Source organism: Cibotium barometz, chromosome 37 (genome assembly GCF_041138505.1).
Source record: "Cibotium barometz isolate CiBa-2024 chromosome 37, ASM4113850v1, whole genome shotgun sequence".
Lineage (NCBI taxonomy): Eukaryota > Viridiplantae > Streptophyta > Polypodiopsida > Cyatheales > Cibotiaceae > Cibotium > Cibotium barometz.
In genome coordinates this window covers 20,517,468-20,589,556 of record NC_141082.1, presented here as the reverse complement: position 1 = coordinate 20,589,556, position 72,089 = coordinate 20,517,468, and the positions used below count along the sequence as shown (strand labels likewise).

Below are 72,089 nucleotides of genomic sequence, written 5' to 3'. Positions count from 1 at the left end.
ACAATTGAAACGAAGCTATATTCGTAATTGGAAGCAATTGCAACTGAATATCAAACTGCAATCACAATTGAAATGGAACTGCAATTACCAATGCACGTGATTGTAAACCAAGTTTCAAAGTGAAACAAAATTGCAAGTGAAGAGGCTCAACATTCCCCTAGTTGTAGGAGAGATTCTTCCAAGAGCCCCAATCCAGCTCATATCGGATTTGTTTAATACCCTAACTTGCATCAGGATATTATGCCACACCCCATAGGACCATTTGTTATGCCTCCTTGTGAGTATGTTGTGAAGATATGCTTAGGATGGCATAGGAAATAGGAAGGGGGGTAGCTATGCATTCAACACATGTGGCAAGAGTACACAACTATCTCACATCTCAAAGACGATGACGAAAGTTGATGGCAATGGAGAATGTTTAATCAAGATTGTGAAGCTTTTAGAAGAGCAAACCAAGATTAGTGGGTTTAGCCTTTGTCTTGAAGGCAAGGCTACACAACAATTTTGTCCTCTTAACCCTGTTAAAAAAGTTTACTTTCTTACCTTGAAAACTCCACTAAACGTCGAATTTCCCCAAGTGGTGCAAGATAGAGTACCATACTACGATAAATTTAGGCCACTACATTGGTACTATATAACATACACTAGTAAGAAATAGATAGCATGTTGGTGGCTGGTTTTCTTCTTAATTAACTGGCTAGCTAGATGATCCTCTTGCTCGACCCTTTTTCCATTCAATTAGATAATTCTTTTGGCCACAACCAGCCACCTATCTATCCAATTTCCTAGATAGTAGTAGATAACTAGCTAGTTTTGGTCTATTCTCTAACCAAACCAGCTAGTTGCTTATCTACAGCCATATGGCTATCCAATTTTCTAGCCAACAAAACTATTCTTAATGGCAGCTAAGTAGCCAAACTAGCTAGTTACTTGTTTGTGGTGACTTCCTGAAGTAGGGACACGTGTGGCTGCCCAACTTTATGGATATCTTAGCCAAGGAAATAGGATGGATAAGCAATCTCCTATAAATATGCATCACCCATGTCTCCTTTCTCTTCCATTTTTTCTCTCTTTTTCCATTTGTAGTGTCACAACATATGTGAATGGGGGTATGTTTTGGGCAAGTAATCTTCTTTTATTCGCTCTCCTTTACTTGTTTTTTAATCTTCTCCTTTTTATTATTTTTATTATTTTCTTCTTCTATATAAAGCAATGAAGAAGATCTTTTGTCTGAGGTAGAGATGGTGAATTTTTTTCCCTTTTTTTCTCTCTAGGTCTCTCTCCGCAAAGCAAGCAGCCTCAAAAGTGCTCAAGGGAAATCCCTTCCCTTGTGGCCCAAAGACTATTTTGACGCAAAGGAGGCAGCCTCACAAGTGCTCAAGGGCAATCTCTTGCCATTGGGACCAAGGAAGATTTTCTTCCTACCCTTTTGACCGTGTCGAACAAGACCAAAACCATTACCCTATTAGGTCTTCCTCATCTCATGCTTATTGGCTATTTTTGGAGGCCATGGTCCTGCGCGTGCCCACCATCTTCTTTTCCCACTTATGTTGCCTAGGTAGTAGTCATTGCCTCGGTTGAGATGTTACTAGGGTTATGGTCTTGGCTCATGACAATGAGTCATTTGAGGATTTTGTGTTACTTCTGGGACCTAATGGTCCCTTGAAGCAATGTATGGAGACATTAGACCTAACCAATGCTGGCTCTATCAGCAAATGGGCCACTTTGCGTGGAATTATCCTAGGGTTGGGGTTCGTAGGAGAGGTAGCACAAATCTGCTCCTAAAGTGACACAACCTAATGCTCTGCCTTAGCCAGTCTTTCGTCAGTAGTGGTAGGTCATCTCCCATCGCCGCCATCCAAGTGGGAACATTGGGGAACAAGATGATGCCTCTCCCAACAAAGACAATGTACACAATGATGATCTATTGGGTTAGTATAATAAGATTATAGAGGCACCCTTACAGAAAGATGTTGCATTAGAGAAGAATGACTATGTTGAGTCCTCCTTACCTAGAATGGACAATTTGCAGGATGCACTCGGTATGGATGCACAGGACACGTTGCCATCTTATGAGGCCTTACACGATGTACAATAGGATGTATGCCACGATGCCTTACAAGGCTACCTTGCAAGGCACCCATGCATTGTGCACGTATGCACAGTGTCTAGAGTCGAAGACAAAGGTGTGAACATGCTGACATTGTACTTTGCTTGAAATATTACCCCCTCCTCAAGCATTATGGGAGGCGGGTTTAAACTCCAACCAATTGGTTGCTCAAGTCCGAAATCAAAACCACTTCTTTACCATGAGGATTTATCTCAGGGAGGCTTTTCACCTACATTAGGAAGCACCTTGTTAAGGATTAGCTCCACCCTGCCATTATAAGTGGAACTATGGATGTAATGCTCCTACAGTAGAAGCACAAATTGGATATGCTTCAGTATGGGTGAACTCATAAGATCATTTTTGGACAAACTTTTTGGTAATGTACATAGGGGACTAAATGTGGGGTATGCATCTCAGTGTCATCACTTTTGCCTCATGTTATTGGACATGGTGTTATCATACCTACTACTAGAGTATAGTGGATTATGGTTGTGCAAGAGAGACAGAAGTGGGGTATCTTGAATATCTATGTGCCTAATGTGTAGAAAGAGAGGATGGCCCTCTAGGGAACCATCACAAAACTACTACCCTAGGTTGATCATTATTAAAGGGGACTTCAACATGGTAGAGCAGCCCTCTAGCGAAAACGGTGGCCATGAGGGTAGAACACACCCTTTGGAGAGAGCCTCGTGCGAGAGATTCATACTCTCCTTCTATGGCAAAGATTGTTGGGGGACACGGGATGATTTCCAAAGGAGGCCTAACTCTTTATCTTACTTCGCATAATCATAAAAGCGGGGATGGATGTAATTTTGCAAGGTTGGATAGGTTTTATGTGGATGACAGGGGCCTAGATAAAGGAGGTTCTATTGCCATCTTGCCTGGTACTACCAAATCAGATCACTGCCCGCTTGTCTTGTGCCTTAGGGAACTTGGGAGACAGAAGGGTGTACCTCGTGTTCCCATCCCAAACTCTCTCTATCAACATGCACAAATCTCACTGGAGGTTAGACAAATTTGGGACTTTGTGATGACCCTGGCCCTTGGGAGAGACTTGCCTTGGCCTTGGAGAGGACTAGTCACCACTATCACTCTATTGCTTTTGTTGGAATGATCATCTCCATTCCCATTTAATCCCTTTTGTTGGAATGATCATCTCCATTCCCATTTAATCCCTTTTATGCCCCCTTTTATTCAACATATTTATTTGATATTTTTAGGTATTCTTTCCATTTTTTATTAACTGTTTGTATGTGGGCTTTATGCTAGCCGATGATTAGCCCCTTGCCGATATATATAAGAACAAGCTTTTTTCCATTTAATTCATTCATCATTTTTTGCTCAAGTGTTAGATCATTGCTAGCTGCTCCATGTCTCTTCTTTGCTTTCGCTTGCTACCGTCAACTATTCTCTCATGCTATCAGAGCGCTAAAGTTCTCAAGCACTTGCTTTGATATTCTTCAGGAAGACTATCAACGAGCATTTTCTTTTTTAACAGCCCTTCCTCCCTCCCTATAGTTTAACGTAATTCTTTTTGCAACATATCCCGAGTTTTTATATTCTTTCCCTACCACGGACCACTGGTAGCACCGTGCACTTGCTCCATTAGCCTCTCCCTCCCTTACCTTATCGCGCATCAGGTCCAACTCCCATCTTCACCCATGTGCCTTGATTTCCAGAAGGAGTATAGTTCTACATCTTTCTTTCACCTCACCTAGAATCTAGCAAGGTCTGGAATCAAAACCACTTCTTTACCATGAGGATTTACCTCAGGGAGGCTTCCCAACTACAATAGGAAGTGCCTTGTTAAGAATCAGCCCCACCCTGCCATTATAAGTGGACCTATGGATGTGTTACTCCTACAACAAGTGCACAAATTGGATATGCTTCCCTTTGGTAAAACTCAAAAGATCTTTTATGGACACTTTTTGGTAATGTGCACAGGGCACCAAAGGAGGGGTATGCATCTCAGTGTCAACATCACTTTTGCCTCATGTTATTGACCATGGTGTTATCACACCTACTAGATTATAGTGGAATATGGTTATGCAAGAGGGGCAAAAGTGGGGTATCTTGAATATCTAGGTGCCTAATGTGCAAGGAGAGAGGTTGGCCCTCTGGGGCACCATCAAAGAACTACTACGCCAAGTTGATCATTGAAGTATTAGAGGAGACTTCAACATGGTAGAGCATCCCTCTAATAAAAAGTGTGGCCATGAGGGGGTAGAACACACCCTTTGGAGAGAGCCTCATGGAGCGAATCATACTCTCCTTCTATGGCAAAGATTGTTGGACACAGGATGATTTCATGAGGAGGCCTCGAGTCTTTATCTTACTCATGGCATAATTGTTGAAACCGCAATGGATGCATTTTTGAAGGGTTGGATAGGTTTTATGTGGATGATTGGGGGCCTAGATAGAGGAGGTTCTATTGCCATCATCTTGCCTGGTACTACCAAATCAGATCACTACCCGATTGTCTTGTGCCTCAGGGAACTTGGGAGACAGAAGGGCGTACCTCATATTTTTATCCCAAACTCTCTTTATCCTCCAGATGCACAAATCCCATTGGAGGTTAGACAAATTTGAAGGGTTTGTGATGATCTTGACCCTTGAGAGAGACTTTCCTTGGCCTTCGAGAGGACTAGCCAGCACTATCACTCTATTGCTTTTGTTGGAATGATCATCTCTAGTCCCGTTTGATCCCTTTTACGCCCCCTTTATTCAACATATTTATCTGATATTTTTATGTATTCTTTCCATTTTTTATTCGGTGTTTTTCCTAGTCATGGACTTTGTCCTCATAAACGTGTTTTATGTTGGCCGACCAGCCCCTTCATGATATATATAAGGATAGGCTTTTGGCCATTTAATTCATTCATCATTTTTTGCTCAAGTGTTGGATCATTGCTAGCTGCTCCAAGTTTCTTCTCTGCTTTCGCCTGTTACCGTCAACTATTCTCTCATGTGTCAGAGTGCTAAGGTTTGCTTCGACACTCTTCAGGAAGAATATCAACCAATATTTTGTTTTTTAACAACCCTTCCTCCCTCCCTGCAGTTTAACGTAATTTGTTTTGTAGCATATCCCTAATTTTTATATTATGTCCCTACAACAGACCGGTGGTAGCACTATACACTTGCTCCATTAGCCTCTCCCTCCCTTACTTCATTGCACATCGGATCCGGCTCCCATGTTTATCCGTGTGCCTTGATCTTCAGAAGGACTAGAGTTCTGCATATTTCTTCCACCTCACCTAGCACCTAGGGAGGTCTGGAATCAAAAACACCTTAGGGAGGTCCGGAATCAAAACCACTTCTTTACCATGAGGATTTACCATAGGAAGGCTTCCCACCTACAGTAGGAAGCATTTTTTTAAGCATTATCTCCACCCTGCCATTATAAGTGGACCTATGGATGTGTTGCTCCTACAACAAGAGCGCAAATTGGATATGCTTCGTGTGGTAAAACTCGTAAGATCATTTCTGGACACACTTTTTTGTAATGTGCACAGGGGACCAAAGGTGGCGTATGCATCTTGGTGTTAACATCACTTTCTCCTCATGTTATTGGCCATGGTGTTATCATACCTACTAGAGTATAGTGGATTATGGTTATGCAGGAGGGATAGAAGTGGGGTATCTTGAATATCTATGTGCCTAATGTGCCAAGAGAGAGGATGACCCTCTAGGGAACCATCACAGGACTACTACCCGAGGTTGATCATTGGATTATTAAAGGAGACTTCAACAAGGTAGATCAGCCTTCTAACAAAAAGGGTGGCCATGAGGGTAGAACACACCCTTTGGAGAGATCCTAGTGGGAGAGATTCATATTCTCCTTCTATGGCAAACATTGTTGGACACATGATGATTTCCAAAGGAGGCCTAACTCCTTATCTTACTCATGGCATAATCGTAGAAGTGAGAATGGATGCATTATTGCAGGGTTGGATAGGTTTTATGTGGATGACTAGGGCCTAGATAGAGGAGGTTCTATTGCCATCTTCCTTGGTACTACCAAATGAGGTCACTGCCCGATTGTCTTGTTCCTCAGGGAACTTGGGAGACAGAAGGGTGTACCTCATGTTTTCATCCCAAACTCTCTTTATCAAGATGCACAGATCTCACTAGAGGTTAGACAAATTTGGAGGCTTTGTGATGATCCTAACCCCTAAGAGAGACTTGCCTTGGCCTTGCAGAGGACTAGCCACCACCACTATCACTCTATTACTTGTGTTCGAATGATCATCTCCAGTCCTGTTTGATCCCTTTTGTGCCCCCCTTAATTCAGCATATTTACCAAATATTTTTGGAAATTCTTCCCATTTTGTTTTTCCTAATCATGGACTTTGTCCTCAGTCATGGGTTTTATACTAGCCAACCAGCCCGTTCATGATATATATAAGAATAGGCTTTTGCCATTTAATTTATTCATCCTTTTTTGCTCAAGTGTTGGATCATTGCTAGCTACTCCAAGTCTCTTATCTTCTTCCGCTTGCTACTGTCAACTATTCTCTCATGGTATCTAAGCGTTAGGTTTCTCAGGTTCTTGCTTTAACACTCTTTAGGAAGACTACCAACCATCATTTTTATTTTCAACAACACTTCTACAGTTTAATGCAATTTTTTGGCAGCATATCCCTAGTTTATCTTATGTCCCTACCACGGACCAGTGGTAGCACCATGCACTTGCTCCATTAGCCTCTCCCTCTCTTACTTCCTCGTGCATTGGGTCCGGCTCCCATCTTTACCCATGTGCCTTGATCTCCAGAAGCAGTACAGTTCTACATCTTTCTTTCACCTCACCTAACATCTAGGAAGGTTCGGAATCAAAATCACTTCTCTACCATGAGCATTTACTTTAGTGAGGCTTCCCACCTACAGTAGGAAGTGCCTTGTTAAGGATTAGCTTCACCCTACCATAATAAGAGCACCTAGGATGCGTTCCTCCTGCAGCAGCAGGAGCACAAATTGGATATACGTCAGTGTGGTAAAACTCGTAAGATCCTTTTTGGGCACACTTTTTGGTAATGTGCATGGGGGACTAAAGGTAAGGTATGCATATCGGTGTCAGCATCACTTTTGCCTCGTTATCAGCCATGGTGTTATCATACCTACTAGAGTATAGTGGATTATGGTTATGCAAGAGGGAAGGAAGTGGGGTATCTTGAATATCTATGTGCCTAAGGTGTAGGGAGAGAGGGTGGCCTCTTGGGCACCATCACAGAACTACTACCCTAGGATGATCATTGGATTATTGGCGGAGACTTCAACATGGTAGAGCAGCACTGACAAAAAGGGTGGCCATGAGGGTACCTGGGAGCGATTCATAATCTTCTTCTATGGCAAAGATTGTTGGACAGAGGATGATTTCCAAAGGAGGCCTAACTCTTTACCCTACTCACGGCATAATCGTAGAAGTGGGGATGCAATGGACAGTCCATGTAGGCATCTTGATGGACAATCCAAGTGGACACCCTTGGTGGCTATAGGTCACCCACCACTGAAGTGCTCACCGTCCTCGGTGAGGAAGATAAAAGTAGCTTGCCTTGAGAAGGATAACATACGTGGGAAGTATGCATGATGTGGTTATTACATTATTAAAAGATGCAGGCATGCATTGATTACATTATGCTGAGTACAACGATGAAGAGAGTGCAGAGCACTGATTACATTGTGCTTAGTATAGTGATAAGAAGAGTGCACACAAAAATAACATCATAAAAAGATGGTATATACAACTGAAAATGTCCATCAGAAAATAGTGTATCTAAGTACTGCCAGAAGTAGTGCTAGGTGCGCCAGAAGAATTGCCAGCACCAGCCGATGAAGAAGTGGGTGAGAAGGAACTGGAGAGGGCGGAGAGATGCTCGGAGGGTATCCAACTCGGTAGCTGGGGCTCGTAAAGAGACCATCTCGCGATTATGCTGCTCCATGAGATAATGTAATCCGACCACCTCATCAGTGTTGTGGGAAGATGAAGAGCGGAGGTGGGTAAGCTCGGACTTTGTATCCTACAGGCTCTACTCTAATGTGGAGACCTAAGCATGGACACTACGGATGGTGTCTGCAATGTGCAATGTGGCGGGTGCGATCCCGCTAATAGTGGCGATCACTAGAGAGCTCAAAAATATAGTCGGTGAGAAAGGTAGAGTAGATGCGACGATCCGTAGAGAGGTCATCGAGACCCCGAAAGATACGACCAGCTCGACAAGGGTGTGGTACTAAGAGCTGCTCTCTCTGGGGGTCAAGAAATTGAAGGCAGGGAAGATCTCCCATAAAAATTTCTCGAGCACTGTAGGAGAATGGGGAATCAGGAAGCTCAATGCGCTCTGTGTCCTCTCGATCAACACGGAATATCACCTCATGCAGGAAACCAAGAGTGGGGGCATGCAATGATGATCCTCCAAAGGCAATCGTAGAAGTGACAACACGGATGGTGGCAGTCACCATCGAGGGTGTCGCCTGAGCAACTGATGGAACTAAAGATCATGATGTAAGTGGGGGGAATAGGAGATGTGGAGAAGGGGGAAGCATCGAATGTAGAAGATGGTGTGGTGGAGAGGTTAGAAACAGTTGCTGTCGAAGATCGGATCGTGGAGAGGGTGGAAACAGCTGCTGCTATCGAAGATGAAGAAATAGCCGAGGGCGAGGGTGGTGTGTAGTGGGATGATGTAGGACTGCCTATAGTGGGGTTAGGTGGAATGGGTGGCGAAGCGGGGGAAGCAGTGCGACGGAGAGAGGATGGAGGGAGATCACGCTGCAATCTAGGGCGGCGGATGCGGGATGCAAAAGTTTGGACTGGGGGGAGAGGTAAGAGGCCTGGGGGGAGAGGTAAGAGGCCTGGGTGGCTGCTGGAGAAGATATGTGAGAAAGCGAGGACAAGGCCAAGTGAAGGAGGTGGTGTCGAGCCTGTTGAGTTCGGTACGAAAATGGTGGCAACAAAGGCGGAGGGACTCATATAACAAGATGATGGAATGGAAAAGGGTGACCGGTGCATAAACAGTGGAAGGCCTCGGTGTGATGAATGGAGAGGAAGGGTAATGAAACAGTGGGGATTTCATGGACCATGCAATCTGTGGTCGCGAACATCCCCTCCCAAGGGTGATGCTCGCTGTCATTATTCCTGCATGTGGGGGGGAGGGGAGGGGAGGGGAGGGGGATCGCACAAAACTTGCACAACATAGGTTAAGATCTAATAAGAAACTTTTCTTCAAAACAACCGACATTGATGGATTGGGAATTATTTACTGCGGCAATAGTCGAAGAGCAAAAGAGGTGTGAGGTATGGATAGCCTGATGAGGTTCACGGCTCCCAAGACAACATTATGGCTAGTCCCGATGTCCACCAAGGCTTGACACACTGCTAGATGGCCTTCTTAAGGGAGCTCCAGCTCAAGGCAAGTTGGTTCCACGGGTGTTACTGTTTCGGCCATTATAGAGGTTGGCTAAATATAAAAAGATCTGTACGCTTGGGGGTATACCACCTCTTTGGTTCTTCTTTTGCTGGGGTGATTGTGGGCAATGCAAAAGTTGATTCTTCTACATAGGAGTCCTTGTTGCTGGATTAATTGCTAGCTACTTTTGATTTGAAATCGTTTGTTAGCTCGCAAAAGAGATGCTACACTATGCATGAACAAGGAGGTGGTTTATGTCCCGTCTAGTCGTGCAAACCTTTTTTTCCAAGCTTTTATGGAAGAGTGTCCATGGTTGCTAGGACATGGACCCAATCATCAAAGTCATCAGGCTGGGAGAGGCTCGTAGTCTTGGTTCTCACTATTCAACAGCTCTTTGTTCCAACATTTACACATGTTGACTAAAGCAGTTCGGATAGTTGTGTCAAACCCATTAGCGAGAATGCGTCTTCCCTATTTTCAAGTTTACCTTCAAGAACTGGTCACCTTCGCATGATTGGTTTCCCAATCATAAAGACCAACATTGCTACTCTCATGTAAGGCCTTTTGAGGATCATTGTGTATTACCCTCTTTTCTAAAAATCCATCAATGTGCGCTAAAAGCTTAATCCAAAGGTCTTAATTTTTGCATCTTGTAGAACACCTATGGGTTTTGGATGTGTTCCCGTCGGCAAGATTTACTACGAGGCTCTTGTGCCTACATGTGGCGGGCTTCCCCAAGCCTCAGAGCATGTTGACACCAGCACCACCAACCAAGATCACGCAAATTGTAAGGCCCTTGTACATGACAAATAACATGGTGTTTATTTTGTCACTTTCAAAGTAGTGCCCCAGCTTGTTCACTGGCACTTTTGGCTATCCTTTGGTTTTGGTTATGGAGGGAGGATACTCAATGGAGCATGGTTCATCCTCCTCCATAGGTTGAGGTTCAAGTTTGTGAGCTTTTGAATTCCCATTCATCCAATCGAATAAGTATCTACCCAGTTGTGAATTTCCTTGTTAAAAAAACTTATCAAAGCTGGCTCTAGTTCAGGTTGAACCTTCGTTATAAGCTCCCAAGCTTATTTCGTTCTCTCTTTCTCCAACACAAGGTTAGGGTATTCCTTGAGTTTCTTCAAAAGGTTTTCGTAGTCTATGGGTTTCTTTTTCTTTGGAAGAGTGGGTTTGAGCAATGGGTTTGAGCGGGCGATCACTGGATCCCCCCACAACAAGGGATCACTTTCAATGTCATGTGTTGCGCATTTACGAGTGCTATTCAAGGTCATCTTCTTTTGGACCTCTAGTTCTAGCTCATTAGGCTTTTTAGGGGCTACTATAGTCTTTGAGACTTGTGCCTCAGTCTTTTTGGTTGCTTGCTTCGAAGTTGAAGCCTATGTTTTTTGCTTATTAGCAACCATGAATGTGCCTCATGATGGCATCAAGAGGGACCATATGAATAAGTCCTTGTACGCTTAAAAAGTCAATGCTCGTCAAAGCGGAAGCAAATGCTTCTACTTGGGAACGGTTGTCTCTCTATTAGGATAATCCTTGTGAGCATGGTGGAATCCACACTACAAAACATGTGCCTCAACAAGGAATTACATTAGGGTTTGACACGGGATTTGGAGTGCTTGGGGCACTCTAGGGATTTGGTGCAAGGTCGTTGTGAGGGAATAATATGGTGTGAGCCTATATGCATCACATGCATGTAGGGACTCACTCCGAAAGGAACATACAAAAGGCATTTTATCAAGTGGAAAGTAGCATATTGCATTGTACATCAGCCTCAAGCAAGGCCTAGCTAAACACATTCACGAAGTCGGGCCTCATCATCCTGTTTAATCATCGTGGCAACTTGCACATGTCAAGCCAAAACAAGCATATGCTACCCCCCCAATTGTGCATGTTTGATCTCTATCGGCCAACTCCCAAGCATATACACACACCTTCGGGTGGCCCTCTCGAGGCTTTGGTGAGTCTGTGTAAAAGACGATTCTCCCTCCATGCGAACATCTCTGCAAAACCTCTAGAGTCAAACCATAGCGTTTCACATTGTAATTCCATACAACCATGTGAATTTTGTCTACGGTCTCACTTCACTACTCGACGGGCTCCCATTACTTGGACCATTCCATCTTCTCTATGCTCCAAGGTGTGAGATCATCCCCTAAGGATTATCTTGGAAGCTTTGAGAGCAACTCTTTTTTTTTTTAAGTAGCCCGTGATTCAAGGTCTCTAAACTTAAGGATGAGGAGTTGTTAGCTAGACAAGTCCTTCCCAACTCACCATGCACCTACAAAGGTAGTTCTTGTGACACCCATTTGCCTGCGTAATATCACCCCATCTTCTTGAGTTGTGGGGCCTTTTGGAAATCCCACAACCCTTATATTTAGCTCCTTTGCCTTCCTACATTTTTCCTCTTCCAATGCTCTGTGTGTGTGTGTGTGTGTGTGTGTGTGTGTGTGTGAGAGAGAGAGAGAGAGAGAGAGAGAGAGAGAGAACTTCTTCCCCAACCCTCACCACCCCCACACAAAAAAAGATACAACCTTATGGGTTTGTACATAAACACAAAGTAGAAGTGTGCATGCCCTAAATGCACCCTATGATCAAGAACAAGCATCTGTTCACGCGTGACGCAAGTTTGCATCTCCCAATCTCTTATCTCAAAGATAATGCAATTTAAAAAAGACAGGAATTCTAGTAAAGTGGTGCAAACACACAAAAAAGACGGCAGTGATTTCTGGTAGGGTGCCAAGGTAGGTTACCTAAAAAATAAAACATGGAGCTCAACACAAACCTTTGTTTAAAACTTTAAACAAACGATTCACATTGCTCTAACAAACCATAATCAGCTCTTTAAAATCAAAATAAGCATGAAACTAACAAACTAGATGACAAATCCATGCAAACGTAGGTGTGCTGTCAAGTGAAGTTCATTATTGCATAAGATTGATATCAAACTATATTCTGGTGTATCTTGATGAGACTGTACATCATGAAATTGTCAGCCATGTGACATGCTGCCTTCCAAGTTCAAGAGCTTCAGCTTTTGAATGCAAGAAGCTGGCACTTTATGTAAAAATTACAAGAGCATGGCAAGATGCACAGGCTTATGGAACTTAGGAGCATTTGTTGGACGGTGATCACTTTTGCTCCTTGCAATTTCGGCCCACTTCTATTGGTGTTTAGGTACCTGTCAAAAAACACTTGAGCAAAAATGTGAAGCAAAAAAATCAAAACAAAGTGTCTTACTTACCAGAGTGCAAGGTTAAAACAGGCGGAGGCCCGGAAGGAAGATTGCCTGCCAAGCCTTACAGGCAGTCATGAGGTGTCATGTGCACCCAGTGCACTTGGGTGGATATCTGTACTAATAAGTGCAAGTTTTGAGTTAGATGGTGTGCACATGGTGTTTTCGTGAGCTCCTAATTCAGTGGGACAAATCGTCACCCATAGGCCAATCAGTCGGCTACTGTAACCTCACGCATCTGTAACCCACCTGGAGTTGGTGTGTACAATTAATTGTCCAAGGCAGTTTATTAGGCCAGGTGCCAGGCATTCGGCGTGTAGACAGGCGGCAGGTATCTGGACAGCTACGGACAGGCAGGACAGGCTTAGACAGGTGAGGCAGTGACCCAATAGGTCTGGCAGCAAGCCAACTCGTCGATCAATAAAGAGGGGCTCATATACCTAAAAACAGGCCTCTCCTCTCCCCACTTCAGTCATCTACCAACGAGATCTAGCCAATCAAATCAGATCATCAGAGCAAGGGAAGCAGACGCCATTCCAGCAAGGTGTGTCCATGTAGCAGTAGTTAATGCAGCCCTTTGTTGTGCGTTAGAAATTGACCTGCTCGATTCATTGCTGTCCAGATCCAGGTCAGTCTTCCAAATCTCTATAGTTCAAAACGCAGCCTGCTCGTGCACAGATCCTGCACGTGCGAGTCCAGCCTCCTTACCCCAGGCCTGCAGTCATTTCAGTAAAGAAGAAGGCGACCTACACATCATGGGTCAGTCTCCACATTCAGGATAGTCATTGTACTCATTTCAACTTCAGTAATAAACCAAATACACCAGAAGGTGGGGGCCCGGAAGTATATCAAAGAGACCTGGGACACCTAAGAAACCCCATGTACACACTGTGCTTGGAGCTGTTGAGGCCTAATAGGTGAACTTTAAGAGTTTTGTAGTTTAATTGCAAGCTCAGTTTATTATTGTTAATGTTTTAATAACCAACATTAAAGTGGCAAGTTTCATCTAACACTTCAATGAGGGCAGAAAAGTCACAACATGGGCGGACAACTTATAAATTGGACAGCCTAATAAATTACGAGCATAGACAGCTTAAGTGACTGTGGACAGCCCACCACGTCTACATGTTTGGACATACAAGAGAAACACTAGTCATGTAAATGAGTTCTTAACTTAATGGAGACTAACACAAAAACACACGTTAAGCTGCATATTAACGCAAATCACCCTACATGGAAGCGTGAATGAAAGCATGCAACAATAGATAAGATAGATGTCTAATCTACTAGATATTACTAACATGAACGAATATTTACAATGATTGCTAATGATGATAGCTTAATGATGCTCACGGTATGTCAGGCGTGGTCTTATCTTGCTTTGCCCACCACTTTCTCCAAGCACATGATGTCACGTGCATCCGTTAATCCCGACGCTCATAGACATGTATATTCTCATTAGCAAATATATAGGCAGCTTTAGGGGCAGATTTAGAGCGGATTTTGCAGCCCTACAAGCTCCCGGAAGTGCCCAAGACATAGCCCAATGGTCAGGACACCTTTTGGACATAGTTTGGACACAAAATATGACTTTTTGGACAAAGTTTTGTGGGAAAAATAGGCAAAACCGACTTGATTACGACTTCATACCTTTTCCCTATAAATAGGATCATTCGGCATTCATTAGGATCATCATTCAAAGATCAAGAGGATCCACTTGTCAGAGTCTGCAAGGCAGCAAGGACAGTGGTGGATCAGCAAGAGCTTCTCTTGTCCGATTGCAAGTAGAGGGCTGCAAGGATCTTTGGTATGCATCATAAAGCTGTAAATCAGCAAGATCATTTGCACTATATACCATGTTTTGGCAATATAGAGTAGATAGATTAGGTCCATCTCTCCTCTTTTGTGTATTTGCTAAACATAGGATTAGCATTAATCTTCTTTGCTTAGCGTTAATCATGGACACGCTTCCACAATGCATGTTACATTGGTATCACAACTTAGGTCATCCTATTTGTCCATGTTGAATTAGGGTTTCTGAAAATAGGGTTTGTGTTTTGGGGTTTGCAGGCCAAAATTAGGGTTTTCATATTTTGCATCAGTTCAGCTCTAGCAATAGTGTTTTCAATCCTAGATTCGATGTGGAAAGTGAAAAACCAAATTAGGGTTTCCATTTTTAGGGTTTCAACCCATTTTTGCATGTAGCATAGGTTGCATGTAGGGTAGAATATGGACAAGACTTAACCTAGGTAGGAAAAGACTTCTTTTTGCTACTCGTTCCACCAAAACCTCACCTCAATGGAGAGCAATGATGCGAGTTACGGCATGAGTATGAGACTATGCAGAGTCGTTGGAGATGGGAAGATGAATGATGATACAAAAGGGAACAAGAATGCCAAGCCTAGTACGAACAAATCATGGCCGAGTATAGGCAACAACTCATAGAAGAGGACCGTCGGCAACGCAAGAAAGAAGCAAGTAAAGCTTCAAGAAGAGGCGCGTGAAGCCCAACTTTTGTAGAAACAAGGTTGGGCACACCTCACGGAAACCTAGCACAATTCATGGTAGTATCAACAAAGGCCAAGGAGGAATCACCTCGGGTTGTGAAGCAGCCCAAGACTGAGAGTATTGACCGAACGAAAAGAGAGCTTCTAAAACAAGAGTTCTCAAGACACACAAAGAAGTGTTTCTTAGGAGGTGCCATTACCCACCATGCACATACCAAAGTTGGAACCAAACCCAGAGCCAAAAGCCAAACCAGAACAAGAACCACAGATCATGCAAATGGATCCTTCAAAATCCTATTTGGAGGAGGATAAGGTCAACTCGATAGTTCCCAAGAAGGTGGATCTCTCCAAATCCTATTTGGATGAGGATGAGAACATCTCAGAAGTTTCAAAGGAGCTTCCAAAAAACCTCTCTGAACCCTGTGAGGAGGAAGAGACTACATGTAGTTTAGAAGAACCAGAGACTGAGCCAGAGAACTTGAAGACCAAGTCAGGGAGCTTGGGGATTGAACCGATGGATATGAAGTGCAGACTTCAATTGGACCCGAACGGAATCGGAGCAAAGATGTATGGATTACCCCAGTGCTCCAAGCTTAGCAGGAGGAGATGTCATGTGCAACCGTTAATCTTGATGCTCATAGACATTTATATTCTCATTAGTAAATATAAGGACAGATTTAGAGCGGATTTCGCAACCCTGCAGGCTCCTAGAAGTGTCCAAGACATAGCCCAATGGTTAGGACACTTCTTGGGCATAGTTTGGACACAAAATATGACTTTCTGAAATATTGTGGAAAAAATAGGCAAAAACCGACTTGATTGCGAATTCATACCTTTTCCCTATAAATAGGATCATCTGGATGCTAACTATACTAACTAAAATGTATGATTAGGATCATCATTCAAAGATCAAGAGGATCCATTTGTCAGAGTCTGCAAAGGCAACGACGACACAATGGTGGATCAATAGGAGCTTCTTTTATCTAATTGCAAGTAGAGGGCTGCAAGGATCTTTGGTATGCATCATGAAGCTGTGAATCAGCAAGATCATTTGCACGAAGCTGTGAATCAGCAAGATCATTGTATATATAGCATGTTTTGGCAATATACAATAGATTAGATCTCTCTCCTCTTTTGTGTATTTACTAAACATAGGATTAGCGTTAATCTTCTTTGCTTAGCATTAATCATGAACACACTTCCGCAACGCATGTTACACATGCCTAAACTCATGAATGACCCTTAGCCCTAGCCCTCTATTTATATTTTATGATGAGGTAGTTAGCTAGCTCCTTTAGTTTTGGATGGCTTTTATTATATTTGCACATTATTAATAATAATGTCCAAATATAATAGAAGTGTCCACATTGGCTACTCATTGGGCGCCTAGACCAAATACAATGAGATAGCTAACAACTTATTAATAATAATGTCCAAATATAATAAAAGTGTCCACACCGGCTGCTCATTGGACCAAATACAATGAGATGGCTAACAAGGCCCAAATTGACCAAGACTTGTCCATGAACAAGCCACACCCTCTAAAGTGGCTAAACAATCGAGACATGTCCCGTCACATTGTAGGAAGATGGCACGTGACATCCCCTCTTGCTTAACTTGGAGCAAGGATGCACATGATGCCCATGTGCTCCAACCTAGTGTTGATCTAACTACAGGCTCAACCTCCCACAAGATGTCTATGCAATTGCCTCCTCGGGAAATGCGGACGTTGGAACTAGTCTCTTCCCTACCGTGGTAGACTCCACAAAAACCTCAGGAACTGTTGAAGCACTCAACTCATCCTCCTCAACAAATTTGGACAAACATTTATGAATCTTGAAAATTGATACGAGATAGCTATCCTTCCTCTATCGTTATCACCTTCAAGTCTAGCAGTGTCTGCACCTCCGGATCATCCTTTGGACTCTTCTCCTTACTTGGAAACTCTAACTCCATTGCCACTTCCTCTCTTCAAAGCCGTACGGCACACTCAAACACTCCCTCTTGCTAAGCTTCCTCCATGGGTGGACTCACCATTGTACTGCCAACTAGTTCTCCAACACTACCAGCAATCAGCATTCCTCTTGATGAACTCTCTCTTTCCCATATGGAGAACATATTCTTCATGGTCTGCTCCCAAATCTTTAACTCGGAGTGGTCCTTAGGCGAAGAACAAGCTCCATGTCTACCATGAAAAGTTACTTGCTGTTTTTCTACAGCATTCAACGATAAACCCTAAACCCTAGACCCTAGACTTCTACATACTTCCTCCCAAAAGCCGAAGATGTTATCCAATATGCTTCTCTCTTGGGTAAAGGTGGTTTGGGTTGAATCACGTCCGAGAGATGAGGCTGCAGGCGACCGGGCTGACGGCTTTGGCGAGGATTTTGTAAACGTTTCCTAAGAGGGTGATGGAGCACCACTACCAAATCAAGTGAATCAGCCCCTTGGAGAGTCTCTCCGGCATGTGACCCGAGGCCATGATCTCATTGAAGGAGCCCATGAAACTGTCTTCCATGAGATCCCAATGATGCAGAAAGAGAGACCAGCAAGCCATCCTCGTCTAGCCACTTGCCTTGTGGAAGGGCATGGAGTGAATCTCGTAACTCGGTGAGAGAGAAAGGGGAGCACAAGACAGCTTGGAGGTCTAGGGGCACCACATCCCGCGTATGCTGCCCCCCCCCCCCTTTTTCCCCCCGCTCGGGGCCCCCCAGGGACACCGCTGGGAGCTTTCTCGTGCCATGACATCCTTTGGCGGTACTAGGCTCAAACGGGGGACCAGCTCTCATTTTCTTATCGGCTTCCATGAGCACACCTGCCCCCAACCCCCTGTCAAAATACGTAGTGGAGATGATGACCAAATCTGGGAACACGAGAGCAAACACAATGTAGAAAAACAGCACAAGAGAAGGAGAGAGATAGAGGCGTGTAACTCTGCTCTATATACACAAAGAAGATCCCAAATACAAGATGAAATGGCAAGGGGTGTGGGGGTCCATTATATATGGACCCCAAGCAACAGTCGGCTTGCTCCAAAGGCAACCGACAGGGTCCAGTCCTCCACGACCAGCTACAAGGGCCAGTCGGCCAGCACAACTTGAGTAGGCCAACACTGTACATAAGTCGGGTACAGTCGGCCAGAGGAAAAAGCACCTGCCAGCTCACGACTGCCCCCCCAAGCCATAGATAAATGGGAAAAATATGGGGAAAATACGGGGAGTGAGGAAAAATGAGAAAAGCACCTACAAGGACGGGCACACCCACAACAGAGGCCCTGGTGTCTCAGTAAAGACAGGAGATGACTTCTAACACCCCCGCTCAGCTCCTGGCTATGAAACCAACCACACGGAGCTGGGGTGCCGCCTGAGCAAATCCTGAGATAGCGACTTCGTAAGGAGGTCCACCGTACTGTCCTCCGTCGAACAGAACTCTAGCAAGGTGTCATCAGCAACAATCTTTTCACGAACAAAGTGCCTCTGGATGACCGTGGGTTCCTCCAGTGGAAGCCCAATCCTGCCATGCAACCTCACCACCTCACAAGCAGCATCACAAGCAGCCCGGTACTCTGCCTCTGTCGACAACAAGGCAAAAGATGACTGCCTCTTACTGCTCCATAAAACTGCTCCTGGGCCTGAAGTAGATCTCCTCGTGGCTGGATCTCCTCCCCAATCTAAGTCACTCCAATCGTGGAGTCGGACTCCGTCCATCAATCCCCCTCCTGTGTTGTAAAAGAGACTGTAAAGCTTTTATAGCTTTATTAACATGATTAAGACTTAATTAATAACATAAGACAAATGCTAATAGAAAGATTGAGTTGTTTGCATTGAGACAGGGGCCTTTCTTAAATAGAGGCCGAAAGGGTACAAGTGAAGAGACACATCCCTGGGAAGGGGTGTGGCTCTTGAGTTAACGGTTATGTCCTTTGGACTTAGGGGTGTGTCTTTTAATGAATAGACATGTCCTTTGATAGTGACCCATGTGTAAGGGTGTGACCCTTCACAGGTGTCCTTTCAGTTAATAAGGGATTAAGGAGTAATTAGGGAGAGATTAAGAGAGTTAGTCATAATCGTGACATTCCCTCCCACTTAAAATAAGACTCCGGCTAAGAAGAGATGGTTGTCTTTGAAAGAATTCCCGAAGAAGTTCTGGATATTCCTGTAAGTCTTCATCACTTTGCCAAGTAGAGTCGGAATCATCAAGATCTCTCCATTTAACCAAAAATTCTGTAGTGAGTTTATGTCGTGTTTCTTTCTGTCTGACATCAAGAATTATCTCTGGAATTAAGAGTATGTGTTTATCTTCGATTTCTAGAACATAATCCAAATGATCTAAAACTGGAGAATCACCGTCCACAAACTTCTTGAGCCAAAAAATGTGGAAAGTTGGATGAATTCTATACCAATGAACGCTGGGAAAGTATTAGTTTGGATTTTATCACTTCATTGCCACGTTCTTCTAAAGGCAATACATAGATTCTTGTGGTGGTTGATAGATTTTCTAAAATGGCACATTTCATTCCGTGCAAGAAAGCAGCTCAAGCTTCAGATATTGCAGTACTGTTTCTACAGTATATCTTCAAACTTCATGGATTGCCAAAATCTATAGTTTCGGATCGAGATCCAAAGTTTACAGGACATTTTTGGACTTCGATATTCAAGTCTCTTGGTACAAATTTACTCTTTAGCTCTGCTTATCATCCTCAGACAGATGGACAAACGGAACGAGTTAATCAGATTCTGGAAGAAATGCTGCGACATTACGTTCAGTCTCGATTAGCTTCATGGGAAGAATATTTACCTTTGGTAGAATTTGCTTATAATAATTCTTATCATTCAGCTATTGGAATGACACCTTTTCAAGTAGCTTATGGCCATACTCCCCTTATTCCTGCCAACTTTGTTCTTCAACATAAAGTGGCTTTAGCAGACCATCTCATTCAAGAAATGCAAGATATTCTATTACAGATTAAGGATAAGGTGATCAGCGTCCAAGAGCAATATCAACGCACAACTAATAAGCGTCGTCGTCACATTGAATTTCAAGAAGGAGACTTGGTATTATTATATATTGCCCCTTATTAATACAAGACAGTGAAATCAGTTTTCCCAAAGCTTCGCCCAAGATATTATGGACCCTTTCGTATTATTAAGAAGAACTCATCTCTCAGTTATAAGTTGGAGTTACCACCTTCTTGGGAACTAGAAGTGGTTGAAGAAGACCAGCTGGAACTTGTCTGCTAGCTTTCATACGTTGGCATGAGAGACACGCTGTAACAAACTTAATAACATCTTGCTTCATTTGAGACCAATAGTATGTAACTGTCAAAAGACGATAAGTCTTGTTGATGCCTGGGTGTGCAGCATAAGTGACCTCGTGATGTTCTTACAGCAATACTCTTTGAACATGAGTATCATGAGGTACACAAATACGATCCTGATAATATAATAAACCATCCACTATTGTATATGCTCCATAAATCTTTAAGTCGGAAGGAGAGGCATTTTGAGAATTAAGAATTCGAAATGCATTTCCAAAATCACGATCTGTTGAATAACGGTCCTTAAAACTTTGAGGTATATCCATTTCAACTGTAGAAATAGCCAAGACCGAAGCTGACGGCATACGACTGAGGGCATCCGCAACCACATTGGTAAGACCAGGAACATACTCAATTGTCATATCAAAATTGGCTAAGAATTCGACCCAACGTGCTTGCCTAGCATTCATAACTGACTGCGTGAAGATATATTTCAAAGAATGATGATCTGTTTTCACCACTGAATCCGCACCAAGGAGATTATGTTTCCATGCACGATAGGCATGAACAATAGCTAAAAATTCCTTGTCATATACCGGGTATCTTCCTTGAATTGCAGAGTACTTATGACTGTCAAACGCAATAGCACGTCCTTGTTGCATTGAGACGGCACCAGTGGCAATATCAGAAGCATCCGTGTAAACATCAAAGGGGAGAGTAGGGTCTGGAATAGCCATGACAGGAGTTGTTGTCAAAGCTGTCTTTAAATTTTCAAAAGCTTGTGTTGCGGCTTTAAGCCATTGGAATGCAGGAGCGGACTTGAGAAGTTCGGTGAGAGGAGTAGCTATTTCGGAAAATCGATGAACCTTTGTGTGATAGAAGTTGGCAAGTCCCAGAAAAGAACAAACATCATGGATGTTTGTGGGAGTTGGCCAATTGACAATAACCTGTATTTTCTTTGGATCCACGGAAATACCGTCTGCTGAAATAACATGTCCAAGGTATTCCAAGGATGTCTTGAAGAATTCACTTTTGCCTGAATTAATATAAAGAGCATTGTCTCGAAGCACCTGGAAAAAGATCTTAAGATGTGCCTTGTGGTCTTCCATATTACGACTGAACACCAGGATGTCGTCAAGATAAATAATGACGAACTTGTCCAAAAAAGGACGAAAAAGATCATTCATCAGACTCATAAATGTTGCAGGGGCATTGGTTAACCCGAGTGGCATGACCAGGTACTCGTTATGACCATATTTTGTGTGAAAAGCTGTCTTATATTCATCACCTTCGCGAATGCGAATTTGATGATATCCAGACTTAAGATCAATTTTGGAGAAGACCTTTGCATGAAGCAATTGATCAAACAATTCATCAATGCGTGGAAGAGGATACTTATTCTTGATAGTTAACTTATTAAGGGCACGATAGTTGATGCAAAGGCGCATAGACTTATCCTTCTTTTTCACCAAAAGCACTGGAGCTCCAAAAGAGCTTTTACTTGGTCGAATATGTCCTTTCTCCAAAAGCTCAGTAAGTTGTCGCTGTATCTCCAGAGATTCCGTAAAAGAAACTCGATATGGAGCACGAGTAGGTGAAGCACTGCCAGGAAGAATATCAATAGCACGGTCGACTAGTCGACGAGGTGGGAGAACCGCAGGAAGCTCCTGAGGAAAAGATCCAAGTATGGAGCAAAGAAAGGTTGCCTGAGATACATCACCTTTGTATCTATGTCCTCGGGAGGGTCGTTGGCTGAATAGACCATTAAAAGTGCTGAGGAACAACCACTCTTGCAGACCCACCGTTTCACTTGAAGAGCTGAAAGGGTTGGTGTAGAAGGTTGGTCTCTGATTCCTTCAAGAGCCACAAGCATATCATTTTGAGCAAATTGTATAGAATGGTTTCGGAAACTGATCAGGGGATCATATTGATACAGCCATTCTTGACCAAGGATCGTATCATAATGTGCCAAATTCATGACTTGGAAATCCAATTTGTCACGAAAGTGCTGAATTCGAAAGGAGAGGTGTTTGGCAATGGTGTTACACCAGGATGTGGAACCATCGGCAAGCTCTACTTCATAAACAACAGTACTTGGAGAAGTCCGAATCTTCAATCTCTAAGTCAAGGTGGTTCCCACAAAATTATGAGAACACCCACTGTCAATGAGCACCTGAATAGGGTGACTGGAAATAGAACCTTGAGGAACCAAAACCTGAGTAGACCGCTGAGGCAACGGTGAAGAGGCAGTGTGTGCTGTAGCAGTAGCGGTAATTACTAAAGCATGTGCAATAGCATGGTGATTATCATTAACTGCACGCTTTCCTTTGTCAGCAACTAGGGGTTTCTCCTCAGAAGTGGGGGGTTCAGCATTAGAATTCTGTCGATGGGTTGGTCTTTTGGGGCACTCAAACCAACGATGAGGTCCGTGACAAATTGTGCACAAGCCCGTCTTTTGTTGATCCCGTCCAGAAGGAACAGTAGAAGGACGAGGATTGCAAGATTGGTCACGTCTTTGGTCCCGTCCACGATCCGAACTGCGTGGTTGGAAGGAGAGAGAACGTCGGAACCGAAAAGAGGACGATCCTTCTGATCGGCGAGGGTGTTGAGAATTATTCCATTGGGGATTAGGCCGGGAGGTAGAAGAGCCAGATGACTCTCTGCGACTATCTCGGCTCATACGAGATCCATTGGCTTTCTGAAAGTCATTAGCTCGACCGGAAGAGGCCGAATTTCAAGAATTAATGTCTGCAACACACTCGGCATATCATATGGCATCGGCAAGATCGACAGGGTTATATTTCTAAACATCGGCACGAAGTGTGGGGTTAAGCTCTTCAACGAAGGCATGAAGTTCGTTCGCTGGGAACAAAGAATCAATCTCCAGTATCAAGTTGGTGAACTCGGAGATATAAGAGGCCAAGGAACCAATTTGGTCCAAATGGCGTAAGCGAGTACAGGCTTGGAAATCCGCATTGGCAGGTATGAACTGCTTACAGAGGACCCGCTCGAATTTTTCCCACGTTGTAATCGTTTTCCAAGAGTGCTGTCGTCATTGCCACCATAATAAAGCAGTGTCTTTGAGGAGGGATACCGCAAAAGTCACCTTTTTGGAGTCAGAAAGGGTCATGGTTTCAGAGTATCACTGCAGTTTGTAGAGCCATTGGTCTAAGATGCGCTTATTGTGCTGACCACCATAAGAGTCAGGGGGTTTAATTTCCAATTTCTTTGTTTTACTGGCTTGTAAAAGACGATAAAGAGTTTTAAGGTGGTCGCCTTCTACCTCGGAAGGAATGACGTCTTCGTCTGCTGGTACTGTTGCTGAAACATCTGCTGCTGGTACGGAACTTGTGTAGGAGTGGCGATCCGTGTGGAGCTGCTGGATCTGAGAGGCCAAGGATGCCATAGACTCCTGGAGTTACTGTTGGAACTGCTGTTGGAGTTGCTGCAAAGCTGACTACCATTCCGGAGGGGCTGGTATGTCAACAGGTTCTGCCATGAGAGGAGATGTTGATGTAGAGGCTTCAGGGTGATGAGGCTCTGGGGGTTTTTGTTGTTGATGACGCCGCTGGGCTCTAGTAAGAACCATCGGCTGGAGGGTGCGGCATCTGTAAATCCCGAGAGGAGAGGCTACGTACTGGTGAAGCGGCTATAGACCATCCAGTATAATAAGGGCGATTCTCTAGGACTGGGCTCGCACGAGAGTCTGCTACTAGAGAAGAAGGTACAGGGGTAGAGGCAGCTACTGGTGTCAAGGGTGTATACTCCGGTGTAGAGGGGCGCACCGTGAATGAAGATGGATGAATGTCCTCAGAATAAGTGCAATATTCATGAAAAATGATGCTACACTCGGGGAGGATAGCGCCCAGATAAGGGTGACGCCTGAGTATAAAACAATAATGATCCAGATCCTGTGCAGAAGTACGAACACGGATCACCCACACGTCGAATTCTCAGAGGTGAGAAGTCGGTGTGGCTATCTGTATGCGGTAATGAGTGGGCTGGAAAAAGGGGGGCACACTCACTGGAACACGGGCTGGGACTAGTGGAGAAACACAGGTAGGAGAGGGCACTATGGACTGAGAGGGAGTGTCCTGTAAATAACTGAAGTCATAGGTTTCCTCTGCCATAAGCCGTCGGAGAAGAGGGTAGTGTGTGTCCACGTGATCGGAGAGGTGCTTTGATCCCGTTAAAAAAAGGTATTGGCCCCGGAGGAGTGGAGAGCCCGCAAAAGAATGAAATGGCGGGTTGCTGATATGTTAATACTCCACATTCTGTGAAATGTGTATACTCAAGAAAATGGAAAGATCACACCTGAAGGAGGTTGCCATAATAAATAGTTTGGCTGGAGAAGAAGCACCAAGGTAGTAGCTGTCAAGCCACGGAGAACACCAACATAGACCGCAGGAGCCTAGCAATGAAGAAGGCTACTTTCGAGGAAGGGAGGGGGCAACAAGTTGGCGCGCAGAAGACCAAGGCAGGCGCCATTTCGTAGGAACCCGTAAGGTAAGTTTATGGTTTTTTTTTTTCAAAATGCGCTGGTCGGGCTGGCCGTTGGGTTCTCTCTTTTTCTTTTTTTTTTAATGCGCTGGTTGGCTGCCGTTTGTTTTTTTTTTGTGTGCGCGCTGATCGCTGCCGGGTTTCTTTGCGCAAGTCAGGTTGGCGGTTGCCTTGCGCTGGTCGGGTTACCGTTGGGTGCTGGCTGCCGGCTACTCGCGTGGCTGGTTGAGGCCATGTGTATGGAAGGCTTAAGTATAAGCCTTAAATTATAAGGCTCTTTTTTTTTTGTGTAAAGGTGACGGCCTGGATCGCGTAGCCGTCTGGAGGGAAAAGGTGCGCCGCTTCGTAGGGGCGCCGCCAGCAAAGCGAAGAGGTGGCGGGCAGTCACTATTCGGCGGCGAGAAGCTCTGCGGCAACTGCATGAATCAAACGAGGGGCTCACAGCCTGCACCGCACGAAGCGAGGAGGGGTGGAGCAGTCGATACTCAGCAGCTAGGGGCGCTCAGGGCCGGCAGTTGCACATAGCGAGGAGGGGGCACATAGCCTGTAGCGAACGAAGCAAGGAGGGGGGTGTTGAGCCAAATCTGCCATTGCTCCATAACTCCCATACAACACGCGTGTGGGTTGTCGAGGGGGAAGAACGCTGAGTGAAGAGGCTAAGTGGCCCGCAAAACCCACGGGGGAAAAAGAAATAAATATTTTACATGGGCAAAGCTTTACGCCAAGTCCACCATCGCTCCGCTGCTTCCATACAACATCGAGAAGAGGGGTGGACGAGGGAGTGCCGCGGAGAGGGTGAGGGCTTCACAACCCACAGGTAGGAAAAAAAAAATTGCTCTAATACCACTGTAAAGCTTTTATAGCTTTATTAACATGATTAAGACTTAATTAATAACATAAGACAAATGCTGATAGAAAGATTGAGTTGTTTGCATTGAGACAGGGACCTTTCTTAAATAGAGGCCGAAAGGGTACAAGTGAAGAGACACATCCCTGGGAAGGGGTGTGGCTCTTGAGTTAACGGTTATGTCCTTTGGACTTAGGGGTGTGTCTTTTAATGAATAGACGTGTCCTTTGATAGTGACCCATGTGTAAGGGTGTGACCCTTCACAGGTGTCCTTTCAGTTAATAAGAGATTAAGGAGTAATTAGGGAGAGATTAAGAGAGTTAGTCACAATCGTGACAGAGACCAGATCCTTCGCATGCTGCAGAAACCACAAGATACGCAATCCTGTCTCCCAAAGAGTCATCTACAAACACGAGCTCAACGGCCTCATCAGGAAGCTCCCGTCCAATCTGGTATCCATCAACCAAATCAATGAACCATTCTGCTTCCGAGTCAAAGAGGCATCACATTGCTCACAAGGATCAACACCTGTTACGGTGGAAAGCCAAGTCCTGGAAACCTGCTAAAGACCAAGCAAGGCCTTCTGAAACTTGTCAACCACCCCCTCTGAATCTGGAACCACAAAGCCTGGAGAATGTGCAAAAACCACCTCCTTCCGCAAGTAATCAACTGTCACCTGCCTGGCTTTCCAAGAGGTCCCCGTGGAAAGAACTTCCTCATCTACAGGAGTTTCTTTGTCCCGAATGCTACAAGACATCAGAGCGTAGGTCACCTGTAAAGTTTTCTCTGACTGACGAACACAAGAACTACCATCAGTACTGGAAAGTTCCTGCCAACTGCTGCCATCAACTAGCAAGCTATCCTCCATCTGGTTCCGGAAAGCCTGCACTTGCAGCGTATCCACACTTAAGTGGCCACTACCAGACTGCCACTCATCACAAAACTGAGGACCTAGGAGAGAGAGTGCTGAAAGTTTGTAAACTCCATTCTCCACTCCGCCTTCCCAAACTACCTGGCCTGTTGCCTTGTCCCAGTGAGCAACAAAATGCTCATCAAACTCCACCCGTACGCCAATCTTGCAAACCTAATGCACTGACAACATATGAAAACCAAGTGTGGGAACATACAACACCTGGGAGAAATGCTTCCCCCCTCTGCCCATCGGGAACTATCTCCAACCTGCCCTCACTATGAACTGGGATAGTGGATGTTTCCCCATTAAGAATGTGACCGGAATACCTGCGGAGATCCTGTAAATCTGAACGGAAAGGAGTCATGTGCCTGGAAGCACCACTGTCTAGAATCCACTCCCGCATATCCGTAGCCACTTGTCCTCCAACCTCCTCCCTACCTAAAGAAAATGAAACATCGGTGTCCATCACCTCCAAGTGCACAAATGCTGCAGTCTTCACGATTGTTGTTGAGGAGTCTTCACCCTTCTCGGTGTTCCGCTTGGGACACTACCTCCAATAGTGGCCTTTCTCGCCACAATCATTACAGGTCCTCTCTGCCTTTAGTTTCTCGCGGTCAACGTCGAACTTCTACTCAGAAGACTTCTCCGTTGAAGCCTTCCCTTTGCCCTTGTTACGGCCTTTCGACCGTTGGCCAGTTAAGGCCTCCGAGCCTCCACCCTGAGGAGGGTTCGTGAGTCGTTCCTCCTGGTCCAAGACCATGGACACAAGCTCCTCCCACGTGATAGTGTTGAGCTTGCCACTGGTAATCAAAGACGAGTAAAATACTGAGTACTAAGAGGGCAAATGCGACAGCAACGTTATGGCCATGTCTTCTTACGATATCTCCTTCCCAGCTTGGAGAACTTCGTGCTGAAGAGCTTACAGCTTGTTAATATGCTCCCGCATCGTCGACGACTTTGCAAGGCTCATAACCCGCATCTGTACTTCCAAGGAAATCCTCTTCATGGGCGATACCCTGTTGTAAAGAGAAGCCAAATGCTGCCATATACCTCTGGCCAACGTCATATGCTTTACATGATTGATTACCTGCGGTGTGCAGTTGAGGAAGATAAATGAACGGACCCTGGCGTTGACACGATCCCACAACTGTGCCTATGCCTCTTGATCCTTTCGAGTTGACAGTAACTCCCCTTCCTCTACTTCCGGCCGTGGAACCCCAACAACGATGAAATCAGCAAGGTCATATGACTCCAGAACAGATTCCATCATAACCTTCCATATGCCGTAGTTGTTCCCGTCCAACTGACGGTCCACCGGGAACGTGGGTTGTGTAGGGACCTTCACATGCCTCTCAGCCATCTAAAGCAGATCTGCCATTGCGGGGATGTTACTGAAAAAGGGTGGGTGGGTGGAAACAAAGAAGAACTTAACTTGCAAGTGGCTGTCCAGCAAATCAGCCCGCCTTCCTCTTGCTTCTCCTCTTCCTGAACAGTCCAAAACAGTCCACCAATCAGTAACACAATAGTCCCCCTCTTGCTCACACAACTCCCAAGAACTATCAAGAGTCTAGGACGTTGATACCATGTCAGAATACACAGCGGAGATGATGATCAAATCTGGGAACATGAGCAAACACAGTGCAAAAAAACAGCACAAGAGAAGTAGAGAGATAGAGGCGTGTAACTCTGCTCTATATACACAATGAAGATCCCGAATACAAGCTGAAATGGCAAGGGGTGTGGGGGCCCATTATATATGGACCCCAGGCAGCAGTCGGCCTGCTCCAGAGGCAGCTGACAGGGTCAGGTCCTCCACGACCAGCTACAAGGGCCAGTCGGCCAGCACAACTTGAGTCGGCCAACACTGTACATAAGTCGGGTACAGTCGGCCAGAGGAAAAAGCGCCTGCCAGCTCACAACTACTCCCCCCCAAGCCATAGATAAATGGAAAAAATATGGGGAAAAATACGGGGAGAGAGGAAAAATGAGAAAAGCACCTACAAGGGCGGGCACACCCACAACAGAGGCCCTGGAGTCTCAGTAAAGAAAGGAGATGACTTCTAGCACCCCCCCCCCCCCCCCCCAAAAAAAAAAAACAAACAAACAAACAAAACAACGTAGGTAGCTCAAAATAGGTCGTAGAGACCACCCCCTTTTTCCACTCTCCGGCGAGGCTAGGCCGCCAGATGCAGATGCATGAGATTGACGGTACTCCTGCTTGAGCAGACTACCAGTCCTCCCGAGACATCTCACCTAGCTTCCTCGGAGACTGCTAGAAGCGATTGTGGGACAGTTTCCAACCTCGGAAGGTCATTCTTTTCCCTTGATAGGTGGCTCATAGGAGTTTAGCAGTCAGCACGTGGCTCGCCATTGGTGGTCATCCAGCATAGTAGTGCACAAGATGCAGCCACGCGTCGGAGTCACAGCGACGCTCCCTTTGGGACTGCCCCAAATCGCAGTAGGTTTGGCTGAGGATTCTTGGTCTATCCACCACCTCTCGGACTTCCTCCTGCATCATCACTTGGGGAGCAGCTGCTTGGGTGACGGAGTCAGGGTCGCCCTTTACTATGAGGAGATGGATGATGGTCAAGCCCTCATCAAGGCCATTGAGGGCTTCCAACACCCCCCCCCTCCCCACCCCCACCTCTCCCTCAACCACCAGTGACCACCAGTGGAGTCCATTTGTGCCATATGGACAAATGTCATTCACACCCTCCGCGGTCTGTGGGGGAAGCTTTAGAGAGATTCGGAGTCCGGACCACATGCCGAGACATCGAGAGGCCTTCCTTCACATGTGGCAGCAGGGCCCCTTGCTCTTGGACAGTGCCGTTTACCCCACTTGGCACTACAAGCCTCCGGTTTGGCCCCTAAACTATGCTGAAAAATGCCAATGAGGTGATAGCTCAAGTGGTCAAGGTGTTTGCCTAGGACTGAGAGGTCCTGGGTTCAAAACCCCCCTCGGCGGCATCACCTACGGGTGGATAAAAAAGCGCCTACAGGCAGGCGACCACTGCAGCCGGACTTCGCAGGGAGGACATGGCAGTTCATTTTCTGGATTTTGAGGCGTCCTATGACAGGGTTGATTGGGCTTTTTTGGAGGGCACCATGCTTAGGATGGGATTTCCAACTGGATGGATTAGAGATGTCTCCGCCCTATATTTTGCAGCTCACAGTTATGTCATCCAGGGGGCCTCGGGGGACACGTTTCCGGTATCTAGATCAATCAGACAAGGATGCCTCCTAACCCCCTCCCCTTTCTCTCCGCGTAGGAGAGAGAACTCCATGGTCTCCGCCTCCCCACTAGATCCCAAGAGGAGCTACTTGACTCTAAGAGTTTGTAGACGACAAAGCTGCCTACCTCTCGGGAGAGGAGGGGAACCTGCAAAGATTTTCCCTTGCAATCGAGAGATCAACTGGCACAAGTCATGTGGTTTCTAGGTAGGATCTTCACCCATCCCGGCTTGGCATCGACTTGTCATTTCAGTGGGTTCCTATAGGCACCTGGTTCAGATACCTCGGGTGTCAGGTAGGGATTGACATCTCAGCCGAGCAACAGCTTCTTCTGAGCATTCAGAACAAACTTTTATATTGGAGCACCGCCTTCCTCTCCCTAGCTGGCTGCATGCTCCTGGCCAACCATGTGCTCCTTGCCACCATGTGGTACATCACTTCTTGCTGGTTGTTTTCCAAAGCTTTATTGTGTCAGGTGTAGCAACTTATCTGGAATTTTCCATGGGATGGGTATGACAGCCGCCCAGATTGGACCAAGGTGGCTTGGAGGGTGATTATTCAGCCTCCAACAGGTGGAAGATTGGGCATCATAGACCCAGAGGTGGAGAGCAAAGCCCTACTCGGCAAGTTGATCGTCAGAGGCCTTCTACTAGTGGTGAGCCCTGGAAGGCCTTTCTGATTGATTGGGTCTCGGCTCGGACCCCCTCACTTGGCAGCCCCTGGACTCCCAATGTACAATGGATCTTCAGGCTTGAGCACCGGTTTCGAGGACAGATTTTCAGCCAGTTTGATGAGAGCTTGGGGTCAACTCAAGCCAGCTCTCCAACAGCTCCCCCCGGCCTCAACCACTGGCTCCGGAGGACGAGCCAAGATCTGAAGGAATCTCTTGGGCAGCACTGCGAGCCACTATATCGTCCATCTCGACGTTAGGAACTATATGCTCATAATGGTTGCCAGTGGGCACCATTACCTCAGAGAACCACCTCCATGAAGATCAGGCCATTGGCGCTCCTGGGGAGGCAGGCAATGGCGCTGTCTAGGGTGGCGGACTGCCTTCCATCATAGGGCCCTCCTGCTGAGCTTGAGAAGGTGGCTCGACCACAAGGGTCGGCTAGAGAGCAACCTCCATCCTGACCTCCAGTCCTTATTCCCTTGCTCTCACCTGTTGCGCATGCTGAGGCCTCCAATGGAGGTCGGGGGGGCATCCTCTATGGGCTTGTCACCAAGGGCAGGACCGAGCAAGGTGGCCCAACTACTTGCACATGAAACAATAGCCTGGGAGACCAGCGTACTCTACCCGCTGAAGAATCGGGTCGCCCTGGAGGCTTGGGAGCGCAATAACCTATGGGAGATCCTTCAGGGAAGCAATGGAGACTCTGATAGACAAGATGCCCGATGTCATGGCCACCACTGATGGGGCTGTCTACAAGGACTCCAAAACCTTCCCTATATGTCGTAAAATTGATCGAATCAATGGGTAATACTTGTTGGGTTTCGGAGTCTTATGTGTGTGAACAGCCCCTAAAAAGGCTAAGTGTGCTAGTAATATGTGACCCTACTCTTATAGTGGTTCAACAATATCTAGATATTTTATACGTGTTTGACATAAGTAATGATGTCATCCAAAAGAGCCTTCTAGGCTATAAAAGCATTCGACTTGGTGAAGCATACACATCAATCAAACCTCTAATCACTTCCTCACTGTCTGCACAGCAATCACCATATAAAGCAAACATGGTATCAAAGCTTGGCCATCGTCGTCTGCTATACACCTAAAGCGGGCGACTAATATTAATAGAGTTGATGCCGAGTAGCTCCACAGACAGCGGCGCTGGCAACGACGAGGCACTGCACCAAAACTTGCGGGCATTGGATCTGGCCGACGCAGTCTGAAGCGAGCGAAGCTAGCAGAGGTGTTCTTGGTAGCGGTGATATCAATACGACGACAACAGCAACGATGACAACGACAAAAGCGGCGACAATGTGGGTTAGCAGACTCTAATACAATTTGATGGTATCAGGGTTTGCTAAAAGGCTATGGTGGATAGAGGATATCCTTGGGGTGTGTGTGTGTGTGTGTGAGAGAGAGAGAGAGAGAGAGAGAGAGAGAGTCTAATACCATTTGATGGTATCAGGGTTTGCTAAAAGGCTATGGTGGATAGAGAACATCCTTGGTGTGTGTGTATAGAGAGAGAGAAGAAAGAAAGTTGTATATTAACGTCTTCAAAAGGCCAAAATGACCTATGAGACCACAAGGTTACATCATATCCATGAGGTACATCATCCTAGGTACAAAATAGTAATAAAAAAGATAACAAAAATCTAGAACTATAAAATATGATCTAGGTACATGAGCAGAGAGCTCTCATACCACCCTAATACATCCCTCATGGGCCGCTATGACATGGTGCTCAAGGTGGTAAAACTGAGCTGGTGCGAGAAGGTTCCTGCGATGATGGGAGATGATGGCCCGGATTCTCCTGTGGTGGCGTGGCCGTGGGTGAGGGCCATGGGTCTGGGACGTCGAGCTCTGCATAACTCAGTTGGCTCTGTCAAGTGTCACACCTCTCGACCGAGCTCCTGCACTAGCCTGTGGTCTGAGTATGATGGGTGGATCGGCCCTCGGAGTGCTGGTATGGAAGAAGTCAATTAGAGCTCTCTGTGCTGGACCTCAAGCAAGTACAACTGATCTGGATCTCACTAAGGACTCCCTATGTCTACGGAGCTCTAGAAGAAAAAGTCCCAGGCATCTCTGATCCCAGGAAGTCCATGATCCTGGAAAGTGGTCCGAACATGGCGCACACATCCTATCCACACCAAAGGGTGGGGCTCACACACACACACTCATAGGGAGTGTTCACACACACAGGCTCTGAAACCCAATATAGGCTAAGCACATACCCAATGCCTAGGCTATGTAGTGGCTAAGTGGAGTGTTTGTATAGGCATTGCACAGATTAAACTTTGGTTTATGCATAGCCTATGCTTAGCCTATGTATAGGCTATGCCTAGCCTATGCTTAGCAACTTTTCTTAGCAAATTCGAAGGCTATATAGGATAAGCATAAGCTATGCATTGGCCAATGTATAGGTAAGCATTGGGATATGCCTATAGGTAAGCATTGGGGCCGCGGGGGGGGGGGGGGGATCAGCCATCTTCGTTAATAATCTCGGTATTTTGTGGCATTTTTTTATTTGTGCATATTGTGTGTTTAATTAAGTTAATCATTAAGTGTTTCAAAACCCACGATCCTTGGTTACAACAAGCTATCAACGTTCACACTCTCAAGGACAAATAAATTTGGGACCCAGCCTAATCAACCTCCAACTATGTATAGGAGGCTATTAGGAGCCCAATGATGCACTACCATGGCACACACGGACTAAAATGGTAAGTGCTGTAAATTACTTGAGAGCAAAAATCTCGGTGCCATTTGGCATCAAAAAAGAAAGTTTTAATATATAGATTTTGTGCAGATTTTAGTGAATTGAGATTGAAGGATTGTTACCTTATGGTTTTGTTTGATCGACGACTTCAAGCTCTTCCTCATTGTCAGTATCCTCATCCTCATTATCATCCTCCTCCTCGTCTCCTAATGCAATTTCAATTATTGTACCTGGAAACATGATGGGTCTGTCAATATAGGACACAAAATGTGTTAAAAAGAAAGACTTACAATACGAATTCCTTTTGTAATTAAGTAAAGGCCAATCAGGGATAATGGAGAGAAGTCTACAATACGAATCCTTTTGTAATTAAGTAAAGGCCATTCAGGGGGGGGGGGGGGGGGGGGGGGGGGGGGGGGGGGGGGGGGGGGGGAAGAGGGGGAGAGGACTTGAGATTTGCATCTAGAGTTGATTAGGGTGTGTAGAAATGGATTAGAATCAACATCTTAGCATGCTAGAAAAGCAAGAAAGAGATTTAACGCTAAAACAATGCTAATGACAAAAATAAAGCATACTGACAAGACAAGAGGTTTAGCTCAAAAGCTCATATATTTGATCCATTAGATAGAGTGCCTTTTTATAGGCTAGAGTACATCTCCATTAGCCATAAACATGGCCCATAAGCTTGATTACGCTCACCCTAACCTTTTCTAGATTTGAGCACCCACTTGGCTTCTATTCCCACTTCTTCTAGGTGCCTACTTTTGGCCTCCACATAGGCTGGCCATTCCACATATTCCTCACCCTTCGGGCTCCCTTTGACCCTTTGAACCATAGTCTATGACTTATGCAACTTATAAAAATGTCACATACCACTCCCCCTTGCTCCAAACATTTACCCCACATCACTTGCTATTTCAACACTTCCCCTCAAGTGATGAACTACCACCACCATACATACATTGGACCTACACTCTTAGTCATTTGCTAGAGTGGTTTATCACAGGTGCCTCATAGGCTACAGTGTTAGCTTAAAGCTTGTAGTTTTACACACGGGTAGGAATATAATGAATGGGTTTAAACACAAGTGAGAGGGGTGCCCTCTTCCATCAACTAGAAGAGTCTTTCCAATGATTAGCCTTTTTCTTGGGAAGCCCCTTTATTTGGCTCTTCTTTAGTCATGATATTTGCTTGAGTGTTGTTTGGAGTCTTCTTCTTGCACCAACAATCTTTCCCTATGTGGCATGGCGTGCCACAAAAGTTGCACTTCACTCGGGCTCTTGGTCCTTTGGTGAAGAATGCCTTCTCCTCGTAGTGTGATGATCCACCTACTTTAATTTTGAGTCTCTTTTCTTCTTTTATCAAGGCTCCTTCAATGGTGAAGATTGGGATGGTGAAGATTGGGTCAGGTAGGTTCTTCAAGGTAGCCACCAACAGGCTAAATGCTTTCTTCCAAGGTCATGCTCTTGAGGAGGATTGCTACCTCCTCTTCCACCAGAGACCCTTCACATGCAAGTTTTTGCATAACACTTTTCCTTTTATTTAGATGTGGTTGGAGTGACTCACTCTCTTTGATGTCCAGCCCAAAAAATTAAATTTTTAGACTTATTTTAGAGTTTTTTTGTTTGGCACCAAATAGCAACGAATACCTAACCTCACTACAACCAACTCATCAAAACATAAGGGCATTGGGATTACCCTTCATCACGAACCGAAGTGTGGATGCCAAAATCCTGGTATGAATATAGTAAAGCTATGACAATAATAGACACCAATGAACTCTCCGGATAGGCCTCATCAATACATGCAAGATGCTTCTTGATTTCTTTCATCCTTGTGAGGAACTCATCCATTAAATCTCCCTCATTCATATACTCAAACTCTAACTGCTTGACCAAGTAGGCCACTCGTGCACCTAGCAAAGCGCTGCATGCGCATCCCAAGCCCACTTGCCAGTTTTATATGAGCGAATATGAGAAATAATGCTCCCTTTCACGAAAAATATGTAAGCCCAATGGGGCGTGCCGTGACTGACTAAACCATGTGCCCAAGAGATAGAGATATAGAGAGAGGGCGAAGAGAGAGAAGGGAATAGGAATCTTACACAATAAACCACACTGAGCGGGGAACAAGTCCCATCCCCTTTCAGGCATTTTTTCAGGAATAATCCACGGGCACGCTGACCAGGATCAATGTAACTTGGTTGAACACAATGCTAATCAATACACTTAAATACACCAAGATTTAATGGACAACATGCTCAATACAAGAAGTAATTTGCTGAATTGACAAGTGACGCACAATGAGCCAGAACAACCGGCCCCTCCCTCAAATAACGTATATTGATCTTGGGAGAATCAAGTACATAGTGTCATGGGCAATTCTGACCAGATTTCCATACCAATGCATATGAATACAGTATTGCAAACAATGTGGTTGTCGGTGTAGACTTACAACTCACACTACCCTCTCAAGTGCCCATGCTGACAAGGATAAGAAAGGGCAATTCCTTTATGGCCTTGACACACAAGTCCAATGGGAGGTGCGTATGTTTAGGCCAGCCACGTTCCAAGACGCACTCTCGCTTGCACAAAGTGCTGAAATGAAACACAATTCCTTTATGGCCTTGACACGCAAGTCCAATGGGGGGGAGGGGCAGAGACCAAAACCAGACGGGGCCTATGAGGGCAAAAGGATGAAAGGACCAGATGTGCAAGAGATCAAAGCAAATCAACACACAATGAAATGGATGAATGAGTATCTGTATAATGGTGAATGGAATCCAGTACAAGAGGCCTTCTGATGTGAGGTGACTCTGAGTAGTAGAACGTCAAAGAAGCAAAGACGAGGTCAGAGCTGAAGCACGGTCAGTAATGAAGACTCATGTCGATGTGAGGCGAGGTGATCAGTGTCGAAGGCTCGTGTCAGTGGATGCGGAGGCACTCCGAGGTGGTAGCTGTCTGTAGTGGGTAGTGGAAATGTCGTGGTGCACGCTCTGGTAACAAGCGTGTTGCGATACTTGAGGGGTGCAGACTCTGGTGACGAGGGTGCTGCAGTACCTAGAGGGGTGCAGGGCGGCTGGATGTCAAAGGCACGCGTCGATGTAAGGCGGTGGCTCTCTGAAGGTGAGGTGATGCAGACAAACGCAAACCTACAGATGAGTGGCCTGCAAGAGAAATGCAGATCTCAGGAGGAGCAGAGAGGGCTGCTGTCCCAAGTCGATAGAGAATGATGAGCAGAGAGGGCTGCTGTCCCAAGTCGATGGAGAATGATGAGCAAACAGGGCTGCGGTCCCAAGTCATGGAGAATGATGAGCAAAAAGGACCGCTGTCCCAGGCAGATGGTGTGCTGCCGTCACAAGGTAGGTGGTGAAGAGCAGAGGGAGCTGCTGTCCCGAGGTGTGATGCATGAGAAAAACGCAGATGTGATGGATGCAGAGAGGGCTGCTGTTCAGAGGTAGGCCGGCAGCAGCAGATAATGTTGATTATGATGTGGTGTTCTTTATGCTGAATATATATATATATATATATATATATATATATATATATTAGGCTGCTGGTCGACCCAGAGTAGGGGCTGTCGGCCAGCAGCACAAGACCAAAATCCCAAAAAAAACCCTTTTAGGGCTGGTTAAAATACCATTTTCACACCCCCTCTCAGGCCAAAAGGGGAAGATGAGAGAAGATAAAGGATACCAGGGTCCCAGCAGATAATGTTGATTATGATGTGGTGTTCTTTATGCTGATGAAGCGATGCATATATATATATATATATATATATATATATATATATATATATATGGGGTTAGGCTGCTGGTCGACCCAGAGTAGGGGCTGTCGGCCAGCAGCACAAGACCAAAATCCCAAAAAAAAACCCCTTTTAGGGCTGGTTAAAATACCATTTTCACACCCCCTCTCAGGCCAAAAGGGGAAGATGAGAGAAGATAAAGGATACCAGGGTCCCACACTGGCAGAAGGCATTTATCCCCCTTTTGAAGGTCGTGATGGCAGAGGTGAAGAGGGTGTGTAGGTGTAGACAGGCTGATCGTCTCCCAATGTAAGACCTTGAATGGGGCTCTCCAATGAGTAAAAAGTCACATCTCCTATGTGGTCCGGATCAGTGTAAGGAGAATCAAAATTTGGTGACAAAGGCTGGTCACCCCGAATCGCGGGTAGACGATCCATGCTGTGTGCTCTCGAGGTCTTCAATCCCTTTGCTCACAATAGCTCTGATACCATGTGAGGGCAAAAGAACGAAAGGACCAGATGTGCAAGAGATCAGAGTAAGGAGAATCAACATTTGGTGACAAAGGATGGTCCTCCGGAATCACGGGCAGATGATCCACGCTGTGTGCTCTCGTGGTATTCAATCCCTTTGCTCACGATAGCTCTGATACCATGTGAGGGTAAAAGGACGAAAGGACCAAATGTGCGAGAGATCACAAAAAATGATAGAAGAAGGCACTCCGAGAGGCAGTCGGTGTCGAAGGCTCGCGTCGGTGGATGCGGAAACACTCCAAGGTGGTACATGTCTGTAGTGGGCAACGGAAATGTAGTGGTGCAGGCTCTAGTGACAAGGGTGCTGCGGTACCTGAGGGGTGCAAACTCTAGTGACGAGGGTGCTCCAGTACCTGGAGGGATGTAGGGTTGGATGTCGAAGGCACGCATCAATGTGAGGTGATGGCTCTCCGAAGGTGAGGTGATGCAGACAAACGCAAATCTGCAAATGAGTGGCCTGCAAGAGAAACACAGACCTGAGGAGCAAAGAGGGTGGTTGTCCTAGGCAGATGGTGTGTTGCCATCACGAGGTAGGTGGTGAAGAGCAGAGAGGGCTACTGTCCCGACGTGTGCTGTAGGAGAAAAACGCAGATGTGATGGATGCAAAGAGGGCTTCTATCCTGAGGTGCGCTGCAGGAGAAAAACGCAGATGTGATGAAGATCCAGGCTACAGCAGAGGTAGGCTGGCAGCAGCAGATAATGTTGATTATGATGTGGTGTTCTTTATGCTGATGAAGCGATGCATATATATATGGGGTTGGGCTGCTAGTCGGCCCAAAGTAGGGGCTGTCGGCCAGCAACACGACCAAAATCCAAATTAAAAAAACCTTTTAGGGCTGGTTAAAATACCATTTTCACACAGGGTCTTCCCCAGGACAGAGCACGGGAGCCTCTGGCTTCAAGAACTCGACCAATGCGCCCAAGCTTACTCCAAACCAGAAAAATCAGGCAGACAAGACCGGTGGGAAATTGAGTGCCGAGGAGACAACTTAGTACAAGAAGGAGGGTAGGTGTTTCTTTTGTCACACAAAAGGACACAGGATTGTCCAAAGAAGACTACCACTCCACAAATAACCACCCCAGCCTCCACGGCTTCCGTGGTGAGCCTAGCTCCCACACAGACCCCAACGGTTGTCCCGAGCTCTTCAGATCCTAATGCTTCAATTGGTGCAATCGTTAGCCAGAAGCTCGAAGATAAGCAGCAGGTCGCCCAAGACCAAGAGTATGAGCACAACGAATTGCTCAACACCTTTGGCTACATAGGTGGCCAGAGAGTCGTCGTCTTGATCAACAGCCACAGCACGGAGAATAGAAAGTTGAGGGAGCATCAAGGTTGAAGCTCAGGGTGCTAAATTAGTGATTCATGGCATAGAGTTTGTGCGAGATTTTATGATTACCCCTCATGTAGGAGGGGCAGACATAATTCAGGGAATCCAGTGGGTTCACAAGTTCCAACCAGATATTGATTGGGACATGCACACTTTTCGGATTATCCGAAATGTGTCCAAAGTCCCAGTGACCATTAAGTGTGAGCCAAGAATCCCGAACTTTCCTCTCGTAAACCACTTGCAGGCTAAACGAGAAATCAAGAAAGACGCACAATGCACAATGGTATACATCCAAACTACCTAGAAAGTGGCCAATGCTTCAGTGAAGTACCGGGCTCTCCATGACAAGTTCCAGAAGATTTTTCTTCGAGACAATCTCCCTCCCCAGCTCCCCCCGTCTAGACCAGAGGACCACAAGATAGACCTCCTCCCAGGCTCGGATGCCCCGAGCAAGTTTCCATACCGCTTGTCCAAGGTGATGGAATCAGAGTTGGACCGCCAACTCCAAGAGCTATTGTAATCAGGCTTCATACATCCCAGTGTCTCGCCATTTGCAGCACCGATCCTGTTTCTCACGAAGAAAGATAGTTCTTCTCGATTGTGTGTCGATTATTGTGCACTCAATAAGCTGACTATCAAGAGTAAGTTCCCGATGCCTGCAATAGATTATATTCTCGAGAGGCTTAATGGAGCCAAGGTGTTCTTGAAACTAGACTTGAAGAGTGGGTACCACCAAGTTAGGATTGTTGAGAGAGACATCCCCAAGACAGCCTTACGTACGAAGCGGGCTCACTATGAATTTGTGGTCATGCCTTTTAGCTTGACGAACACCCCAACCACATTCAACCACATGATGATGCATGTTTTCAGGGACTTGATTCGACAGTGTCTGTTCATATTTTTGGATGACATACTGGTATTTTCAACTACTATTGAGCAGCATGACATTGATGTGGAGAAAGTCTTGAGGTTGCTAGAAAGCTACGTCAATGAGAAGAAGTCACAATTCTATTTGTTCGATGTTCACTATCTTGGATATATAATCAATGCTGAGGGCATCCAACTTGATCCGGCCAAGTGTTGAAAGTCGACATGTACCCTAGCATGCTTGTACTGGTCATTTCTATGAGGCCCTGCATTAGCATATATAGCAGACATCATTTAGGATTTTCCTAGCATTTTATGAGTCTTTTTTAGGCTATTATGGCACATTTATGCCTCACGACTGCTATCGGCCTACAGATGGCCGACTGGCTCATATGGGATATATATAAGAGTCCACACCCTTCTCCCCATACCTCATCTCATTCATGCATATTTGTTGGAGGTTATTGACTGTTGCAACAGTCACCTACGGGCTTCCCTTGTGCTCATTTTCAGCAATAAACGACTGTCTACAGCCTTCTACAGTTTGTGCTTTTGCTTACAACCTGTGTTTTCTCTTTCTTTCATGGTATCTAAGTCCAACGCTGACCTACCGGCAGTAAAGTGCTGCGTTTTTTTGATTGGAGCAGAGGCTTCCTCAAGAGTGCTACGTTTTCTGCATCTGTAGCCTGGGACTACCCTCCCTCCCTTTCTTCTCTCTCTTCTTGCTGTGCACAGCTTGAGAGGAGGCCGTTTGCTGTTTTTTTTTTTACAACCCTCTTGCTTCAGAGAAGGTTTCTTGTCAGAGGACATGGCTTCAGGAGATTTCTCTACTGCTGCTCCTTCTCCAATTGATACTCAGCACCTTCACAGCCTGGATCACCTGCTCCCGCTCCCCAAATGGTTCTTCTTCCCAATCTTTCTTCTCTGAGTTTCTCTCATCCAGTTCATGCTCCCACCCCTACCCATATACCATCCTACACTCCTCCCCAAATTAGTGACTCCATGAAGCTTACAGCAACCAACTATTATACATGGTCTTTCTACACTCAGTTATTGCTAGTAGGAGCCGATGTGTGGATGTCCATCTCCACATCTCACTTGGTAGGACCCTGCTTTGGATGCTCGGGCCTGTCTTATCATCATCCACTGCATGACTCCCTCTATACAAGCACAGTTGGTCTCTACCCGGACTAATGCTCATTAAATGTGGATGGAGATCCAGAGGAGGTATGGGAGAGTTTCGACGGAGAAGATTGCCAAACTAGAGTCAGATATAGAAAAGATTACAATCAATAAGTCAGATAACATGGTTGAAAAGATTACAGAGTTCACCCGTATCAAGCTACAGCTTAAGAAGTACATGAGCACAATCAACAATCCAATTCATAAGCTTCTTGGTAAATTGCCTGCTTCCTTTGATTCTTTTAGGGATCATATTTACTTCTCCCCCCTTTTGAGAAAGTCGTGAGTTATCTCCACGACAAGTACATGCTTCGCGGAAAAGGCAAGTCGGAGTCTGCTTTTGTTGCCTCTAACAAGGACAAAGGCAAAGGCAGAAAAGGAAACTCCAACAACAACAACCAAAACAAAGGCAAAAGCAAGCGTAAACAAGATTCAAAGGAGTCCAAGGACAAAAGCAATGAATGCGATTACTGTGGCAGGATAGGTCATTATGAGGCTCGCTGCTTTGCTCGTCGTGATAGCTCTTGAGCAGCCAATGCCAAGTATAAAGCCCAGGATGCTTCCAAAGCATCTGACAAGGACAACAACAAAGACAAGGGCAAGGACAAAGGAGGGATCTACCAAAGTAGCATACGTGGCAATCACAGATTCTTCCACTTCTTCACAAGATTCACTCCTCGTGATCACACAGATGACTTCTCCAGAAGAGGTCAGTGACACACTTGCAGCGTTGGAATGTTCAATGGGTTGGTGATAGTGGTGCTTCTGCCCACATGACCAATCAAGCCCATACCCTGGAGGACTACCAGACTCTCTTCTTCAATTCATATCAGCGACAACTCCTCGCTTCATGTCACCGGTGTTGGTAATGTTTCTTTGGGTTCCTCTGCCACCTTACATGATGTTTATATGTACCACGGATTTCCAAAAATCTGTTTTCAATGTACAAAGCTTCTCAAAGGGACTTGGTGTGTACTTTGATGATGAGATCATTGAAGTGATCAACAAGAAGACTCTCTCGATTGTTGCCAATGGAGTCCATGATGGAAGTCTCTACAAGATCACCAACTTTACTTCCCAGCTCTCTCGCACTAACTCCCATATTCATCAGCTTTTCTCTCCCTTGATGGCTTTGGTTTCTGAGGCAGATACTTCTCTGTGGCATTCACGCTTTGGTCATGTACCCATTGCTACCTTACAAAAGTTCCATTGTCAACAGGTTGTCAACGGACTACCTCAACTCAAGTCTCTTTCACACATTTGCTCATCCTGCATGATGGGCAAGCATCATCGAGATGCATTTCCATAGGAGGCCACTCATCAAGCAACACAAAGACTCAAGCTTATACATGCACATCTTGCTGGACCCATGGAGGTTGAGTCTCTTGGAGGGGTTCGATATTTTCTTCTTGTGGATGATTTCACTCGCAAAGTCTGGGCATGTTTTCTGGCTCGCAAGTCAGATGCTTTTGCCAGTTTTAGGACTTGGATCGCGATGGCGGGAAGTCAATCTAATATGAGTTCCATTTCTCCGGACTGATAATGGTGGCAAGTTTGTACCATTTGATAACTTTCTTGCGTCGAAGAGCATTCACCGACAGACCACAATTCCTTACACTCCTCAACAGAATGGAATTGTGGAATGAAAGAACCGGACCGTAAAGGAGATGGCTCCTGCTTTGTTGCATCATGTAGGTCTCCCTATTGCTTTCTGGGGTGAAGCTGTGGCTACCTCAGTTTATCTCATTAACCGCTCTCTCACTAAAGCCATTGAGGGGATGACTCTGGAGGAGGCTTTTATAGAACACAAGCCTTCTATATATCACCTACGTGTTTTCAGTTGTGTTGCTTATGTCCATGTCCCAAATTAGAAGAGGACCACACTCGCACCAATGTCAAAGAGGATGATCTTCACAGTGTACAATCTGAGATCCAAAGGGTACCGCTTTTGAGATCCGAAGGTTGATGACATCATCATTTCCCGTGATGCGCAGTTTGATGAGAGCTTGTTTGACATCGACTCCTCTCCATTTGATGCGTCTAGAGATTTTCTGGATGATCCATCCTCGGCAGATGTTAGTGATCTTATACCTCTTCCATGTTCAGCTCCTCCTCCTCCTCCTACTGCAACTCTAGTGCCAGCTGCTACTTTACAGCCACCAGTTCTTGTTGTACTAGCTTTTGAAACTCCCGATCCCTCCACGAGTCTTACTTTGACTCCAGGATTATCCCCGCCTATGCTTACTTCATCACCTCTCCCAACAACATCAAATGAGTCTTCTACTGCAGCTGGATCTTCTTCTGCATGCTTTGAGAGGAATACTAGCCTACCTCGGTGGGTTCAGCAACTCTTTCGAGATTCTGGTCTCACTAATGCGCAGCTCCATAACTAGATCTCTACCACTATCCCTAGACCTCGCCGTTCATCTCAAGCTTCCACATCTCATCACAGAGTGAATTATCCCTCATGAGTTCCCTCCAGGAGATCGATGAGCCTGAGAGTCTAGAGGAGACTCTTTCACTGCAATAGTGGTGGCAAGCCATGGAAGCAAAGATGTCCTCTATTGAGAGGAATCACACTTGGTCTTTGGTGCCACGGCCTCTACATCGTCGTGTGATTGGTGTTAAATGGATTTTCAAAGTCAAGTTTCATACAAATGGTACTTTGGACAAGTACAAAACCCGCCTTGTTGCTCGAGGATATGCTCAAAAGGCAAGTGAAGACTTTGATGAGACATTTGCTCCTATAGCCAGGTATACCACCATCAAGATTGTTTTGCGTAATATGCAGCAGAAGTCTTCGTATTGGAGGATCCTGTCACACAAATGCTCAAACCGTCGTCTGTATCCTGAGTTTCGTGAGTTTAGCAATCCACTTTAATACTTCAAACTTTAAAGAGATATGAGAGAGAGATATGAGAACTCTACACCAGATTGGGTCCCAAATTACCCACTGAAGGGCCCGCTATCCCGTTACCGAGATAGTATTTGCTTTATTGCTTTAGAGAGAATGACTGTGGACTGTAGATAAGCCAAACGCAAGATCTCGGAGGATCGGAAGCCTGGCTGAACCGTACACGGCTGTAGAAACACCACAATGAACTGATCTCGAGCCTATGCACTCTTCCCAAGGGCATGAGGAAGGGCTCCACAAGTGGACTATTCTAAGCTATGAAAGTATGTCGAAAATGCTTATGAATGCTGTGTTACCTTCACCCGATGGCTGGGGCAGGTGTGGATGATGCATAGTAGCCTGAGAACTGCTGTAGGACTGAAAACGCAAGGCTGGGCTGCTGTAGAACTGTAAACGCAGGGCTGCAGTGAACTGGACACAGGCCGGCTGTGATGTATGCAAAAAACGCAAAGGTATATGTTGAATTGGGGCCTGTGGAAGTGCTGAATGGCTGCGCCTATGATCTGCAAGGACTGCTAAGCTACTCAGTAGTCTACTGGACTGCTGCGTTGAGGTACAAGTACTGTTGTACGGCTGCGTTGGACTGCTAGGGCTGATTGAAGCAAAACGCAGGTTCTCAAGGCTAGAGAAGCAAACGCAGAAGCTCCAAGGGGTTGGATGAGTCTATGGCTGCAGGCGTGGATGCTCCTAAGTTTTAGCCAAGAAACATGGAAAACATCCTGCATTGTCCAACTGGTAGGCAACTTTAACTTCATGGAGGCATCACTTAACTTCTTAACTATTGGAAAAGGGCCAAAACTACGGAATGAAAGCTTGGGACAATGTTTGCCCACTTGATTCAATCTTTGTTTCAAGATGCACTGATAGACCTAATCCCCTTCCTTGAAGTGGACATCTCGTCTAGACTTATTCGCATGTCTGTGAACTAAATAATGGCCATGCTCAAAATTGAGGGCCAAACTGGGTTGAGTACCAAACTCTGCGGAATCGACATACGGATCGTCTATGCTATTTAAGTCTTTTCCAGAGATGTTGAGAAAGGTAGACTCCTTACTGGTCTGGATGCTGGTCTTTCGACTAAGAACATCTCCTACTGGGTTATGCTAACCAGGGATGTATTTGATCATTCCTCCAACCTAGTGGAAGAGCTGACCCTGTCTAGTGTGCTGAGCACTCCACTGGGCACTTGGCATCGTCAGGAGCCACTTAAGTGCTTGGTGGTTTGTGATGACTGTGAAAATGCGTCCATAAGGAACAGGTTTCAAATGTTAGTACTAACTACTGTTCTAGCTTGCCCTTGAAAGTCTTGGAAAGACGAGAAAAACTTGCTAGGAGGTTCTGCTAACTGTGGGACATCATCCTTAAAAATGTCTGAATGAGAAAGGAGATCTGCCAACTGAGGGACTCAAGATGATGAGACAGTGGTTATCGATGAGATAGAAGCTGTCTTAGCATAAATCAATGCTCCTTCTGCTCCTTTGCGGATAGCTCGTCGGACCTAGAGCTAAGAAATCATAGGAACGCCAAGAATGCTCCTATCCCCCCGAATCATGACAGGCTCAAGAAAACTTTTAGAGATAATAAAGGTGTCCTGCTCCCAATTGGGGATAGGTTCATACTGACGAAACCACTGGATTCCTAAGATCACGTCACATCCCAAAAGAGAAGAGACAATGAAATCTCGCTGGAATGAGGCCTTTTGAACTTGAAAAGAAAACTGCTGTGCATGTTGAGATATGTGGGTGCAAAGACCAGGTGTAAACCCGTCTACCTCCAAATGACAGGGCACTAAGGTACAACTCATGTTGGTAGCCAACTGGGAAGAGATGGTGTCCTCAGAACTACCCATATCAGAAAGAATTATGAACTGTCGGCTCTTGGCCGAGCCATAAGCTCGGATCACGCTTTTCTGTGTAGTTGTTGCCTCACCCTCCTGCTTAGCATCAAGCACCACGGATGGCATGGGATGCATAGAAGGTAAGATCTGAAACCGCATTGGTGGTAGCAGGCGGGTCTGGAGGAGCAGGGGGATACTGCGGCAACTGTGGGGCAGAAGGCACTTTGGAGGCTTGCTTCGCTTGCCTTTTTGGACAATCCTTCTTACTATGCCCTATGATGTGACTGAAAAAACATATGTTGTCTGACTGATATTGTCTTTGCTCCTCTGGAGGAAGATAGCCTCCAGTGATGCCTGCTTGAGCCTTTTCCTCAGGGGTTTTCTTAGGCTTGGATTCCTTACCCCCTGAACTAGAGCTAGGACTGTTGTCTGTCTTAGTGTCTTTAGAAGACGAATTACCCTTCCCCTGTTGAGGTTTGGTACTGGACTGTGATGACTGCTTGGGCTTGCCTCCGTTCATCTTCATTTCTTCATTCTGAGCGAGAGTCAGAGCCCAGTCATATGTACTAGGTTCAAAGTTACGAACTGTGAACCGAATGTTAGGATCCAATCCACGAATGAATTGCTCCATCTTGGCCTACGCAGATAGCCCTAACTGCTGTGCTAAAGTAATAACCTTTCCGGAAAACTGAAGCACTAGGGATCCGTTCTGTCTGAGTCCATAGAACTCATCTGCCAGACCGGTCATGTACTAGGGCGGGAGAAATCTGATCTTCAAGTCATGGACAAAGATGTCCCAGTCAAAGACTGTGACACCTGTGGTCTGGTCTATATGAATACTAGACCAATGTTGCCACCAAGTGACTGCCTCACCAGTGAGATAGGAAGCTGCTACGTGGACTTTATCTTATGGGTCTATGATCCTAGATAGTGGAAAATGAACATTAAACTAATGAATAAATTGATTAACTGTTGAATGATCACACTTACCATCATACTTACTGAAGATTGGTTAACTGCAAATGACGGTAGTTGATGCTGTGCGGACTACGGACTGGTGGCACCTATGGCTGGGGAAACTGAGGAGAGATGTTGATACCTCAAGTGTATGGCCTCCTTTTCCCGTTGGTGCTCGAGTAACATACATTCTCGATCAAGCTCACGTTGGTGCTCCTGAGCGGCGAGTTCAACCTAACGCCGGTCTTCGTCGATCCTGCATTGGGCTTCCTCATAGTCCCATCTTTCTGCTTTTTCTTGTTGTTTTCTTGCTTCTGCTTCTACTTTTTCTTCTCTCCTTCGGGCCTCATCCTCTCTCCTTTGTTGTTTCATCTGAAAGAAGAGGGAGATGTAGTCGGGTGCTGTTGGAGGCAGAGAAGGACGTGCTGCTACTGCCTCCAAGAGTTGGAGACGCTCCATGAGCAACTGGTTCTGAGCTCTAAGAAGAGCTATGGTGTCTGCTGTAGACGGAAGAGCATGGTCTCCTTCGCGGGGGAGACGTCTTTCGGCTGATGAGTACTCTCTTCTGTAGACATGATGCTGAAGTCAGTGGTCGTGCAAGAACGCAATCTGACCATCCAAGGATGCCTTCATGCTAGGATACGGTGTGTGTGTTCAAGTTGAATCTGATACCAATGTAATATGCAACGAAAGTCTTCGTATTGGAGGATCCTGTCACACAAATGCTCACACCGTCTTCTATATCTTGAGTTTCGTGAGTTTAGCAATCCACTTTAATACTTCAAACTTTAAAGAGATATGAGAGAGAGAGATATGAGAACTGTACACCAGATTGGGTCCCAAATTACCCACTGAAGGGCCCCCTATCCCGTTACCCAGATAGTATTTGCTTTATTGTAGATGAGCCAAACGCAAGATCTCGGAGGATCGAAAGCCTGGCTGAACTGTACACGATCGTAGAAACACCACAATGAACTGATCTCGAGCCTATGCACTCTTCCCAAGGGCATGAGGAAGGGCTGCACACCTGAGGCTGAGAAGGGACTGTACTAGACTATTCTAAGCTATGAAAGTATGCCGAAAATGCTTATGAATGCTGTGTTACCTTCACCCCATGGCTGGGGCAGGGGTGGATGATGCATAGTAGGCTGAGAACTGCTGTAGGACTGAAAACGCAGGGCTGGGCTGCTGTAGAACTGTACACACAGGGCTGCAGTGAATTGAACACAGCTGGTTGTGATGTATGCAGAAAACGAAGAGGTATATGTTGAATTGGGGCCTGTGGAAGTGCTGAATGGCTGCACCTATGATCTGCAAGGACTGCGGAGCTGCTGAACGGTCTACTGAACTGCTGCGTTGAGGTACAAGTACTGCTGTACGGCTGTGTTGGACTGCTAGGGCTGATTGAAGCAAAACGCAGGTTCTCAAGGCTGGAGAAGCAAACACAGAAGCTCCAAGGGGTTGGATGAGTCTATGGCTGCAGGCGTGGATGCTCCTAAGGCTGAGGATGAAAGGTGCCTGGCTTCTGAAGACTGAATGGGCTTCTAAGCACTATGCAAGCCTATTCATACTAGTTAGGGGTTGGTCAAGTTGGCTGGTCATAAATGTAATAAACTTTATGTTTAGAAATGGAATTAAATGCTAATAAAATACTATAAAATATTGAAAAAATACCAGATAAATCCTAGTAAATTTCATGAGGCTTCTATGATGTTCTAAATGATGCACAGGCATATGAATGCATGTTATGCAAAATGCAGAGTGCTTTCTAATGCAAACCCTAAGGCTTCTACTGACTCTACATGCATGAATGATTCTCTCCAAGTGGGTTAAGGAAACAGAATTTCCATCGGAGTCGAGCCAAAAATAGTAACACTCCTAAATTTTAGGAGTGTGGTCCTTTGTAGTCTAGGATAATCCCCCATTCCCAAAGCTTGTACTTTCCAAATATTTAGACATCATGGAGTCCACCAGACCCCTTTCATACTGGGAAATGTCCAAGCCCCCAGCTTCTTAAAAGTTGTCCGCAACTTTAAACTTCAAGCCATATATTCAAGATATAATCATGTCCCATCAAGTGGGCGAGACGAGACAGTCTCAAAAATCTAATATAGCTGAAGAATCCATGTCCCAAAGAAATAGGTGAGACTAAATAAGTCTCCATAATACCAATATCAAAATCATGTCCCAAAATAAATGGGCGAGAATTCCATGGAAGATATGCTAGACACAGGCACAAGAGTCAATTGTGTCTCAATCACCAATATCAATGAGATAATCATATGCCAATGAAAATCACCAACCAAGTGCTAAGACACTTAAATAAGTGCCATGCACAAGAAACTAGTGCCTCGCACAAAAACATGTGCTATGCACACAAACTGGTGCCATTCAAGAGCACAAACCATGGTGACAGAAAAGCTAGTTCTCCATAGTTCTGGCAATCCTTTCTCCCAATCCCAACAGTTCCCATGTTCTCCCATACAATCCCAACTCTAATCAACAAACATGGTGTGGAAACAATGAAACACTCACTCCACAATCGCAACACGAATCCACATATATGGTGGAGTGTTCATTGAATTGTCCTCTCACAATCCAACATGAATCCACATGCATGGTGAGATGAACAATGAACCTCTTGGCCTCTGTATGGGGAGATAGTGATTCTAATATGGCTTTAAAAAATAAATAAATCCATGTCCCAAATAAATGGGCAAGACAAAATAGTCCCATAAGTCCAAATATCATAATCATGTCCCAAGTAAATGGGCGAGACATCAAAGCGTCATGTCCACTTAACCACTTGCACTCCGTGTTGGTACTCTGACCACACACCTTGGATGAGAGATGGGCTCAAGTAACAAGATAAAACAATCAGTCGCAGGCATAGATAGCCTGGTGTTCCATAAGCATTTCTGCTACACATAGTTTATAGGCATTTCGGCCACCAATAGTTTGCAGGCATTGCGGCCACCAACTCACACTACCCTCCCAAGTACCCACATTCCCTTCCATCTGCTCTCTATTGTTCTACCCAGGTATGGTAGAAACAATCTTCAAGAGAGCATGTAGGACAAGAGAACACACCACACGGTATGTTGTGCTCGACAGTACCCTTTGAAGTGCCCATGTTCCCTTCCATCTGCTCTCTATTGTTCCACCCACACATGGTAGAAAGAATCTTCAAGAGAGTACGTAGGACAAGAGAACACTACATAGGGTATGTGAACCATGAGTTTCATAAGTCCAATGCATCCCAAATAAAGGGAGCCAAAAAGAATAATCCATAAACCTGAGGATAGATCCAAATCCCTAGAAAAGAAGTCTAGGAATCCATAGACCTGTATATCATAATCCTTGTATACCATAACTCTTACCACATACTCCGTGCTAACCACACACCTTGGAGTAGAGGTGGACTTTATCCATAAAAGCATCATATCCATGAGATATCCAAAGATTTCTTCTCTATAAACTCGGACAGATTCGTCCATAGAAATTGCTTGTGAAGCCCAATATCTATATAAATCTCGTCCAAGAAAGAAATCTCCATAGATATAATCCATCCCAATAAAGGGAGCCATGAAAAGAATTCATCCCATTAAAGGGAGCCATAAACAATGTTTCCCTGAAACCATCTCAAGGCAAAACTTTGCATAGCTATACAAGGGTTAGTGAACATCAAAAACACTTCATAGTGAATAGCAAAAGCACCAACTTTGCAAACTCAAAGCATACTTAGCTTTTCTTTGCCAGGTTGGTCATGAAGCCAAAAGAAATATCTCCTCACCATAAGATATCCCCAAGATATATCTCCATATAGCTTGCTTGTAAGCTTGATAATATAATCCACAATATCCAAATGGAAAGAGTGCTAAATGTATGTACATAAAGCCAACTCCATACTTCCAAGATAAATTTTGTGAATTCATAAATCCTTAGATCAACAAGCTGTCTACTGCTCATGCTCTTGCTTCATAAGCTATGAAGTGGCTGGCCGTGCTTAACAGCAATGATGGTAAGTGTGGTCCCCAGTTGAGATCTTTTCTCTTCCTTATTGATAGAAGGAAGCCTATGCTCTGATACCGATGAAACTCGCGGTGCCCAGGGGACTAGGACCTTTGACACACTTGTTGATACCATCGATACATATTAAAACATTTAAACATGGCCACAGCCTTAACACATATCCATCATCACTTTGCATAAAACATAAAAGCTGGACAAATCATCCACAAATGCTGAAAATGGAGCTTGCACATGTGACACCACATAGAGACCGGAATGGGTCCCCCCCCCCGGAGTACTTTTTTACCCAAGGAGAATAATATCATGTACAAGCTTTGAGGGCCTTACTCTCCCCACGGGAGATGCCGGATTATCCATATACAAATGCTATAACACAGCCCAACACGAGGCTACCAAGCCGGAACACACGCTGTAGAAATGCCGAGCAACCAATATAATCCATATACCTCCGTGTGGGTACTGATTCTTCCCCAAAAACCACGGGTCTTCATGCAATAGAGCTAGTACAACAGGTTCAGCTCTCCATTCAACCGGTACAATAGGTACAGTGGCTGGTACAGTCGGGACAAGGGCTGGTACAGCCGGGACAAGGGCTGGTACAGTAGGTACAGTGCTTGGTACAACAGGTACAAGGGCTGGTGTACAGCGAGTACAGTGGCTGGTGCAGCAGGTACAAGGGCTTGTACCAGTACAGTGGGTGGTGAAGCAAGTACAAGGACTGGTACAATAGGTACAATGGCTAGAAATCATAATAAATGATTAAATACCCTTGCCTTCAGTATTTCTTCGCGATGGAAGCCTCCAAAACAGTCCCCAACAGTCGGTATTCTTCATTGGCAGCCTTCAAGAGAGAGAGAAAGAGAGTACCCATCATTAGGGCAGCCTATAACGGTGGTAGAGGCTAGTGTGCAACAAGAGAGCCTCCATTAATGAAGAGAGAGGGCTCCAATTTATAGATTTGGGCCTCCCATGAGCTAAAATGGCAAGAGATGGCTACAATGACAAGTGGAGAGCCACACAATAGCTGGAGTGACAAGTGTGAGACCACTTGTCTCACTTTGATCCACTTTCTGACAAGTGTGAGGCCACTTGTCTCACTTTGATCCACTTTTTTTGCCACATGTCCCAATCTAAGAGATGGGTTCTCCCATAATCTTTACCTCTAAAAATATCCCAACTAGTAGATATTTTGTCATAGGCACTTTGCCAACTCTTGGTATCTGCTCAATTCGAGGTGTAATGACGCGAATAGAATTTCCATCGGAGTCGGGCCAAAAATAGCAACTCTCCTAAATTTTAGGAGTGTGGTCCTTTGTATTCTAGGATAATCCCCCATTCCCAAAGCTTGTACTTTCCAAGTATTTAGACATCCTAGAGTTCCACCAGACCCTTTTCATACTGGGAAATGTCCAGGCTGGTGACAACTAGCTACAGTCTTCTACAGTTTGTGCTTTTGCCTACAACCTATATTTTCTCTTTCTTTCAAGGTGGCTGAGATTGTCAATTGGGAAGTACCACAGACCGTATATGACATTAGATCCTTTGTGGGTATATGCCAGGCATACTCCACCCACATAGACGGGTTCTTTGACCTCGCGGCGGCGGATCTCACCGATCTGCTAAAGGGTGTCAAGACTAGAAGGCAACGAATCCGAATGATTCCACGAGTGTTATAGATGTTCAAGAACCTCAAGGTGGCTTTGTCAAAAGCACGCCTTGTCTAGTACTTGTCTCGTGAGCCGAGCCGTTCCAAGTAATCACCGATGCAAGTAGCATCGCAATTGGAGGTGTGTTACAACAAAATGGCCATCCAGTAGCTTACATGTCTCGTAAGTTACTACCCGTAGAAAAGAATAACTCAGTCTACAATCAAGAACTCATAGCAGTTATTCAGGCCTTGAAACATTGGAAGCATTTCCTTTATGGCCGTGAATTTAAGGTTTGCACTGACCATCAAGCATTACGCTATATTCAGACAATGCCAAGTGCACAGTGGAGTGACCGTCAACACCGTGGAGCCAAATCTTCCAACAATTCGGTGGTATGATCGAGTACCTTCCAAGAAAGGCCAACCCAATGGCCGATACGTTGAGCAAGAAGGGAACAATGACATTGATTCAGACCACTAGACTCCACCTTGTTGGTACAGGACTAGATGACATAAAGCACACGTACACGAATTCCAAGGAATTCAATACACAATGGGAGCAGGCATTGGATCCCATAGGACCATGTCACTTTTTGATATGAGATGGTTGGCTTTTCTACAACGATCGACTTTGTATCATGAAGTCATTCAAGGCAACTCTTCTCCACGACATCCATGACGCCATCGCTGGTGGTCATCGGGGTATGAATTCGACTCTGGAGAAGCTAGAAAGGCAATATTATTGCCCAAGAATGAGGCGAGATGTGTTCACTCATGTGCAACAATGTGACATTTATCAAAAAGTGAAAGCTCCTCATGGGAAGAAGATAGGGTTGCTATAGCCTTTACCAATTCCCGAAGGACCTTTCCAAGATATATCAATGGACTTTGTCACAACTCTGCCTCCAATCCGGGTAAGCATAATACACAATGCTTAACTATTGTTGATAGATTTAGCAAATTTGTTATGCTTATTCCATACAGGGCCAATGTGACCACCGAAGACATTGCCCATTTGTTCATTCGGCATTGATACCTGATTGGCAAGACCCCTAGAACCATAGTATCAAACCGAGATGCTAAGTTCACCAATCATTTCTGGACAGCATTGTTTGATAATTTTGGTACTAAACTGAATTGTTCCATTGCATTTTACCCACAAACTAATGGCCAGACAAAAATCTACAGCCAGGTTGCCTTTGCTGTGCTGAAGTGTTATGTCCACGACATCAAGGTAAGTGGGAATCATATTTGCCTTTAGTTCAAACAGTTTTGAATGATTGATTTTCTTCAGCTATTAGCAGGACTCCATATGAAGCAGCGTTTGGAAGATCATTTCAATCGCTATTGACCAGAACCTTGTCTCCAGTACCTAAAACAAACAAAATGACGGAGTCTTACCATGAGATTTTGGAATCAATAAAAGACAGGTTGGCTAAAGCGCAAGAGGCATACGCTCGACACGCCAACAAAGACCGAAGAGATGTGAAGTTCTCGAAAGGAGATCAGATTTATCTTCAGATTATGAAGCAAAGATTGAAATAGGTGAACAAGCAATGCCCAAAGTTATCGTTCAGGAGCTTCGGACCTTTTCTTGTCCAGAGAAAGATCAACGAGGTGTCAATGAAGTTGAAGCTACCTCCGGGCTAGACTATGCACGATGTGTTCCATGTCAGTTGGCTGAAACCATATGTAGGTCCAATCCCTTCAGAAGTGAAAGACGAAGTGGAACCAAATATAGTGGATGAAACCGAAGTGATGATTTCAAAAAATTCCTTTTGCACCGCTTCAAGCATGGCTCAAGCCGAAGACAAAGGAACTCACGAAGCAGTATGGCTTGACAAATAATTCTTTGACGATTATCCAGCTTTATTGACGGACTATCTGGAGGCTATGTAACTTTCGTTGAGTTAAGCAGAAGGGGATGTTACGTGCATCCCGCACTTGGATGCCACGTAGACATATCTGAACAAGAAGGTGCAAGACCTGGAGTGGAAACTGGTCCCATGTGAGCCCAGTTCGGGACGAGTCAGACAAGGGTTTCACTCTACGCATCCAAGGTCAAGTGTGCATTGTCCTGCACATGAAGCAATGCCAGTCCATACTATGAGTCTCCCTCTAGAATGATGTGAGGTGTCCTGTGTATTTGGTTTGCAACCAAATGCCAAGCACCTGTTCTAGAAGCATGTAGGTTGCATCTAGAAAAGAGCCAACCCTTAGGGCTACAAAAGAGAGTCATCTCTTGCAGTGGGCATGGGGCACACTTTTGAGCCACCCCGAGGGGCCGAGAGGGCCCCAGGCTTTGCCCACCAGCCCTAGAATGGGCTGGGCAGGCTGTCGGGCAGCCCAAGGGGGCCTGGCCAGGCAGCCGACAGACCCTAGGCCGACCACGCGGCCAGGTATGGGGGCTGCCCATACGACTTGCGCAAGGTGCCCAACAGCCAAGAGAATGTGCACGGTGGCCAACCCGGGCAGTAATGTGAAACGGCTGCTTTTTTAGCATTTATTGCATGTGAGACCTGGTCGTTAAGTATTTAAACAAGCCGACCCTGTTTGGGCTAGCCGACCAGAGCATATAGGGGGTATAAATACCCACCATAGAATTCAATAGTGCTATCTCATAATTCACAAAGGTGGTTGTGTTCCAAGGGCCAAGACAGCCAAGGGGAAGTGCTCAACCAAGGTAAAGAAGTGCAAGTCGAGAACCAATCTTTATTTCAAATTTACATCATTCTAATAAAGCAAATACACCATTCGTGGTGGGTGCCCTACAAAGGGTATTCGGGACCCAATACTGTGTCGTCTTCTCCTTCCCTCCCTCCCTCCCTCTCTCTCTCTCTCTCTCTCTCTCTCTCTCTCTCTCTCTATCTTATGCACATCTTCTCCTATGTTGTGTGTTATATTCTTCGTGAATGATTGATGAATTCTGAGCATTGAAGGTACCGATTCTTTCATCAAGCTTCCGCATGTTATACCTTCTCCACCTAAGAGGATAACTCTATCTGAGACACGCAAAAGAGCAACTCGAGGGAGAAGATGACAAGGGAGTGAGAACCAAGAGAACCTCCTCTAATACCAATTGTTGGGAGTGGAGATCAAGATAGCAACACACACATAGATGCAACGAGCAAGGAAAGATAGATAGAAGCTTAACACTAAAAGTAGATTGATGAAAAATGAGTAAAGTGCAAGTGCAATCACATGATAAGGTCACTTGCACACACTCATACATAAGCTCGAGAGAAAAAACCTCCTAAAGAGGAAAAAAGTGTCCCAGCCCATTATTAGCCTACCTCCACACATCACTACTATATAAATGACCACAAGATTGTCTCTTGCAAAAGTGTGCTCAAAGAACGTTCTCCTAGTCTAGTTAAATTGCTCAATTTTTCCATCTATGAGATAATAACATTGCTTACCATGGATTGATAAGCATCAATAAACATGATATAATCCCATGAAACACAATGGCATGTCTAGTTCATGTAAAAGAAGATGAATAGTAAATATCATGGTTGTATCAACACAACCTTTACATGATGCAAGCTTTATATGCATGGCATGATATACTTTCCTATTCACGCAATCCCACATTGGAAAATGTTGGCCCTCTATGTATGGTAAGACAGGATTCAACTGCCATGTCAATATGCACACTCTAGAGCTTACAGTTGGCTTGATAAACCCACGTCACAAGGATACCGCACATTTCGGCTTGAAGCTATTCTTTTAACCACACCTATCCACGTCTACTTTTCTTCATGGATCTGCCAACAACCTCGCACATTCCACCAACAACCCCACCAACACCTCCTATGCATGTTCATGATGTTGCATCATGGAATGTAAATTTGGCAAATCAAGAGCTCTGCTGACAACCTCACACCCACAACCAACCACATCACAAATGCCTACTATGCGTTAAAATGATGTTGCATGATGACATACAAGTTTGATATTTGATTTGTGTGTTTGTTCCTTTGGAAGTACATCCAAATTTCCATGCTTCCAACAAAAACCATAATGGTAAATGCAAATTGCAACCTTGAAATGAACTGAACGCAGAAGACTGTCGGCATGCTTAGAGCTCGCAGCATGAGATATACGGCAAGAATGGCCAGCAACAAATGCAGAAACTTTTGCATGTAATGACAATTACACAGAGAAGTAAGTTACCTTTCTCAGCCAGGGGTTTGAACAGAGCATCTGGGGCGGCGGCTTCACCCCAAGCTACACCAGACAAGAGGTTATCTGTCTGCTGAATCAGGCTCCATTCTGCAACTTTCGACACGGCGCCGCCTTTCCCTTGATCTGAGGTCCAGTTGGGCGGCGATTTGTAGATGTTAGCTCGCTCTTTGCGAGCAGGCTTGGAAACCTTGATGCGCTCGGCCAGGACTTGGAGATTCTTGATGGTCTCCTCAGAGGAAGGAATCCAGAAGGAGCAATTTGGGAGAAAAGGGAGCCACGAGGGCACAGCTTTCCTTACCCTGTACTCCAAGAAGGCCTCCTCGAGCACCTTCGCGGCGGCGGGCTCGATTTTTCGTCCCAAAAGCTCTTCCCAGAGGCTCTGGGAGTGTGCATTTCTGCGGCAGCACACGGAGGCGCCGCCCCGCGATTGTGCTCTCCTCGCCAAGGCTGCCGCCATCATATATGAGTGGTTTTGCAAGGTGTTCAACTATACTCATATTTTGAGTTACCTATAGAGAGTCTAATTTAACATATGACTTTGACTGTCGAAGGCTAGCTAATTCTATGAAATCACTAACGTGTGTGCCGTTGTCACCAATGTCATTGGTTCTGTTTAATGACTCTGTTTAACATATGACTTTGACTATCAATGCCTGGCTAATTCTATGAATCAAACCAAACATATAGAACCTTGAGATAAGCTAGAGAAACATAACATTTCATTACAAGGATCTAGAGACGATGCCTATGTCAACAAGTGAAGATCTTACATGTAAGTGTATTCAAGGTCTTACCCCATAAATATAATGGTTGTTGATTGGTCAACTACTATGATAGTTGTTGATTGGTCAACCAGTACAGAATTGCACTGAATGGTAATTACTAGTGGTAATGTCCTTTAGTGTAAACCCATCAGCTTTCGAGACAGGAGATCTAACGGCCTCCATCATCTTTTATTGATCTTGATTGTAAAAGAACTCTCAGGTTCTTATATCTAGAATGAGAGAGAGAGAGAGAGAGAGAGGTGCAAGATACTTTGATGTTCTTACATTAACGCCATGTGGTGTAGTTTTACTTTGGGTAACGAAAGTATTATAACTTTTATTTGGAGATCTTATATACAACAAATCTCTCTAAGGGGCACATGTCTAATGAACATGAGCCTCCAAAGAACTCAATGAAATCAAGATTTCACATCAAGAACTCCGAATCATGCTAGTCACATAACCCACACATCCAAGGGATTAGATGTAGGGAGTGATGTTAGCCCTAGTCAATGATTTGACTGATTAGTAAGTTGAAGGTGATTGATGATGTTAAGGATTAGATGTGTGCAAATTACAAAGGTTTATTGAAAGGATTAAGCACTGGAGCAACATCTAGATCATGTGAGAGTGTTACTCTCATTCATGTTGTGCACATTGTGATTCTTAGTAACGTAGTAATGCAGTAGGTTCTAGTAGATCCGGATAGGTTATGTAAATTATTCATAATTATTTTCTGAGCTGTTGTTAGTACGTGTTAATGTTAATTATGTTCTAAGTCGGTGAGCGCTCATGGAAGGAATCCTCTTAGTGCTCCTCTTCATCACGGGGGTAATGGCCTAGGGACACATGTGTCAACAAGTGACGTATTATTCCAAATCAAGCAGAAGAATGCCATTACCAAAACTCTAGAAGGAAAGGCAACAAATTAGCTAGCCCCAGATCACTTTGCAACATTATAGCATTGAGAGATCACAGAATCTCGAAGAATAAAACACCTGCATATAAGTGCTTCAAAAAATTAAAGCAAAAGGAGCTGCCAATGGAGGACTATGCAGCAAAACATCGAACACTGTCGAGCAGAGTGGATCTGGCAAGTCAATTGAGGCATTAATGGTTTGTTAGGGCATTGCAGTGGAAGCTCTAGCTAGCAATGGGAACACAACGGGTTTGAGAAGCGAAGAGGAAGAAAAAGGTCATACTCAAAGCACAAGAGCCGGTGAAAGGAAAGTCAAGACTCAAAGCACAAGTGCCACGAACAAAATAAGGTTAGAAGCCATAAAATAAAGCCGAAGAATTGTTTATTGTCATGTTTGGTAGGACTGTAAGAGGAAATGGGTTTGGAGTCTGAATAGCAACACAACAGGAGGAGTGTAAGGTTATTCCCTACTATGCAATTTGCCCAAACAAACACACATGCCACCAAGAATTGCACATATATAATGGTCAAATGCACCATCTACCATGGGTGAAAGGTCATGGGCAACATATAATCCAAGTTGTATAGGTAACCCCATTGAAGAAGTTAGAACCCACAGGCAAGACAATAGTATAGAAGACATCACCTTAACACACATGCAATGCTATTATCCTGAACACATGCAATGCTATTATCCCGGACACAAGAAGACAGAATGTAGATCGTGGCAAAGACATCAATAAAGAATTAGAATGGACGTATGGTGAAACTTCAAGAGGAGCAAGAGCTCAGCCTCCATGAGTTAACATGGTGGAATTAGAACCTATGCAAGAAATCCCACCACCGATGTGGCAGTAATGGCAGTGATGGTTTAAAAGGCCAGTGTTTGAAGAGCTTAAGAAAGAAACTTCAAGGACCAAGGGGAAGACCATGGATTGGGAGGGACACACTATAAGAGAATCATTGTTTTTTGACGCTTAGTTTCCACACATGGTCGCGTCGTCGATATGTGCATTGAAATAGGCATCGAAATATGCGTGGAAAAATGCGTCGAAATAAGCGTGGAAAAAGTTATCGGAATAAACGTCGAAATAACAGTCGAAATTTTTCTTTTTAAAAAAATTAAATTTATATATAATATTTGTTAGTTCCCATCATGGGGTGTGTTTTAGCCTTCTCTTTCTACCTCTTTTTAAATTTATATATAATATTTGCTAGTTCCCATCATGGGTTGTGTTTTAGCCTTCTCTTTCTACCTCTTTGCAAGCATATGTGTCTATGAGAGAGAGAGAGAGAGAGAGAGAGATGATCAGAGAGAAAGAGATAGATAAAGAGAGAGGGGGGGGAGAGCCGAGGGAGAGAGGAGGGTATAACTTCCATCACGCTCTTTGAAGGAGAAAAAATGCTAGCTCCTCCTCCTCATCACTAAGGTGCAATTAAGAAAGTGCTCTATTTTACAATGAAATTAAAGTTCATCATCAACTTGCTCGTCCTCAGCGAGATCTATGGCTCCAAATAAATCTACTTTTAGAAATACTCCATCATTGTTGTCAATTGGTGGAACTGGTTGTTTTGTAGTAGTAGAAGGTAATTCATCCATGTCGTCATCCTCTTCTAGCTCTAGCATGAGAGCTGTCGATGCATCATGATCATACTTAGCTTGAATCTCTTCTTCTTCTGGATTATCTCTAGTGTTTGTTTCTCGTTCAAGATATATTTGCTCAATGAGTACACCTTCATCTGATCCTAATCCCGTGTGAGCCTCACCTACTTCCTTAACTAGTATGTCTTCTTCTTGTTCTTGTTGTTCAATAGGTGCTAGTGGTGTATGCTCAACCATCACATGATCTTGGGGGAGTTCCTCAGCATTTGGCAAAAACAATCAACTGCTATTTTCACCTCTTCAAATATTTATTTTCCATGTGGATTTATTTGGATCACAAACAACCATTTATGATCTGTCGTCTTCCACAAAGATGACTTGCTCACAGTGCTCTGGTAGCACAAATGTGTCTCTTTGGTCAATCCATATCTTTGTGCAGTCTACTTGAAGAAATCCACACTTGTCTTTGCGTACAGTTACTTGCGCCCCTTGAGTTACTTTCTAAATCCAACCTTGATAATATCTTGGATTGTTCCACAATAATCTAGCATGCCTACTTCAGTATTGCTATCACTTGCACTTGAACGACTTTCTTGCATGAAATTAGTCTTCACACCACAATAAAATGTTGTTCTCTTTTTATCTATTCCTTCTACTCGAAAGTGACGTCCGTGTGACCAAATTGTCCCAAACTTATGATACTGCAAGCACAATAAATAAGTACTTTTATTGTATAAATTCACGAAAGCACAACATAAAAGACAATGCGTAGATATCTCTAACTCACATACATGGAAATCACAACCATATGCAAGCTCCTCCTCCTCATCACTTATTGATTCACCATTGTGTTTAGCTTGTAGTATGGTTTGCTTGAGCCATTTATTAGAAGGAAAGTCTGGAAGAAGTGCAAGTTCTGTTGGGTACGGTAGTGTGCGGGTTGTTCGACTCCTTCTAAAACTCAAATGAGCTTGGTCCCTTTCAGCCTTCACCAAGTTATATCTCTTGATCCATTTCTCCATAGCATGTGAGTTTAAGATGCAAAATTTATTGATCTTCTCATGCAATGCTACATCCATTGTTCTCACAAGGCCTTTCCCTTGTGGCTCTTCCCCAACTAGTCGATCATCTTCTTCTTGTGTCCATAATCTTGGCATATCAAGATCAGACGTACTGAGAAATTTAGTTATATATACAAGTGATTCTTGAACAAGCCATCCCGCTGCCATACTACCTTCAAGACGAGCTCTTTGACGAACAAATCCTTTAAGTGTCTTCATAAATCTCTCCAAGAAAAACATCCATCGGCTATGGACAACCCCAACCACAACAACTTCATCAACCACATGAACTAGCAAGTGCAATTGAATGGTTAAAATACTTATTGGAAAGTATTTCTCAGCCATTGTAACATCCTCGATGGAGTTTAATTGTGCTGCTTCCAAGGTGTCTCTACTAATCTCTTTCCTTGATATCCAACGTACCATTGCACCAATTTTATAAATTGTTGCTCTAATGTCATCGTTGAGGCAATCCTTGATGGCTATAGGAAGCACGAATTGCAAGAAATTGTGCCAATCATGACTCTTCAAGCCACTAAGCTCATCGTCCTTTGTAAATGCTCCCTTCAAGCAATGTATGTATCCTGTAGGGGTACGAAACTCAATAATGCACTTCTTTACATGTCATTGCTCATCCTTTGTCATGACCCAAGGTGCTTTTGGTAGCTTCACCTTTCCATCTGCTCTATTTTGGGCCCATAAGTGGTGCATGTGTTGAACCTCTTGTAAATCATCTCCTTGTGCCTTGCTCTCCTTTGCTCCTGTGATGGTTTTCCAACGCACCTCGGCTATATTCTTGAAAACGTGCATTGGGTCAAGAAGATGGTTCACTAGAAGGTCATTCCAGTATGGAAGTTGATGGAAAATGGATAGACACTTCATTCCTAGAGGTGTACATTGGATCCAGCTCCCATAAGGTCCTCCAATCACTACTCTTCCATATGCGAGGAGACCTCCCTATTCCTCATGCAGAGGATGGTCCACTGGGAGATACTTCTTGTGGCCCTCGTATACTATCTTCTTCATAGACTTTGAGTATCGTGCCTCAAGTTGCGGCCCACATAATGGACATCCATTATACCCTGACACTGAAAGCCCTTTAGAACATCAAAAAAGATTATAGCATGTAAGTTTTGATGACAATCATGACTTAACATAATATGTTAACAAGCTACAGTATTACCTTAGCACTCTCCATAGCCAGGCCAATCATGCATAGTCCACATAAGTATTCCTCTCAATGTTAGCGCACGTTGTCCAAACCTCTTGGAAATATCATGAACTTCAATGCCCTCCCATAGAACACGAAGCTTCTCAACTAAAGGGGCTAAATACACATCCATGTTCTTCGCTATTCGTATAGCTTAATGCATAGATTAAGCTCTATGCATGCATTCATAATGCATAGAGATATATGCATAGATTAAGCTCTATGTAAGAGCTTAATACATGCATTAAGCTCTATGCATAGAGCGCATTCAGCTTTATCTATGCAGGTATTAAGCTCTATGCATAGAGCTTAATGCATGCATAGAGCTTAATCTATGCATGCATTAAGCTCTATGCATGCATGCTTAATGCATAGTGGCGGGATACGGTTTAGTTTAGGATAGCGTGGCTTGCATAGTGCTTTATGCAAAAGCCTCATGCATAATGCTTTATGCATAAGCTTTATGTATAAGGCCTCTATGCATAGAGCTTAATGCACATGTATAGAGGTTTTGTTTTGTAGGTCCTCTATGCATAGAGCTTAATGCACATGCATAGAGCTTAATCTATGCATTAAGCTCTATTTATATAGCTTAATGCATAGATTAAGCTCTATGCATGCATTCATAATTCATAGAGATATATACATAGATTAAGCTCTATGCATAGAGCTTAATGCATGCATGCTTAATGTATAGTGCCGGGATACGGTTTAGTTTAGGATAGTGTGGCTTGCATAGTGCTTTATGCAAAAGCCTCATGCATAATGCTTTATGCATAAGCTTTATGTATAAGAGCTCATGCATAAGCTTTTGTATATATGCATTACTAATCCTTTCCTCACTCTTTTATTGGTTTTGTAGGTCCTCTAATCCTCTCTTTCAACATCACGAAAAAGAGGTAAGTGCTTTTCTATCTTTCCTGTCTTTCCTTTATTATTATTGCACCCTTGGGTGTTGGGGATTTGTTTTGTAGATTTGTGCATAAGCATTATGCATAATGCTCATTCATGCTTTATGCATAAGCCTCATGCATAGCTTTATGCATAAGGCCTCATGCATAAGCTTAATGCATAATGCTTTATGCATAAGGCCTTATGCAAAGTGCTTTATGCATAAGCCTCATGCATAGCTTTATGCATAATGAATGTTGAGGGATAATTCATATGTATGCTCTTATTAAAGTGTCCATGTGGGCTTTGTTATGTGTGTGTAGAAACATGTCTCACACTCCAGATGAAACACCGGCTTACTCTCCATACTTCTCTCCATATGTCATGTCACCTAACCAGTTCATGGGTTTTTTAGCACAAGCCACGCCCGAGCAAAGAGCGATGGCACAACAATATTTTGGGAGGGGCAGGCACTTCGGTCGCACCATCGGGCACCACCATCGCTAACCCTAGTTCGCCTGTAGAAACCCCACAAAGAGCTGTTAGAACCCCTCCCTCAGGTCGCTCGTCCACTCGCAGAGCACAACGCTCGAGAAGTAGAGGTGGAGGCGGTTGTTTTTCAAGTGGGGGCACGGATAGGTCTACACCCCCACGTGAGCGTCCTTCCCCATCTAGCGCCAAAAGCACTCCATGCTCGCGATCATTGGTGACGTTTCGACACACAGCCCACATCCGCCAGTGGAGAAAAATTTTACACAATTGTCAATGGCAATGTGGTTTTGGATAATGTCGGGCAGCAAGAGATGAAGAGCCGCATCCGCGAGCTTTGCCACATTGTCTTTGCAAATGACTTTATGGCCAAATTTGGCAAGAAAGATAGAGTCATAAATCAAATCAAGGATGAGTACAAGCGGCCGACAGTCGTGATGTCATCCCCATAAGGTGGATAAAGGACCACATAGTGGATGTCATGAAACATTGGTGGGGACATGTGACTAGGAGAGTGAAGGCAGGGGGTGAGAAGCCTTGGTACATGAGCATCGAGGATTGGAATGAGAAGAGGCAAAAGCATGCTCGCAATCCCCAACGCTACAAGTAACAAGAGGATGCGGCCAAAGCCCGAATGGAGAGTGTAGGAAGCTCTCACCTTGGAAGCGGCGATTGGGACGTATTCCATGTCTACTTTATAAGTATCAACATTTATCTTGTATGTTTCATTTGATGTTATGTCTACTTTGTAAGTATCAATGTTTATCTTGTTGTTTTGGTACTTTTAAAATCAAGTGGTTGGTCGGTCGGCAACGGGAGAAGAGGACGTTGCTCGTCACCATAACATATACTTTCTTTTGGAGAAGGTTGAGCAAGAAGGCACCAACCTCAATTGGGGGCGCATTGTAGATATGGTAAGTGCGGCAAGCCTTAACCTTATGATTTATATACTTGCTTTGCCTTGTCATGTTAGATTGTTGTTTTGGTATACAAAAAAAAGCATCTTGTATGGTTTTTGTAGGGACCAATGCCTGATCCTGAGTGAGGGCTCCGCATAGAGTGGCCTTGCCCATGTCTTTCTCCTTGTACATACACATTTTGGTCAGCTCACATCTTTTGTTTGAGCTTGTATAGATTGTATGCAAATTTTGGCTTATCTCGTCAGAGCTTGATATGTAAATTTCAATTTTGGCTTATCTCATCAGAGCTTGATATGTAAATTTCACATCTTGCAATATAATTTGGCCATTGTTTGCACTTGTGTGAATTGTGTGCCTACTTTGTAATGTTGAAAACGTTATGGCACTCTCTCTAACTTTTTCAACAAATTCGCTTCGTTCTTCACATCACAGTACAGTTGCCTTTGGTATTCTATAAATTTGGCATAATGGTGCATCCAGCTACAAGATTGCAGCTGGATGCACCATTATGCCAAAAAAAATTTAATACCTACACGTGTCAAAATAAGCGTCGAAAGTTTCTTGCATCCGTCAAAAACAGCGTTGAAAGTTTCCTGCATCCGTCGAAAATAGCATCAAAATGACAGTTGAAATAAGTGTCGAAATACGCGTCGAAATTGCAGTCAAAATAACCGTCAAAATAGTAGTCGAAATATCAGTCGTCGAGATAGTCGTCAAAAACACCGTCGAAAAATGCGTGGTAAAATTACTTTTTTCGACTCTTGTTTCGACGCTTATTTCGGCGCTTATTTCGACATTTCTATTTCAACACTTTTTTCGACGGGTATTTCGGCGCTTATTTCGACATTTCTATTTCAATGCTTTTTTCGACGGGTATTTCAATGTTTAGGGGATTTTAAGCTTAGTTCTAAAACGTCGAAAAAAGCGTGGATAATGGCCCCGCCTCTTGTAGTGACAATGATGAGTCGGAGAATAAGTAACCAACGTTATGCATAAAAAACACAAGGGATGATTTGGAAGGCTTAATTGAATCTTGCCCAACAGATAGTTGCAAAAAAGGGTTCGGAGAAGCTTCACCATGAGTAAATATAGAAAGAGATTGCCCAAGGGAAGAAAATAGTTAATGAGAATAAATAACTCTCAGTATGGTAGTTAGGATGGAACCTTGTTCATGGATGTCATGATGGAGAAGTCAAGATCGAGGGGACAAAAAGGATAAATAGTATGATCTCTGGGAAGATCTAAAGGAGATCAAGCTTAATATTACACTAGATCAGTTTCTCAGCCTTGTGCATAACTATCGAATGTAACTCATGCAATGAGTTGAAGGCAGTTAGAAGAAGAGCATAAGATGTCATTAAATGAAGAGATGGATCAACCTAGAAGAAAAGGCTACAGATTGCAGTTATGTGGAGCAAGCAATTAGATAATGAGACTATGATATGATTTTGTGGTTCCTGAAGTGACGAGGGTGGACAGTGCCCGGAGTCCTTCTAAATGGTGGATCTAGAGTGGACATCCTCATAGAAGTACTGGAAAATCACTAGGAATAAAAAATGTCTGCTGGACCAGCACCCTGCCTAGTGAAGGTGGCAAATCAAAGGAGAGTATGACCAGTTGAAATTGTTTCTGGGGAACACATAAGGAGAGTATGGTCAGTCAAAATTGTTTGTGGGAGAACACATAAGTTTGTAGTGGGAGATTGCAACTTTCTGATGGTCTTTATAATCCTTAGGATGGAGGAAGCAGATCCCAATAGAACTAGGAAAATGGATGATCAACAGAGGCAAGAAAAAGCCGCAAGTGTTGGTAGTGTCAAGGGAGGAAATCAAGTCATCATGTTGAAGGAAAAGGGAATGCAATAAAAAAAAATGGGGCAACAAAGGGGACAACACACATGTCTATGGTGGGTGAAAAGGGTATCATGTAGGCAAGGAAAAGGACAAGAAAGGGGAAAACACGTAGGTCCATGTCATGGCAAGATTAGAGGGCACAATGTGGGTAAGGAATGGAGAGAGAGAGAGAGAGAGAGAGAGAGAGAGAGAGAGAGAGAGTTATGTGTCTTTGAGTGTGGCATGCATATTTATTTCTCTGTGTGCATGCATATTTGTGTCTTTGAGTGTGTGTGTGTGTTTTTAAAATATATAACATATCTATAGTCAAACCTAAAGATTTCGGAAACCGCAAAAGTTTTGATAAATAAAATGTTTAACATGATTATAAAACAAGAGTATTGTTACAATAATCACGTTATCAAAATTATGAGACAATCTCTCAGGTAGTACACCATGTGTCCAAAAGCTTAGACTGCTAGATATTTGAGAGGGTACAACCTGTTACCTGCATTCATCCAACACCGACAAATAGATAGTTAGCCTGTGTGTGTCTTGCAGGTGTCTTAGGCCCTACCACGTGTTATAGATGCCACTCAACTATCCCAAAGTATAAACTAATATCAGATCAATTAGTCTTAGAGTGGCTCAATCATTGTTCTATTCCATCAATTGGATAACCCGTGGGCTTATAATGTAGTCTTCCAAAAGAAATGCATAATAATCATAAAAGTGGATTTTCACTTGAAATCTTCATACCAATGACCAAATCACCTATGTAGGTCATTAGTAATGTAGATATATATCATAAGGCATCTTATCGATGAAACAGTCAGCCCATAGTAGTAACTAACCTATTAACATTCTATAAAATGCCAATACACCAAAGTCAATAAGGAGCTACAGTCCTAAATATTCATTCAGAAGTATAAGATAATGGGAACAAATATATCCAAACTCTTAGTAAGCCACTGTGGACCATAGCGCAAATCTAGTCATATCAAGCCACAGAGAAAAAGTCTCGGATATAGATTGACATAAAAATTGTTTGGTCAAAGAAAGCAAAGCCAAGCCATAATATTTTTTAACGAGTGAACGTTAATCAGAGCACATAAAACCAAAGGGAACAACATCCACTATCAAAAGTATAAATCCATATACCTGCAAAGAGCAGAAATTTGGTACAAAAAATCCGAATAGATTATCTAAATCCACAGCTCGATTTAGTACACCGTTAATACACACATTCTCTGACTTTTTTTCGCTAAGGCTTAGAAATTTATCAGAAGGCGCACACAGATAAAAACTGGTTATAGTTATAGAAATAGTAGTTAGTTAGTAACGTAATCATCAAAAATAGCCTGATAACAAGCAAAACCTATTCATAATGTATGTAAAGATAAAAATCGCAAGCATGCATGTGAAGCATTTACAATCAAAAATTAAAATAGTAACAGAAGGTAGTGCATGCGGGTTTTTTTAAGGGAATGAACAATTTAAGAAGCACACCATGCATCACAGATAGTAGATGATTCAAATACCATTATCAAGCGTATGCCCTAGCCATGAAACCATCATATGATTTTCACAGAAGTCATTAAAACAAAGTGTGCGTAATAAATACATGACATTAGGGCAAGTAGCCACAAAATCCCGTCACAAATACCTGAGAAGAAGACGAACTTCCCGCCGCGCGGAAGCCACAACAAGTGACATGCCATAAGAACCACGTAGAACATACACAGGCTAAGTGAGCAAACTCACAGGTATCCAAGCCGTTTTATATCTGTCAAGCGTCAAAGAAGCCAACTAACACCGCCTTGGGGTGTCAATGCAAATTTGTCAAAGTATAATCTGCAGAGCACCATACCCACAGTCCACCAAACAACCAATTGACCCATACTCTTATACCGCCAAATTAGGCGATAATGCCCTCAAAATGCCAGCCATGCAAGAGAAGCAAGTCTGTGTATACACGAGCCCAAGCATGCCATGCAATAACTCTTGCTCGTGTCGAGCAATACTATGTCAAAATTAGAGAAAAGTAGTCATCATGCTAGGTCTGCGTGGTTTAAAGGCCCAAAACATTGATATGCAATCTGCTAGGGTTATTTTAAATAAGGTCTGAATAAAATGTGTTTATGAATTTGTGCATCTATAGTGTGTGTGTGTGTGTGTGTGCATGTGTGTATGTGTGTGTGTGTGCACGTGCACGCATGTGTGCACATGCGTGTATTTGGTTTTATTGAATAGCGCTTCTAGGCGGTCCACTATCAGTGAGGGTAGATGCTGGGGAGTGTGATTTGGGATCCAAAGGGGTAGGGAGGGGCTACTCAGAAACTAGTGCCAATGTGTGGAAGTACATGAAGTAGGAGTAGGGAGGGATTTCTCTAAAGGAGGAAACTAGTGGCAATGTGTGGAACTACATGAAGTAGGTATCTTGCACACAACCACTAGAATATCTTATCCATATTACGAGGGACAATAGAGAGGCATTTTTAAAATTTGGCAAAAAATTTGGAGGAAAGTGTCAAGCCTCATAATATTCCTTGTAGTTTTACATCTCTCACAAGCAAGGTGATTGCAAAGGCTATTGTGAGGATTATTGCGAGTATATGGTAGAGCCAGGCTTTTCTAGGCAGTGAAAATATGATATTTTCAATTTATTTAAGTATCATTATGGTAGAGCGAGGCTTTTCTAGGGAGTGAAAATATGATATTTTCAATTTGTTTATCATTATATCCACTTTTGATGATTAAAGTACTTGGTAGTATACTTTAAGCTCCACGATTATCTAAAGTGGCATTGAAAATTAGTGCAACTAAAATAAATATTATGATATGCTTTTTAATTTTTTATCATGATAACATGAGAATCTAAAAAAGTGAGTGTAATGATCATGGTAGATCATCTCCATGGTGGGACCATCCTTGGTATCATATGCTCTAAGATCACAAAAACCCATATTGTCTATCTCCAAATCTATAGCTATAGATTTGGAGATAGATAGGTCTACGGTGGATGCAAGAGATAGATATTGTCTATCTCCAAATCTATAGCTATAGATTTGGAGATAGATAGGTCTACGGTGGATGCAAGAGATAGATATTGTCTATCTCCAAATCTATAGATAGGTCTATGGCGAATGTAGGAGAGCCAAAAATTGGTAATTTATATAAATTATCATCAACATAATTTTTAAGGTTTTCTATTTCCAAAGGACTTTGCTGGCCATTTAGGTCTTCGATGGCCTCACCTTGATTTTTTGCATCCTTGTTAAGGCACAAGCTATATTTGTTGGGGTCTTCATTATCCATACCCACAAATTTCCCATTTGACATGTTCTCAAGCTCCTCTCATCTTCTAAGACTTGAGAAGTATATGTTTGTTCCTAAGAGAACATTGAATGCCACCATCTTTAAACGTTGCTATTTGGATGAAAATAACCTAATAAATACACAATGCAAATATCATATTCAAATGGTCTATTATATGGTTGATCTAATACAAGAAAATATATTTTAATTTATTTAGAGATCGACGTAGTATGGGGATTGTGATAACAAATTTGTCACGTTGTCTATCAATACCTTGGTGGAGTGGATTACAAAAAATGCATTTGCATCCATTCAAGCAATGACTAGGGGCCTCTAAAATGTATCTTAAACCACTTAATATCATACTCTCAAAACTCACCTCAATGATATCTTGTATAATCACACAATAGTCTACTTGAGTCATCACAAAATCATGATCTTTGGTTTTAGGATTTGTCAGTTTCTTCTAGACTTTTATTTAGAATTATGCAAAGATTGTTTTGCCTCTTTTTAATCTTTCAAAAGGGGTGGAGAAAAGCAAGTACAATAAGTACAAGCCTGTTGAGTGGACTGAGGAGTTGGATGGGTACTTTATGAATTGAAACATCAAGCAACCACTGCTCCTATGTTATAGATTGTGGATCCAAGTAAATCATTTGTGGTTGAAATGGATGATGTCAGCGAGAGTATGCTATTGGAGCTACATTGTTCCAAGATGGCAGGCTAGGTGCTTTTGAAAAGCTGAATGAACCTCAGATAAAGTGGCTTATGCATGAGAAAGAGCATTTTGTTGTTATCTATGCTTTGAAAAAGTAGAGACATTACCTTTTGTTTGTCTGAGATTATGCAAGCTTGATTTTGAGATTTGTTATCAGAAAGGATCTACCAATAAAGTGGCAGGTACTTTAAGTAGAATCGGCTATGTGAATCAACTTTCATTTGTTGAGATTCAATCTGACCTAATCTCTCAAGGGCTTGTATCCCTGAGATGGATTCTTTGGTAGGACCTAGGGTATTGTCCAGGCTGGACGACCCCTATTTCTATTAGTATGAGGTAGTATTCTATTCGGAATGGTTTACTCTTTCCAAAGAGAAAAGTTTGTATACCCATTGTTGATGGTGCAAGGAGTCGCATCATGTTTGAGTTTCATGACACGCCTTTTGTTGGGCATTCAGGTGTGCTAAGAACTAAGCATTTGGCAAGAAGAGATTTTTTGTGGCCAAAGTTAAAAGTTGATGTTGAAAAGTATGTTCGAAAACGCTAAGTCAATAAAGGTAACCCTCCCCCTTCCACAAGGTCTATTGGCTCATGACCAAGTTATCTCTATGGTTAGATAGAGCATAGCTGAACACACCCTATTTATTGCATACAGCTCTTGAACTAAGGCATAGGGCATAGCTAAACACACCCTATTGAATATAGCTCTTAAAATAAGGCATGGTGTGGTTGATGTTTGTTTCATGTATAGGCAAGAAGAGGAGAATTAGGGGGCTTCAAGACGATGTTATCTCTATGGTTAGATAGAGCATAGCTGAACACACCCTATTGCACATAGCTCTTAAACTAAGGCATGGTGTGGTTGATGTTTGTTTCATGGATGGACTACATGCCAAGAACTATAGGCAAGAAGAGGAGAATTAGGGGGCTTCAAGATGATGTTATCTCTATGGTTAGATAGAGCATAGCTGAACACACCCTATTGCATATAGCTCTTGAACTAAGGCACGGTGTGCTTGATGTTGGTTTTCATGGATTCAGTGCATGTTAAGAACTATAGGCAAGAAGAGGAGAATTAGGGGGCTTCAAGATGATGTTGACGAGATTAACGAAAGTGTGTCAAACAATGTATTTAAAAAGAGGCACTTGTAATGATAAGAAGTGCATCTCATGTGGGTCCACCTATAGCTCTTAAGCGGAGGCACTAATAATGATGGTCATCAACCTGCAACTTCAAGTGGAGGCAATTTATCAATTGTTCTAGTCATAAAACTTGATCATGACCATGTAAAGATGATGATGGGGTTGACTAGAGGTCATGAGGGACTTAATGAAAGCATAAATCTTGGCTAGATGATGACCTTGCAATGATGATGAGAGGGTTCAAGGGAGGCATAGAGCTTGGCTAGAATGTGGGTCAACCTATAGTTTCAAGGAGAGGTAATGATGATTGCATTGCTTGATGATCATGCACTAGGCTTGATAATGGCAATTTGATGAGGACAAGGGGCTTTACAAGAGGCACACGAGCTTGCACCATAAAGAGATTTTTGACTACATTTGAAATACTTTGTGCTTCCCTTTTGAGACTATGATAGTTTTGTATGTACAAGATACAACTTCATGCAATGCTTAGTATTTGCCTTGTAATTTTTTGCATTATACTATTGTGATATTATCATGCTTTAGTTTAATGATCATGATTGGATTGAATTGTGTATATTGTGGAGCTTAAAACATAA

At 44.1% G+C, this 72,089-nt stretch overlaps 1 protein-coding gene across 2 annotated transcripts; it reads right to left on the bottom strand.

The window, feature by feature from the left end:
- Positions 1 to 12,421: 12,421 nt before the first annotated feature.
- On the bottom strand, positions 12,422 to 57,089 carry LOC147617047 (uncharacterized). 2 transcript variants are annotated; one of them, XM_086776673.1, is made up of 3 exons: positions 56,611 to 57,089; positions 33,515 to 33,622; positions 12,422 to 12,697 (listed from the first exon to the last, which is right to left on the bottom strand). In XM_086776673.1, the coding sequence occupies exons 1-2, from the start codon at positions 57,080 to 57,082 to the stop codon at positions 33,516 to 33,518; spliced, it is 579 nt and encodes a 192-aa protein (XP_086632799.1). In that variant the 5' UTR covers positions 57,083 to 57,089; the 3' UTR covers positions 12,422 to 12,697; position 33,515. The 2 variants fall into 2 exon arrangements, with proteins under 2 accessions (XP_086632799.1, XP_086632800.1); XM_086776674.1 differs by lacking the exon at positions 12,422 to 12,697 and adding an exon at positions 12,714 to 13,466.
- Positions 57,090 to 72,089: the final 15,000 nt, after the last annotated feature.

Bases quoted from the DNA above. Each gene is read 5' to 3' on its own strand.
- LOC147617047 (XM_086776673.1), bottom strand. From the start codon at position 57,082: ATGATGGCGGCAGCCTTGGCGAGGAGAGCACAATCGCGGGGCGGCGCC. The intron at 33,623-56,610 runs GTAACTTACTTC...TCATGTTTCCAG, and splicing joins CAAACCCCTGGCTGAGAAAG to GTACAATAATTGAAATTGCA.